Source organism: Miscanthus floridulus, chromosome 17 (genome assembly GCF_019320115.1).
Source record: "Miscanthus floridulus cultivar M001 chromosome 17, ASM1932011v1, whole genome shotgun sequence".
Taxonomy (NCBI): Eukaryota; Viridiplantae; Streptophyta; class Magnoliopsida; order Poales; family Poaceae; genus Miscanthus; species Miscanthus floridulus.
The window spans coordinates 15,930,509-16,002,597 of NC_089596.1; the positions used below are offsets into that span (position 1 = coordinate 15,930,509).

Below are 72,089 nucleotides of genomic sequence, written 5' to 3' on the forward strand. Positions count from 1 at the left end.
TGGCGATTGTCGTGGTTGTCTTGGTGATTATCATCCCGGACGTCGCGACGGTTGTCCTCCCAATGGCGGTTGTTATCCTGACCACCATCGTGGCCACCATTTCTACCTTGACGGTTGTCTGATGGGTCATTGTTGCGCGAGCCACGTGGGTTGAGTGGCTATGAGCGACTTGGGAGCTGGCGGTTGTGGCTTGACTCGACTGAGATGGATGGAGCCCGGACTTGATTTACAATTTCTGTGGTCTGGGCCATGGCAGCCGTTAGATAGGCTTGTATTTCATCGCGAACCGCTTGGGTTTCTGGGGTGTTGGGTAGCCGTTGCATTGTCGCCATGGCGATGGCTATGTTGGCACTTGGAGTCCTAAAGACCTGTTTGTCCCCCACCCTATCAAAAGCATCGTTGAGGTCGCGTGGCTGGACCCTTATGTGTCGTGCCTCCTGGTCTGCTTCGGCTTTGATTTGTCGGCGATTAAACCGGTCAATATTGCATGCTTCGCGCGCGGTCCTTTCTTGTTCTGTTTCGCCAACCGTTGGCGGTTTGTCATTGCTGACAACATGGATCAAATCCCCTCGTCTTGGCGGGAAAGATGGGAATTGTGAAAACCCCGAGACGTGGTCTGACAGATCCAGATCGTACTTGGCGCTGTCGTCTTCGTGATGCTGAAGCTTGGTGTGTACAGATGCTTTAGATGCGATGCCAGACGAGGAGCTGGAGTCGCCCTCTTGGACTGTGTGGATGGATCCTTCTTGATAATCTTCAGTCCAGATCATGTTGACGAAGTCGCACGGCTTCGGCCGAGGTCGGTGCATAAAACACAGATCCAAGCGGCGTTGTAGGTTATACGTGTAGCTGGAGGCAGCGTTTCACAGGCCGTAGGGCTGGACCTGGTGGTTCTCCATCGAGGCTTCATACTCGGAGAGCCGGAGACCCATCGCGGAGGCTGGCCGGCGATGAGCGGAGCACCCTTTAGGAGTAGATATGACCACGAGATCTATACCAAGTCGTGCAGGACGACTGGTCCGAGCTGGTCAAGTAGATCTATTGTGGGGAGCGGTTACCTACTCATTAGGTTGACTTTGAATCGTACTTACTAGAGCTAGGGTTTCAGTGAGTTTGGTGCTGACCCGATCGATGGAGTCGAGCAGGTCGGTGTTGTCGATCTGCTTCCCTTTGTAGTGGGGAAGCGGACGATGAGTTATTGGCGTGGCTAAAGATGATGTAGGTGTGGTCGGAGCCAGATGTACCATAGTCGGAACCAGATCCATCGTGGTCGGAGCCGTACCTGTCGTGGTCGGAGCCGTAGCCAATGCAGGTGAAACAGTGGTCGGCGCAGACTGAATCCATGCCTCCTCCGTGGTCATGGCGATGAAGTCATTGGAGCCGGTGGTCCAGGTGATCTGGCCGACGGTGAACTTGAGGCCATTCGGCGTAGCCATGGAGGCGGAGACGATGACCATCTTGTTTGCTTGGAGAGCAGTACGCACACCCCCTACCTGGCGCGCCACTATTGATGAAATATGGTCGACAGTCTACCTAGGGGTATGCCCAAGGTAGTAGATTGTTGGTAGACAGATGCGCAAGCCACAAACAAGATGGTGACGCAAGACAGAGTTGAGGTTTTATCCAGGTTCGGCCGCCAAGAAGGCGTAACACCTACGTCCTACGTCTGATTTGTATTGCTGTATGTCAATGAGAGATGTTTTTTAGAGGGATCCCCTGCCCGCCATATATAGTCCGAGGGGTAGGGTTACAGATCTAAAAACCAATCCTAGTCAGTTACAATTGCCATATGTGGCTGGATAAGGATTCCTATTCTAACCGACCAGGATCCTGCCTGATCACCAAATCCGCCTTGACTCCTTGTGTGGGACTCCGATCAGGTTGGCTGGGCCGCACATCATCTTTCGGGTGGACCGAACCCATCGATCTGGGTTGGCCCAAACTTAGCCATAAGGGTATAGGGGTTAATACCCCCACAGTCATCGTACTCCTCGTCCTTGTAACTAAAAAGTCTATTTTCATTGTTTGAAAACCCTAGATTCGTTCACTGTTACTAAAAAGCCTAGATTCATCTGCAAAGCGTCTGTATGATACGATTGGACTATACATGTTCTAATAAATTTACATTTAATGTGTTCTATATTTGTGTCTTTTTAGCAGTGTAGTATAATTAATGGTTTACGGAAAAAATTTGCAAGAGTTTCTCTTATTTCAGGAGCATCTACGGTTACAAACAGAGACATCATTATATAATTCAAACATTTAATCGTCTAAAGAGCACAATACAACCACATTGAACATCACAATCAACATAACATGTCCTGTGTAGTCCAAATAGTCCACAATATCCATATAGTCCCAAATAGTTATAGGAAAGTAACTACAAAGAGCGTTGGTACCTAGAGTGTAAGTGTCACTACCTCCTAGTCTTACCCTTACCCATGTGACCAAGAGCGCTGGTACCTAGAGTGTAAGGGTTAGGTAGACAGCGTCACCTAGTGCCTAAAGGCTATGTAGGCTTAGTCGAGGGAGTGTCCTAGATCCTATTTAGTTGACTAAATATATAACTACTTATCTAAGTAGCTATCTAACTATATCTATGTACCTATGTATCTATGTTTCTATCTATCTACATATCTATCTCACTAGATCACTAACTAAATCAACTACCTGAGTCATCACATTAACTAGTAAATAACAAATGTCAAAACTAATACACTATAATCAAAGTTAACTAAATACGTACATTGCATATTTACAATTTTTACCCGTCCAATGAGTTCAAGAGCTTGCAAACTATTTAGGCAGCGTGGCTGCTGCGGCCTTCTAGGTGGATAGCACCCCCTCCCCTCGACCCTTGCCAAAGGCAACCGCCCATGGCCCTAGGATGGCCAGCGACAGGAATGTGGATGGGGTCATGGATGTCGATAGAGTCACAGTGGACGTCGGGCGTGGGTGAGGGCGACGAGCTGGGCTGGCGGTGGCGTGGCCGGGCGCTACAGGGGCTAGGGTTGGCGGTGGCGCGCGGCGTGCATAGGACGCCCGGCGCTCCACGCGATGAGGTGGCGCGAGCGGCCTGGGGTCGTAGGCGGCCGGCACTGTTGTGGATGAGGTGGCGGGCACCGGTGAGGGCACGGTGGTGGGCACAATCGTGGGCTGCGGGTGCGTTGGCGGGCGGGTGCGGGCTACAGGCGCGGTGGCAGTGGCAGGCGCGGGCGAGGGGGCGGTGACCGCGGGCATAGTGGCGGGCACGGGCGTGGTGGCCGAGAAGGACGCGATGCCCTAGCTCGAGAGAGGTGCCCTAGCTCGAGAGAGAGGAAGAGAGAAAAAGAGAAAGGAAGGGAGGGCCCATACATAATACAGGGCTCGGCGCCAAGCTCGGCGCCTAGATTTATGACGCCAAGCTTGGCGCCAAGATCCACGGCGCCGAGCTGGCTGCCATGTTAGCGTCCATGCCACCAACGTGGCCCTGACCTAGGCGTCAAAATCTATGGTGTCGAGACGTGTAAGCTCAGCACCACCAACAATGGCGCCGAGCTAAGGGTCCAGATTTTGAAATCATACTTTGATGGGCATATTTGTGAAATTTTTTCAAAAAAGGGCTAAAAACAAAAAATTCGGGATCGTTCACAAGAAATGCACTCCATCGTGTAGGCCGGATATAATAATAATAAAAAAAAATAATAATAATAATAATAATAATAATAATAATGATGATGATGATGATGATGATGATGATGATGATGATGATGATGATGTATAATAAGGGATAGGATTAGGCAGGCATCATTAGGTTTGATTTTGAGTGACCTAGCGTAGGATGAGGCATGTGGTTCAGTGCCTTGTAACTGCTACCAGAACTAGACCCTACCTCCTGCTACTGCTACTAGTAGCTGCTCTCAAGGCCCTATTGGTTTTGCTAAAAACCAAGCTGAGACGTATGGTTCATTGATTTGTTGTAAGAGAAAAATATTGTACCATGACTGATATGTTTCACGTTGTAGGCGGGGCGGGCTCTTAACGAGACCCGCACACTCGCCCGGCAAAAGTTTCCCTTCATGGCTGTAGTGGCCCAGCTACAAATTTTTTATGGCCCAACGTCTTTGAACCCGCCAAGCCCGTTGGGCAAGAGACAAAGCTCGCAACAACCTGCAAGACCCGTAACACCCTCCTCTACTCTCCCTTCTGGCTTGTCCTGAACCCTACCGCTATCGTCTAGAGTTGGGGCAAGAGACAAATTTGTTCGGATGGTGGAGCCAGGGCTCAAGGGTAGCCAGCTGGTGGATCTGTCCAAGCACCCCTCCGGCATCGTCCCCATGCTCTAGTAAGTCTCGGATCTAGGTCGTCTGGGGTTGGGGGTTGTGGAGAGATCCCGTACTGTATGTGCTAGGGTCATGCCACATGGCGGATGGGTGCTTGGGTGTGCTAGAGCTGTCGGGGCTTGGTTCTGGGCAGCGGGGTGCCTCCCTATCTTGTGGGTGGTGGTGGTGTTGGTCTGTGTCGTGTTTTTGTTCAGCTTCCTGGTGCTGGGTGCATCGAAATGAACTAATATATTGACTTAAATAGTTGGGGCTTTGGTGAGAATTATTTAGCTATCATCCTCTCTCGGAGTGTTGATTTTAGGTATGAGACTTGGGAGAATGAGACAGGGCCAAACTGTAGAGCAGATCTATTTCCTGATTGAAGTTTGTATTATTGGCGTAATAGTTGTAGCAAGCATAATCTCTTCTTGACCATATTTCCATTCCATGTTTTGACTGGTTGGTGCATAAATTGTGTAATAATGTGATAAGCAGTCAGCCTCACGGACTGAGATTTTGATATCTCATCTCGTGGGGAGGGTTAAATGCATTGGTTTGGTTTGAGGGATGTTCCGAATGGGGCAAACATTTTTCCACTAGTGTTTGGTTGGGAGTTTTTTCACCAGTGTTTAGTTGGGAGGTGCTGGGATAGGGTCATTTCTGCAGTGGCATATTCCTGAAATATGTGGACAGCTCGGTCCCCTCGAATCGGGTGGATGAAGCCATTCCTTGTGGACCGCGTCATGCAATTTATTGTCTAGAAATCTTTAAATATGATCTTTGAAATTGTCTACTACAAATATCTAATTTTACTGTAGTCCACATTTTGTTGCCACCATTTGGTTGTCCTCTAGCTTATCATGTTATTGTATTCTATCTAGATGTGCCGGTGTGGACATGGCAACCCTGCCATCTGAGCTTGCGCCAGAAGAATTGAGTGGTCAAGAAGCAGATCAACAAAGTAGTACGCATACAACTTCAAGGAGTGTGAACGTGAAGAAGTCATTGCTAGTGAAACAGATGTCATCTATTGTTAATGCTCTAAAGCCTCCAATAGAGAAGCGGAGGAAGTCATCTACTTTGAATGTGCAATTTGTGAGGTCCCCGCTACTGAATAGGATCCTAGCATCGCCAAGGATGCGCCACTCTAGAGCCAAACACCAGAGGTCACCATGTGCAGGATTGTCATCTTCAACCTTGCCTAATGATACAAGAATGACTGCTTCTCCTAATCTTGGCAAAGATGCAGCATCAAGGAGCATGGATAGGATCGAGTCCTTGCTATCGAAACGGAAGTCATATGTTGTTAATGCTTCAAATCATTCAGAAGGAATGCAGAGGAAGTCATCTGCTTCATGTGTGCATTATGTGAGATCTCTGATACTTAATAGAATGCTACAGTCACCAAGGATGAGCCAGTCTCTGGTACTATCTGCAAGATCATCATCTTCGTCTTCATCTGATGATACAAGAATGGTTATTTCTCCTGATCTTGGCCTAGGTTAGATTTAACTTCCTACATATTGAAGCAACCAGTTTATGTCTCAAATTTTTCTTGCTATCTTGACTTTGTTGATTTGTTCTGTCTTGGTTAGGGTCCTGTTTCTACTGTCCTGGTCCTTTAGATGAATTTTCTTGCTGCATGAGATGCCTTTAGTTACTGACTATGTATACTTTAGTAAATGCTTTTACTAATCAATACTTACATACTTATTGTATAGATGCATCAAGACCAATTAAGAGACGTAAACTTAGATCTAGTGTGTGGAAAGAATTTGAGCCTATTTATGAGGGGAATCTAGTAGTACAAGCTAAATATATTCATTGTTTGGAGCTCTTGTCTGCTACTCGAGATAATGGTAGAAGTGCTTGTCGTAGGCATTTGAAAGTGTGCAAAGAAAGGACTAGAATGAACCAGTTGGTTGAAAGCATGAACACAGAACTATCCTCTGATTCACTAGCTCTGAAGAATTGGAAGTTTGACCAAGAGGTCTCACGTAAAGCCATGGTCAACTTTATCATATTGCAGGAGCTGCCCTTTAGTTTCGTTGACCATGCACCATTTTAGAAATTTATTGCTACCTTAAATCCTTGGTTTACCATAGTGTCTAGAACTACAATTCCTGAGGATATTATGAGCTCATATGAGGATCGAAGGTTAGCCCTTCGGGAAACTATCAAAAATTCAAATTCAAGGGTCTGTCTAACTGTTGATCTGTGGACTTCAAATTAGAACCTAGGTTACTTGTGCATACTTGCCACTTCATTGATAATGACTGGATGTTGCAGAAGAGAATAATAGGTTTTGGTCTTGTAGCTTTGCCCCATGATGGTTTTACTTTGTTTAATGCATTGTTGAAGTGTTTGGAAGAATGTAAGTTAGAGCACAAGGTATTTAGCATCACATTAGATAATGCAAAGAACAACAACAACATGGTTGGTTCCTTAAGGAAAAATCTTTCAGAAAGACACCTTATGCTTGGAAATGGTGATCTGCTACATATGCGTTGTGTAGCGCATGTGTTGAACCTTATTGTCAAGGAGGGATTTAAGGTGATAGATGGTGCTACTGACCGCATTCGAGATAGTGTCAAGTACATTAGAAGCTCACAAGCCCATAAACAGCGTTTCGAGGAAATCATTATACAATTAGGTATATCCTGTGAGAAGAGATTGTCTCTTGATGTTCCAACTCGGTGGAACTCAACTTATTTAATGCTGAAGTCTGTAATAGAGTATAGGGCAGTCTTTGATGTTATGGAGTCATAAGATCCTAATTACATGGATAAGCCTTCTAATACAGATTGAAACATGGCAGACCTACTTTGCAATGTGTTCAAACCCTTCTATGATGCTACAAATATAGTTTCTGGTACATTATACCCAACAGCAAACCATTGTTTCCATGTCCTATGGGAAGTCAAAGGAAAAATAGAAACTTTGGAATCAAATACAGATATTTCCATTGCAGTTATGGCGAGCAAAATGAAACTGAAGTTTTAGAAATACTAGGACATATGCTTGTTGCAAATATGTGCTCTAGTAGTTCTAGATCCTAGGTTTAAGCTCAGTTTTGTATCATTTCGTTTGGACACTGGTTTTGGTGATAAAGGTCTAGCATATACTGAAATGGTAAAGGGCACATTGCAAAATCTGTTTTCTGCATATTTATCAATGGCACCTGATTTAAACTACTCACAACCAGAGCCCAATGATGGAAGTATTGATGAAGATGACTGCTGGGCAGACTTTGAACAACATCTTGCAGCACAAAAAAGGAAGAGAGTGAAAAGTGAGCTTGACTCATATCTGCAAGATGATCTTTTCCCTCGACAAAAGAAATTTGATATTCTACAATGGTGGATGATGCATTCTACAAAGTATCCTGTGGTTTCTCGTATGGCAAGGGATGTGTTTGCAGCACCCGCATCGACTGTAGCTTCTGAATCTGCATTTTCCACTAGTGGAAGAATTGTTAGTGACTACAGAAGCCGACTAACAAGCAAGAAAGTTCAAGCCTTAGTATGCCTGTAGGATTGGTTGAGAGCAGAAGGTACATTTTCTTTGAATTGTACAAAGTAGCATATTGTTAGTTTGAGTATTGTTGTTTGAGCAATAACGACACCTTATAACTCATTACTCGCTCTTGTTTCAGGTTTATCAGATGTTAAATTATCAGAAGATGATATTGGCGATGGTGACGATATTTGAGGAAAGAAGGTGTCAGGTTCAGCAAAGAAAAACTGATGGCCTTGTCTAGTTGATGGAATGGCTGTTTGATGATTAAGGTTTCAGATCATTGCGTAGGACTCTTGTTCAACTCTGGTAATTGTTGTTGCTACAGCTCACAGACATGCTACGGAAGTTGTTTGCAACTTATACTGAACATTTATTCAATAGAACACATCAAGTCAAGAATTGGCAGATTGAAAGGGAGTTGTGTGTATATGTATCTTTCATTAGTTCAGAAGACCATAAAGACAGACTAAATTAAGCAGTGACCGGAAAAAAGCTTTAGTTATTGAAATGGCCATGAACCCAGTTGCAGAGTGGCATCCATACATTACGTCTTTGTTTAGTAATAATAACTTTTGTTACAGGATATGTGTCTTTGTTTCTGTACCTGTATTTCTTGATAATGTTATATTTGAGAACGTACAATATATATATATATATATATATATATATATATATATATATATATATATATATATATATATATATATATATATATATAGCCGGGATATGAAAAATAAAATGATCAGTGTAAAGATGTATCATCCTTGCTCGTCGATTAACTGGATATGAAAATTTAGGTTGCAGGTTCCAAGTTCTTACAGGATATGTGTAGATAATGTACGCGCAGAGAGATAGGTCCCGTTCGTTTGGAGAAATTCTAAAGGAATCTAGATGAATCTGGAGGAATTTATGAGAGAAAAACATTGTTTCGTATGAAAAAAAAAGCGGATCAAGCCGGGTTTAAGGGCACGCGAACGGGGCCATAGTGTACACGTAGCCTCCATTGCAGTGTAGCGGGTCTCGCGGGTTTTGCAGCGTAGTCTGTTATGTCCGCGAAAAATTTATCCACAAAGTTTATAGCTTAGCGGCTGACCGCAAGCCCGCTAACAAACTTTGCGGCGAGCGATGCAGGTTAGGGGCCGGCCGCGAACGAGCCCGCCTGCAAACATAGATATGTTCAAGCAAACAGGGTACAGTACCGACCCCATCAGGACCCATACATGTCCCCATCCCGGCTCACTGCACCTCCATTTTGATCACAAAAGCAAACGAGTATGAACTCTAAAAAAACAAAAGCAAACGAGTAAACATGAAGTTTTGCAAAAAACGGAAAGAAAATCCTCCAGAGAGATTCTATCACCACCGGTCAAAAAACAAAAATTGATTGCTCGACCGTACTGTGGTACAGTATGCAACTTTGGCATCCTTTCTGAACGGCAAAGCAGATACACTACTTGTTTATTATCCTTTTGGTTTCGCCATCGCCATCCAGCCTTGCCGATCACTTTCGCCGCGCGACCGCTTTATGTTCTCGAGGTGTGTGCGTGTGGGAACGCAGAGACCATTTCCTGAACCACCCGTCCCATAAGATACTGGCCTACAGCTTGCCTTTTGTTGCTCTCCTTCCCGTGCAGGTGCATGAGAGGAAGAGGCCGAAAGCTCTCTTCTCTCTCGGCGGAAAGGAAGAGGAAGAGGAAGAGGATCATGGCCGCATATGATTGTCGCGGCGGTAGGCGCCGCCGTATCCCAACCCCCCCGCGCCAACGACTCCATCCCCCAGTCTTCGTATAGATTTTGTCATTCTGCTGCCCATACTCGCTCTGTCTACGAGTCTATCATGTATGCGGTGTAGTACTCTACTCTAGGCTGCGAATTCGTCAAATGTTCCCATAGCCAGGCATCACGACTAACGCTGCCCACTTCTTTAGTTTTTACTCCTTTTTTTTTTTTTTGGTTAAGTCCAATTTACACCCTCCAACTTACAGCAAAGTTCGGATTTCAACCTCGAACTTCAAAACCGGACAACTTTGGCCCTCCAACTCTCAAAAAAATTCAACTTTCAACCTTCTGGGCGGGTTTGCGGGTGAACAGTAACTTTTAATATTTTCAGGAGCGTCGAAATTTTATATTATTTTTTGAGCATCTTAACGTCCTCAAATAAAAAAACTCAAAACTACAAAGTTGTAGATCTCATCGAGGTCTATAATTTACATATAAAAATTATCTTCATCCGACATCGTATTGAAGTGTTTTCTATTTTTTAAAATTTGAGTCTCATTACGCGATAAAATATGGTGCTGAAATTTTATATTATTTTTTTGAGCATCTTACTGTCCTCAAATGAAAAAACTCAAAACTACAAAGTTGTAGATCTCATCTAGGTCTACAATTTACATATAAAAATTATCTTCATACGACATCGTATTGAAGGATTTTCTATTTTTTAAAATTTGAGCCTCATCACGCGACAAAATTGTTTCACGCGTGATGAGACTCAAATTTCAAAAAATAAAAAACCATTCAATACGATGTCGGATGAAGATAATTTTTATATGTAAATTGTAGACCTCGATGAGATCTACAACTTTATAGTTTTGAGTTTTTTCATTTGATGATAGTAAGATGCTCGAAAAAATAATATAAAATTTCAGCACCATATTTTATCGCGTGATGAGACTCAAATTTCAAAAAATAGAAAACCATTCAATACGATGTCGGATGAAGATAATTTTTATATGTAAATTATAGACCTCGATGAGATCTACAACTTTGTAGTTTTGAGTTTTTTCATTTGAGGATGTTAAGATGCTCAAAAAAATAATATAAAATTTCAGCGCTCCCGAAAATATCAAAAATTACTGTTCACTCGCAAAACCAACTTTTTCGAGAGTCGGAGGGCCAAAGTTGTCCGGTTTTGAAGTTCAAGGTTGAAATCCGAACTTTGCTGTAAGTTGGAGGGTGTAAATTGGACTTAACCCTTTTTTCTTTATATGTAATGAACGCCGCATACGATTCCACCGGATTGAGAAAAACAATCCGTTTATCCTAAAAACTGATATATATAAGGACAAAAAAAGGAGATGATAAAACAGGTTTAAACATATGTCCTTGCTCGTCCCTGGAGGTTCTTCACCGGCCGAGAGCAGCACCCAGCGAGCCGAACGGTCTGATGAGACAGAGAAGAGAGATTCGACCACGATGGGAGACAGGGATGAAAGAGATTTGCACGGTCTTGAGAGTTGAGACTTGAGAGAGAAGAGACTGGGGATATACGTATTTGCTAGAACACCATCATCCCCTAAAACCATCCGTTATTTTTTCTCAGACTCCTCTGACGATTCTTAAGAGAAAGAAGAAAAAAAAGAGAGAAGATTTGGTCAAGCTGTTCTATAGATATGTCCGGCATAACTTGAAGGTGAAGAAGGAATTATTTACTACTATATACTCCAATACATCTTTTTTTTTTGAGAACACACTACTCCAACATACCAATATTTTGGACCATGAGTCCATGACGTGTGAGGTGTAAGGCCGAAACGATACATGGTTTGGGCCATTGGGGGTCCAGTTCTATCAAGCTTCCGGAATGTGTTCGGCCTTAAGGCCGAATTGGGCCCAATTCCATCTAGTAACGCGTTAGGCCCAAATTAGAACTGGTTTCCATGTAGCCCACAAAACATAATTGAGGTACACGTATGTACCTATGGAACACCACAGTTACTTTTTTTTAAACAAGTTTGCACTTTGGTCCGGTTCGCTTTGCTGAAAAGCCATGTCTGAAAGTAATGTTCGTTGATTTATTATGAGAGAAAAACACTGTTTGTTTGTTGAAATAGTACGGCTCATAAGACAAGCGAACATGGCCTTTATTATATTTGGGGAGGAACATTTACATCATGAGACACAAGACTTTGTACAAACTCTGGGAGGGGATCAATCCAAACATGCGATCGATCCAGGTCCCAATTCAAACCAATCTGAGCAAGTTCATGTGCACACCTATTGCTAGAGCGTGGCACATGAACAACATCGACTCAAAAATTCATGGACATCAGAAACTTTGCTTCTCTAAACAACACACCAGAAGCTGAAAAATCATAAGAGCGGGACTATAGAGCATCAACCAAGATTGTTGAATCGGTCTCCAAAATGATCTGGGACAAACCATGATCCATTGCTGCATACAAGGCTGCAGGGCATGCCTGGGACTCAGCACTCAACGCATCATGCGCCACATTGATTCTACCTGCACCAGCCAGCACCGTATCCCCTTTGTGATCCATCACAATAAAACCCCAAGCATCTTTTTTTCTTTCTGTACAAAGGCTCCATCAATATTAATCTTTAGGATGTCGGCTGTTGGGGGAACCCAGCAAGAAAACCCACTTTGTCTCTTATTTGGTTTCTCCGGTGTATGAAGAGCATCAACATATTTCATAGAATGTACCTTGTAAACCATCTCCTCAGTAGACAAGAGCTTATCCCCAGCGTTCGCCTTATTACGAGCATCCCACCTTAGCCAAAGAAAGCCAATCACTAATAATTTCTTATCCTCCTCTAGAGAAAGAATTTTGGTGGCTACCTGTTTTGCAGAATTAAGACCAATCAAAGCCAGGCGAAGATCCTCCGAGTTCAAAGCTCTCCAACATTTCTTGACAAATTTGCATCTAAGAAAACAATGCCCGCCATCCTCATTTAGCCTCCAACAAACAGGGCATCGGGTGTCAATGTCCATTCCTCGACGAAAGATATTCATACATAGGGGCAAGCTATTATGTGTGAACCTGTAGAAGAGAAGTTTCACCTTCGGTGGACATTGGAGCTTCCAAAATTTTTTTCCAAATTATGTTTCTGTGATCTGAGCTGGCACAACTGGCATTTGCTTCACCTATCTGCCTTCTTTTCGATAGCTCTTTCTTGTCTGTTAAAACATGATATGCAGACTTGACAGAAAAGTCTCCTTTTGGATCAAAATGCTAGGCCAAAGTATCCTCCATTCCATTTTTCAACAGTATGGAAATAATGTTTTTTGCATCTGCTTCCCAGAAAATTTTAGTTATCAGAGTTCTATCCCAGTCACCAGAGGTTGGGTCAATTAATTCAGAGACCTTGTTTCAAACTGTTTGCCTCCTAGGGGTACAAGGTCTTCTAGTGACGCACTATGGGATCTAGGGGTCAGCCCAAATATTGATCTGAGTGCCGTCGCCAACCCTCCAAAAAGCCATCTTTTAGAGCATGAACGCCTCGAACAATACTTCTCCATGAATAAGAAATTTCTAGCTTCTCCACTACTGACAAGAAATCCCCATCAGGAAAGCATTTGGATCTTAGAACCTAAGCACACAGAGAATCAGGATTTAGTAGAAGGCGCCACCCTTGTCTTGCGAGCATAGCCAAATTGAAAAGGTGCAGGTCTCTATAACCCAAGCCACCCCTTTCCTTTCTGCAGCATAGTAATTCCCAAGATAACCAATGCATTTTATTTTCCTTGTCCTGCTGAGCCCATCAGAATGTGATAGAACCGTCCAATTTATAAGAGCATAAGTACAATGGCAGCACGTAAGTGGTCACACTATCATACTTGAGCCCATATAAATCCGGTAGTCTGTCGAGTACCACGAAGGGTCTCGATTCATCGCCAACATACGATCAAGACTGTACATGATTCAACATACATGCTATGGTAGAACCATCCGAAATAACACGCTTTCGAAGGTGCTCGTCTTCCACTAGACACACCCTGAAAGTGAGCTACATCGAACAACTCCATCAAGCACACCCCAAGGGAGAATTTGAACCAATCCACGTTTTACATCCAGAATCCAATAATGAGTACGAGCTTACAATACTTAGTCCATTTCATACAACAAGCGTTCTTGGAAATTATTTATTACAATACCAGAGTTTAGAGTGCGATAATTAAACAGCGGAAAGAAAATAAGCATCTAACAAAAACGACACAAGGATCCGTCTATGCCCACCAGAAGAATCCTCCACACAAGAGCTACTCCTCAAGCTGTACTTGCAACAAGGGGAACATAAACCCTAAGTACACAATGTACTCGTAAGACTTACCCGACTAATGGGAATAGTTTTCCGACTCTCAAGAAGTATGATAGGTAATATGGGTTTGCTATTTTCTTTTTGTTTGCAAAAAGCATTACTAATAGTTCATTCTTACAGTCAAATTTTATTAGCAGTCATGGTTACTTCATTAGCTAACCATTCTAAGTAAGCACATGGTCTACTTTTAATCAAGGGTTGAGCAATCAGAACTATTTCACCATCTTTCATCTTCCAGTTCTTACTATGGTGCTATACCATAGCCAAGTCATACCGTCTCACAGAAATGGCGATTCACAAACCAATGTATCTCAGCTGGGTACCTCAAAACACATGCCCCGTTTGTACCCCACCCACAAACAAGACCAACCCATTCTACTCATGTCATGGGGTCTAGGTCCCCATCCAAACTTGGACTCCAAGCCCTCACACTTGAGACCTAGTCTCAGTATGGTGCTTAGACCTTCACCTTTCTCCGCCTCCAATCAGTCGGTCTGGAAAGAGTCGGAACCCACAACAAGAGCACAACGAGCCTTCTCGCCCCCATAAGCAAGTATGTGCTTAGGATAATAAGTCCGTGACCTGACTACCATCCACATCAACGGATGATCCTTAATCGACACGAACAGGAAAAACAGTGTAACCAAGCTAAGCCCCGTTAGCCGTGGGACACAACCTGTTACACCCACCAATACCCATACCATATCACTGTCTTGTCTCCATTTTTTTTCTTTCATCATTTTATCATGAGAGTAATTATAATAATCATCTATTGTGAGTAACGGTAGGTTACTCACGCTATCGAAAACCTATGCACAGCAGCTACTCGAACCTATACTAGTCAGACTTATAGGACAGTTATATCTATGCATGTGGTTTCATAAAATTCCTGTAAATGCACATCACATATATATATATTCAGTGATTATAAAAAAATAAGAGTTATGCACCAGGGCTTGCTTTGGGCAGGCGTGGTGTCAGCTGAGCCAGTCAGTGGCGACTCTAGTACGAGAATCTCCTCCTCGTACTTCTCGACGATCTCCTCAAACTCGTGATCGCCAGTGGTCACGATCTCCGCCCAACTCGTTCTCTACATGCATGCAATGATGATGCAACACTTTGCATTTATGCAACAACAACTCTTAAAATAAGAATATGCATACTAAGCTATTAAGCTAGCTCTAATGACTAAGGTACTAAGCTAACTATTATTTTTTACCAAGCAAAGTGTTGAGTTCAACTAACAAACACCTAGCTTTACAAATGAAGAATATATCTTTATTTCTACTAATGATTTAATGTATATTGAAACAAAGAGCATTTAACTACCCTAATGCTTAGTCTATTCTAAAGCTACAAAAATTTTAGTGAGCATATAATAATACAATGAAGCTACTATAAAAATTTCAGAACTAAGGCTATCACCAATTTACCATAAAATTCCTACAATATTTAACCTAATAATATTAAGCACTCTCAAATGATTTAATAGCCCCTAGTATCAACATGTATATATATATGAACTAAACATACTAATAGATAGAGCATAATTTTAGGAACCTAACAAAATTTGTTTCATAATTTTTGGATACCTATATGATTTTATATGATTTACCAAAGATCAGCTCAAAAATTAAATTAGAAAACTATTTCTAATTCCTTATGAAAAAGAAAAACAAATTCTCCCGCGTGGCCCACATGACGCAGCGCGCACGCGGTGCGGCCCACGCGACGCCGGGCCACGCGGAGACGGCCCGCGACGGGGAAATCCCACGTGCGCTGATGTTTTTGCAAAATAGACCTCGCACTTCTCCCAAATCACAACTAAGTACTAATACTATTTTCCCCTATCTCAAAGCTTCTCACTTAACACCCTGACTTTTCCCTAATTCACCCACGTGCACCCCCAGCAACTTAGTGCACGGCTGCGCGGCGAGCAGCGACACTGAACGCCTACGCTGGCCACCTAGGACCTACGTGGGCCCACCTAATAGGTTGATCGCTATCTCTGACCCGAGTGGCTACGCTAAGCGGCAGCGAGGGGTGGCGGGACGCGCTGGAGTGAGCTACAGTGACACATGACCGTCCGCGATGGTGACGTAGCTGCCCCGATGATCTAGAGCACCTAAGAACCTAACTGGCTAGCGAGGGAGCATCAGTAGACTACCATGGACCTAGTCGAGGTGATGGTTGGGGTGGAGGATGGTGGAGGAGGGTTGGCCATGTGTGGCCGAGCCGTACGATGGTGTACCACGGCGTCACGGTCGTGTCAGTGACGACGGAGAGGCGGTAGTGGTTTAGCTAAGGCGCGCAGAGTGGAGAGGAAGGCATGGTGAAGCTAGTGGTGCAAGTGAATTGGCTTGGGAGGGACGGTTGGAGGGCTGCCCATATCCACGGCCGGACGCGGCCTTATCGGCACCGCGGCGGGGAAAGTCCAAAATTGGAGCTTGGCTGGGCATGGTTCAAGACTAGGTAGGGTCGGACAGCGAGAGGACGTGATGGTAAAGCCATGGGTACAATGAATTGAATGGAGGTAATCGTTCGCTGGGTAAATTGGATGACACTGCTCATGACGACAACAGAGGGAGAAAGAGAGAAAGAGAGAGACAGGGCGTGGCAGGTGGGCTCAGCTCGACCTCACCTTGGCGGGATGCCATCAGTGAGATCATGGAGACCCACGAGCAGGCACTAGCAGATAGGCGTGCATGTTTTTGACCGGCGTGGCCCACGCAGCCGCAGTGGTCTTAAATGACAAGGCGACGGCGAGCTTGGCCACGTGTGCACGGCAGTGGCGGCCTTGAACTAGGCCGGCAGTGGCGCAGAGGGTAGAGCAGACAGGTGAGGACGTGACAACAATGCGACGGTAGCGGCAGTGTCACGGCACGATGCGGGTCGACAGTGCGGCGAGGCACAATGCGCGGACACAATGGCAAGGTGATTGCATCGGCAGTGGCTTTGTCATGGCGTGGGGCAGGCGGTAGCAACTCTATGTGGCGGGGGCAGTGGTAGCCGGGCCATAGCCAGGCCAGAGGCAGCCACGGTCAGCAGCTTGCGCACATGCGACCAATGCGGCGACGCCGAGCGCCCGAGCGTGGTGACCACGCCCACGCGGCCAACCAGCCCGAGACTGAGTTGTGCACGAATTTTAAAGCGTCCAAAACAACTAAACAGTTGCTTCAGGAGCCAAACCATTTTCACCATGCTCAAGATGGTATATGAGACTACCAAATAGAGCTATAACACTACACCACCCCTTAACCCAATCTCTCAAAATAATTTGCTAAACATAGCAATGTCTAGATGTTGACAAACTTGGAATTTTTCTAAGTTTTTTAGCTGAACTTGATTTCAATTTGTAATTTCTAGGCTAGTAGAAATACTAGCTAGCAATATCATTTTTCAACAGCAAGTATTTCACCGTTATCTACAAAGTTTGTATTTTAAACTTTATTTAAGTATCACACACATGTTCTATAGTATTTTCGCTTAATAAAAATTAGTTTTAAACCATACTTGATATACATGAACTATTGAATCAACTTTCGTTTAACATTTTATTAGTCATTTTAAGTTATAAGAAATTTATCTGCACATTCTATCACATGCATTAACACATAAAAATGATGCTCATGATATGTTTTAGTAAATAATTTATGGTGTAACACCGAGGGTGTTACACATGCCACATATTACATAGAGTTCACAAATACATTACTATCTATTGTAGAACAATTAAAAGTTATTACAACCCAAGTTCAAATAAAGTAGTAGTAGCAAAAGCAAAGGTAGTTTTGAAACTAACATCTCACACCATTGTTCAAATACTTGCTAGTTTGTGATCACATCTCACAAAAGCATCATAGATTAGATATATAGAAGCGCCTTGCCCATGGCCTACTCCTCGTCCATGGCAGGACAGAAGCAGTTCTTACAATATCCATGATATACTGTGTTATCTGCAACAAGTGAAAAATAAACCCTAAGTATGAGAAGGTACTCAGCTAGACATACCCATCATAAATAAAAAACAAAGTGACTCTAAGGATTATGCAAGGCTTTATAGTGAAGCTAGCTTGACAACATTTTGCATAAAAAGTTACTAGTTCAACTATACATTTTATAATTTAGTTACCAAGTTAATTATAGCTATTCATCTCTAGATTAGCAACTAACCTATGCCAAACATGTGGTATATTATTTAGTAGCATAACAATAGTAACCATAGCCTGTGTAATAATTCCAAGTTTATCATAACCATCAAATTTTATAGTTCAATTACTATGATGTTGGAGCTAGTAAAGTTTCTCACTATTCGGGAGAGACGATGATTCGAATCGGTTGCAACTAGCTCAGCAGTATTCCTAACACAAACCCAGGCCTACCAGCCACGATAGACTTAGGTCACCTTTGGTACAACTCAGATCCATATTTCACGGGTTCGATCAGCGCCGCACAATCAGGGACAACCAGCTGTCAGGACGTTCAGGCCTAGCCTACCCTTGGGCTCATGTTTGGCTCCACGCACATCCTTACTACCTCCAGTGTGCATACTCTTACAGAACGAGGCCCGCCCTGAGTTGAGCTACTTGGCTTCGCGGTCAGAACAAGTTATCCGGCCAGCTAAGTGAGAGGCATGCGTTCAATCACCAACATAGCCAAACCAACACCATTGCATATAAGTTCTCGCCCGGTCTCCACTTAATAACACCCCATGGTTATTTTCCATGATAGTAATATATAGCCAACTATGCTCCGGTATCTACCTATATCTCGCAGGTGACAGAAAATCACCCGACTTCTACCGGTCTAAGCATAGCTAAGCATATATTAGATCCTGGACCAACATAGGGTTGAAGGTATATTTTTGAACAATGTAGTTCTATGCATCAAGTGTTTCCAACCAACTCTTATAACCTAATACATCAAACATAAAGGACTCAACCGGGGCTTTCCTTTCAGAAAGAAGGTAGGCCTGTGATCGGGGCACTTCGGTAATTCCTCAGGAGCCTGATCCTTGTAACAGAACCGACCAATTATACGAAATTAAGTAAGAAAATCATCTGCCAGAGCACCCGATTTAGCAAACTTAAGCCCGTATAACCCGGTAGTCCGTGAAATCACGAAGGATTTCAAACCAACTTCCATTCCAGCCAAGATCGTAATAAGTTTAGCGGTCACCATCACATATTACATAAAAGTTTGCATCTCAGATACATCAGAGTTTAAACATAGTTATTACAAAACAAGTTTGAATAAAAGTAGCGGAAGCCATTTGTTTAAACCACACACACTCACACGGAGTTCAAATATAGTGCTAGCGAATGATCATCACCAACAAAAGCATCAGACAAGACATAAAGAATGACCATGCCCATGGTCCTAAGCATCACCCATCATAGGATAAAGACAGTTGATATAGTAGCCGTAATACATCTGCCCATCTGCAACAAGTGGGAATAAAACCCTGAGTACGAGAAGGTACTCAGCTAGACTTACCCGACATAACTAAAAATAAGTGACACCAAGGATTATGAAGGCTTTATAGTAGGGTAGCTGACTCATTTGCAAAGAAAGCATTTTTAGCATTCCAAGAACCTTTCTAAAAACATTATTGCCAAGTTAATTAATTATAACCTGTAGACTAGATTTGCACCTATACTAGAGCAAATATGTGATTAAGTAGATAATGATAACCAATGATCATTAAACAACTTTCATAATGTCATATTCATTATAACTATCCAAGTGTTCCATCAACATTACTACGATGAAGTCACTCAAGTCAAGTGCTCACTATCCAGGAGCGATGGCAATTCGAATCGATTCCCAACCAGCTGGTGATTTATTCCTTACACAAACCTCACTCACCCGCTAAAGTGAGATATTGATCACCGAGTCAACTATCTAGGAATCTCGAGTTTGCTAGGAACCACATGTACCTGGGGGCCGACCGACTGCACTTTGGTCTTATCATCTCGCCCCCGTGTCCTACCACACCTGCTCCGGCACAGTGCGCTGCGGGCAATCTACTCGGCTCGAATAATCTCCCAGCTTCACGGTCGGAAGGTACTTTATCCGGCCAGCTAAATGTAAGGCATGCGTTTAACATGACTTGAGGCTCAACAACGGTCGGTCCTTAATCGACACAGACGGAAAGCACTACAGTCCAAAACTCTATAAGTCTCCGTCCGGTCTCAACTTCATTTAACACTTAGTTATACCATGACTTCATAGTCATCCAAGCAGATCCAGGTAACCACCTATAGCTCATAGGTAACAGGAAATCACCCGACTTCTACCGGTCTAAGCCAGCTAAGCATTGACTCGACTGCGGATACCAGGGTAACAAGGATATAGTATAACAAAGGTAGACAAGGTATAATGCAGCAACGGTTGCAAACAACTCCTGAACATAATGCATCAATTAAAGTAAAGTATTTAATTAAAAATTGCAAATCGGGAGAAAATGCTCCAGGGCTTGCCTCTCTCGAAGGAGCTCGAGCGGTGATCGGGGCACTCTAGAAGTTCCTCAACGTCCTCCTCGTCGGCTTTGGGCACTTCCTGCGGCTGCACCTCAGGCTCCTCGGGTATGATGACTGGGTTCTCGGTTTGCGATCTTATATGATGCAATGTGCGTAAGCGCCTATGCAATCGGTGCATCGAATGAGATGAATACAATGGATATGTTTGAATGCAACGTAGTCAACATCATCCAAGAACATATACTACAAGCACATGTCATCTACTACATTCTCTTCTACTACTAATATGCGAAATCAACACATCTTATTCAATGCTTCAAAGATACACCAAAGCTTTACTAATTTCTTAATCACACATTCAGCAACACTTGATTAAACCCTAATTAATAATAGGTTTGAATAGTAACATCTATTTTTATTGCTTAGAAAAATCTTAGAAAATTACCATGGCACACTACTACCCTAAGTAGTCTACCATCAGATTTTCATAGTATTTGAATGGGGGGATTAGTCTACACAAAAATAACAAGCTATGGCATGATTATGAACATGAAAATACTTTGTACTGTGAAAAGTGTCAAACAACAGAGTTAGCATTTTTCCTATGACCTTCATAGCATACAATCACTGTACAAAAATTATCACATGCATGTTTTAGACAAAGTTTGCTCTCTAGCTAAAATAACAAAAATTAGCCATTAAAGGCACTTGAACTACACCTCAAAATTTTTCTTCAGCACATACATGACACATTTTTCCTAGGAAGTACATTACATAAGAAGATCAACAAACTTGGAATCATATTTTTCTGAAGCCTATAGGTTTTTTTCTACATATTTTTCAAGTTATCAGCAATATCCATGATTAAATAAAGTTCTACGGAAAAGTATCTCAAAAATGACATGCAATAATTTTCCCAAGTAGATCTGGTGATAAGGAACCTAGAAAAATTTATTTCAACAGATTTGGAGCAAATTTGAGTATCCAAACATTTTCCAAATCATTTCTCTTTTCAAATAATAAAGAAAAACTGAAAATAAACATCCTATTGCTACTGGGCCGGCCCGTGGGAATCAGCCGGCCCACGGCCACACTTGGCCTGCGTGGCCCGAGCGAAGGGAAAGAGCGGCGGCCTAGCAGGGGCTTCGGCCCATGGCCTCTTGGCCCAGCTCGGCCGAGGCGAAAGCCATGCCGACACCAAGACGTCGCGGCGGTGCGGCTTGGCCAACAGGGCCGGCGGCTATTACCGGCCGTGCCAGGGCAAACAAGCGAGCGCATGTGGTTCACGAGGAGCTGGCAAATGCGAGCAGGTAGCTAGGCAGGGTAGAGAAGGGGAGGAAGGGGGAGTTCCACGGTAGCCGAGCACGGTGGCGCCATGGCCGACATCGGCGAGTCGCGAGAACACGCTACCTGGGCTCAAAAGATAGCACAATCGCGAGCACCAAGTGCCAGAGAGCGAGGCGGAGCTGCTGGCGCTCGATTGCTGGCCATGGTGGAGGAGGGGCGACGAATTTGCTCGGCGGGTGCGGTGGCGCTCGGTGGCGAGCTCGCTGCGCGCGGGAGGAGAAGCGAGCACGGGAGAGCGAGAGCGGGCGGGATGGAGTGGAGAGGGGTGCAGCGCGGTCGATAGGTGTAGATGGGCGCGTGGGAGCGGACGCAGGCCAGCTGCGATGCGCGGCGGCATCGACGGCACATGGCCGCCACGCGGCGGGCGTGCTCTGCCGTGGTCGGGATGCGGCGCGGCACGTCAGCGAGCGGGCGAGCGCGGAGGCAGGCCAGGCACGACGCTGGGCTAGGCTGGGCCAAGGCGAGGTGCGCGGCGCGGCGGGAGGCTTGCTGGGCCGACTTCAGCCGTGGGCCGGGAAGCGGAGCGGCGGCCTGTTAAGCGAAAATGAAGAATTTTTCTTTTTATTTCTCAAATATACATAATTAAATTCCTATTTTTGAGCTATTTAAAAGCATCTTCACAAATTGGTGTAAAAATAAAATTTGTTCCATTTTTCAATATCTACAACTTTGATTTTATGACCAAAGCCAAATTCTTGATAGATTTTGAATTATAAAATTAAAGTCAATTTTAACTCAAAACCCTAATTTTGGAGAATTATTTTTAAAAGCAAAATTTGGCAATAATTTAAATACAAATCTTGCTCCAAAAATTATGCTAAACAATTCTAGATGATTCACAATCATAACCAAATAAGTTCTACTAACCTAGCAAGCATAATCAGGGCAAAACCACTCTAAACAAGTGTATGCAACATTTACGTTTCATGAACATGTTTCGTATGTTTCGAAGCAGTGTTTCAGTTGTTATTTACATGATTAGGCATGTATGATTAGGATGCATGATATGCATGATTTGCAGTGCCTAAATGCTGGCATAACACCGGGGTGTTACACTCCTCGCCTTCGGGGGCTACCTACTATGGTGCCTCCTGATTCTCCTCCTCCTCTGTCTCAAACTCCAAGAGTGTGATTCCTTTTGGCAATCCTATATGCATGAGCGTAAAATAAAATACAAGAATACACAGGTAATGACATGGATGATATGATATGATGCATAAACATAAATGTCCTTAAGAACAAGATATTATGGTGATAACAAGATTAACTTTCTTTTACTCAGTAGGTGCATATCTCCGCTCTAATAACTAAACAAACATTCATTTAAATTGTTTTCTGGATGGCAAGACAGTAGCTACTTGTTTTGACCATAACTGGAGTTTTATACACCCAAATAACATGATCTTGGACTTTATGGAAAGCTTATAAAACTGTCTACAACTTTCTTATGATCATCTTAAGAGAATTCCATAGTTAACTAGGTCAAACAATTACATGTTCCAGATCTGTCCAGAGGACAATCAAATCTAACAGCAGACTTAGAAACTATAACTCTCAAACCACCAGGACTACAATCATGAAATTTTAGGATGAGACAAATGAGTAAGTTATCTACAACTTTGTTATTAACATGATTCACAGCAAACTTCATCTTCATTATGAAAACACCATGACAACAGAAACTATACATGAAGTCATCCAATTGAATTATGGAGCCATAATTAACTAATTGCCTATAACCAATTGACTATGATCATAACTACCAGTACCAACATACCATATGCATCACAAGCACCCTAGAAAACATCATGGTTAAGCTCAAATAAATTGTTTACATGCATTTATTAATTTCCTTACATAATAAGGTGAAGTAGAGGATAAATACTTCCAGTGTACAGTAAATTCTAAGAAAATTATAGCATACTACACATACCTCCAATAGTCCACTGTAAAATTTTCATGCTATTTGGGTAAATGTATCAACCTATACAAAAATGGCAAGTTGCATAGGCTTATAATAGCATAAATGGTTTAGCTTAGTTAAAAGTGTCAAACAACAGATTTTATATTTTTCTTACTTTCACCATAGTACAAGAACACTGTGTAAATAATTTCATGCTCATAGGTTACATATATTTGCCCCAATTAATTTTACTAGAAACTAGCATTTAATCAAATTTAAATAGCAAGATCATATTCCAAGCATGCTTACTGTAGGTTCAACATTTTTCCTAGCTACAGCATGTCAACACAAGACCAACAAAATTAGAATCACATTTTTAGCACTCCCTAACTCAAGTTATGCATTTTATAAGATAAAGGTCATTTTAAAAGCACTTAACCAACTTAATTTAATTCACACAGAAAACAACTCCAAACAGAAAGTTTCATATTTTTATCAGATAGTACATTTCAAGATGAAGTTAACAAAATTTGGTTCACTCCATTTGGATACTCCTAGATCAAGATATGATTTTTGTAAGATTGCATTCAAATCTAAAAACAAATAAAACTAAAACACCAAAACCCTATTAAACGCTACATGCACCCGGTTCATACACCCCACTGCAACTGACAGCAGGGCCTCACAGTCAACCCGGCCCCACTTGATAGACACACAAAACAGAGCACGGCGGTTGATCGTCCACTACTTGTCGACGGCGAGGTCACCGGCAGCGAGATCACCGGCGTTGTGTTCCCCACACTCCTGCGCACCTACTTGTACCCTAGGTTGGCTTGGTGGATCACCAGAGCGACCTCGCCGACGAGCATAGTGGCTCAGTGGCGGCGTGTGGTGGCAGACTCGTCGTCTCTAGCAATGGCACGGCCAGGCGAGCACGACTACAACATTAGGAGGTCCTAGTGGAGATCTAGGGTTGGGTCACGGCCATGGCAGAGCAGCGGTGAGCTCTGACCACGTGCATGGTGGCACGACAGCGCACCGTGCATGGCGGTGGGCTCACCGTTCCGACGAGACGGCGCTCCATGACGGATCTCCATCTTCGGTGATGGTGCTAGGGTTAATGGAGATGTGAAAACAAGCGCTAGAGGGGGACAACGGGACCTAGTCCATGTCGACCGCGATGAGCTTGAGCTCACAACCATGGCGGGCGCTCGGTGCGGCGGTGCGTTCCCACGCGGTGGTAGCGGTAGCGATTAAATAAACGATGACGTGAGCATCTATGACCTAAGGTGATGACAGACCAAGGGAGAAGAAGGTACAAGGAGCAACAGATAGGGCTGGCCACAACGAGCTTGAGCTCGGCGGCGCACCGCGGCCATGGCGTCAACGGCGACGCGCAATGCAACTTTACTTTGGCTTGAATGGTGGCACTGGCGGGTCAGGGTGGTAGAGGAGATGACGGCGCAGTAGTGGGTGAGATGGATTGGCCGGTGGTGTGGCGAGAATGGCGCACGAGCACGACGGTGGTGCGGAGGTGGCAACGGTGGTGTGGTTCGGCGATGGCGAGGGCAAGAGCGAGAGAGGCAGGGCAAGAGAGTGGGAATGGGAGAGAGCAGCAAGTGCGCCTCCCTTTACTCCCTCTGCTGGCCAGACCGGCCGGCCCAACGCCGACGAGCGGTCGCCATGCGGCGCGCGTGGCCTGGCAGCGGTTGGCCACGACACGCTCGGCCGGCCGATTCAAATCGGCCTGTGCCACTTTACACCTCTATAACTCCTAATCTAGTTTGAGTTAGCAAAAAAGTCTATTAATAGAAATTGTAGAGCTATAAGAGATGTACAACTTTGCTTAAAAGAGTTTTGTCTAATTCAAAATGGTTTTCAAACTACAGAGCTCCAAAGTAGAGCACATGGAAACTGAAATCAGGTTTAGACTTAGAATATTTTCTAAGTTACAAAACAACATCCAGATTGAAACTTAGGAGCTCCATTTGACCCACTTAAGCACTGATTAAGCTCATGACCCTTAAACAAAGTTTGTTCCACATGACATGAACTACAACTTTTATTTGGGTCACACAGCCATGCAAGCTCTCTAAGACTGTCTCCAACTAGGAACCCATATGGGCACTCAAACCCAAAATGGGTAGCAAGAGACCAAAAATTAGCCTCCAACAGAGTACCTATACGGGAGACCTATTTTGGGTTGTCTAAGAGACACAACCCAAATATGAGCATCCTCTCTCCTGGAAACCCATTTGCAGAAAGGATTCTCTTTTGGGTCGTATTGTTGGAGAAAATACCGAATAGGTATTGAATCTTTTGTATGTAGCGCTACCCAAATGACGAATGAGTCTTTGTATTTTGGGTGGTGTTGTTGGAGATAGCCTAAGCTACTGTTTAACTTTGATCAAACTAGCATCATGAAAAAGGCATTTCAAAGTAAACCAACACCTAGAAGTAAATTTGGGCTAGGTCATGAATACAAACATTGTTCCATTTTCCATCCTAGATGTGTCTAAGGTGTTTTTGTGACCTCACAACCATCTCTTGCATTGGTCACACATGATCACATGCATATGTAAGTATATAAGCAACATCATATGTGATAAAGAGAAGGTGAATGAAATGAAACTTCACATGTTCATGCTCATGAATGCTTGGATGATGCTTGTTCTCATGAAATGCAAGTGCCAAATGCATGCTTAACACTAGGGTGTTACGTAGAATCAACTTATCATACTATTAATTTCATCACACAAAGATTTCGTCAGATCAAAACATGACATTGCATAACTTGGAATAGCTTGAGGAACAGCCTTAATAAGAACACCCTTGCCAGCCTTCGATAAGAGCTTCTCTTTCCACCCTTGTATTCTTTTCCAAACTCTTTCCTTCAAATATTCAAAAGTTCTTTTTTATTGCCCCATATAAACTGGAAGTCCAAAATACTTCTCATTTCGTGCTTCTGATGTAATGCCCAAGACAGGCATCAAATGGTTTCTCTCTACACTTTTGGTATTCAAACTGAACATGACTGAAGATTTATCTTTATTGATAGTTTGCCCTGAGCAATCCTCGTACAATGAAAGAATATTTTGCAGATGATATGCACTCCATTCATCAGTTTTCAGGAGTAGCAGAGAATCATCAGCAAACAAAAAATGATTTATACTCGGTGCATTATGACACACTTTAACCCCATTCAACTCCCCTCTAACTTCGGCTTCATGTAACAGGCAGGAAAACGCCTCAGCACATAGCAGGAAAAGGTAGGGAGAAATGGGATCACCTTGCCTGAGTCCACGTTGGGGAGAAATCTCCTCTGTTAGCTCACCGTTAACCTTGATGCGATAGGTGACGGTTGGAACACAATTCATAATAATCTGAACCCAGCCTGTGTGAAAGCCCAGCTTAAGTAACATCTTCTCTAAGAAGAACCATTCAACACGATCATATGCTTTGCTCATAACTAATTTGACAGCTGCATAACTATCTGGTTCCCTCTTCTTTGTCTTCATAAAATGTGTCATTTCATAAGCCAGGAGGACATTATCTGTAATAAGGCGCCCAGGCACAAAAGCACTTTGATTCAAAGAAATAATCTCAGGTAAGATGACCTTCAACCGGTTTGACAGAACTTTGGTGGCAATTTTGTACACAACAGTACAGAGGCTGATCGGTCGAAGGTCTGTTAACCTTTCTGGGTTTTGCACTTTTGGGATCAACACAATGATTGTTTCATTCCAGCCTTCCGGCACTGTGCCCCCATTTAGCAGATTCTTCACTTCTCTCACTACATCCTCCCCAACAATATTCTGTAAAAGAGGGGTGGCATACCATCCACCCCTGGAGCCGTTAGATCCCCAATACTATCAAGAGCTTGTTTTATCTCCTCATCCCCATATTCTTCCATTAAGTAGTTGTTCATATCAGTCGTAACCCTCTGATGCACCTGATTTAGCAATTCTTCAAAACGAGCACCTGCATGTGACTCAAAAAGGGATTTATAAAAATTAGTAATCAATAATTTGAGCCCTGTTGATTCCTCAACCACACCTCCGTCATCCTTCACCAGCTTTTTTATTCTATTCATCCTTTTCCTATCAGATGCATACTGATGGAAAAATTTTGTATTTCGGTCTCCTTCCTGAAGCCAGTGAACATGCGCCTTTTGGCGCCAATACAATTCCTTTTGGTCTTCCAGCTTCTCTAATTTATATCTGAGAATTGCCTCTCGTGAAATATTTTGTCCCTTAAGCATCCCTTTTCTGCATGCTTCTAGATCTCGACGAGCCCTTTTAATCCGTAGAAAAAAGCACAACTCTCTTTTATTCCATAGAAAAAACACAACTCTCTTTTATTCCATAGAAAAAACACTGTGTTACATCAAGGTGGTGGTGGTTGGGATAAAAAAGAGCGAGAACCCACAGAGCATACTTGCAGGAAGCAGGACCCTTTCCCAAAAACAAACACACTAGTCATTACATTCTTATTTTGCTTGATTTTAGAGAGCTGTTCCAGGACGGGACTCAGTGCCCAACCAAGTTGGGCAAGAAGCTGAACTGGCCACGATCGTCCCCAGTCGCGCCAGTTAAAAAATGAAGGACTCATGGCTCCTGCCGGGCGCTGTCATTTGCTCCCGACAGATTGCCGGTAGCCCCAAGACCGGTCGCTGACTCATCATCCATTCCTCCCATTACACCCTTTCCACTGTTTTTTGTACTGTCTCCCGTCACTGTTACAGTTTGATCCTCTTCCTCTTTTCCCCCAACAACTTCCTTACTATGGCATTCAGTTTTAGTACTTGCTTGGAAAGTGCTCCTTTTTGCAGCAGGTTCAAAAGCCATGTCCTCATATTGAATTTCCTCATAAGCTCTCACAGTCCCATAACCTGGTGGTGGTACTAGACTGTTGCTGTTACTCTGTTCATTCAGATCCACACGTTCCTTGCGCTTCCATGTCTTCTTCTTATTAACATTGGAAGTGTCCTCAATTGACTTTGCGGCAGCCAGCACCTGCTCAGAATCTTGGACAGTTCCCTTTTCCTCATCTGAACTCCTACCTCCCACAATACCATCATTGCCTATGGTTACAGAGTTTTTTTCTATTACAGATAAATTTGCTACTTTCTCCTGAACTAACTCAACAGCCCCAATTACAGAGTTGGTTTTACATTGACCCTGGTCTACTGGAAAAGGAGCACGCCATAACTGAGTCTGAGTGGTGCTGCTCAGCCATACCCATCCTACTTGGCAGAAACCAGCTCCTAGGATCTTCAAAGTGAACTGGCCGGACACGAAGGTTCAAACTAAAATTGATTTTCCTCCCCTGCAGTGGCATATCACATCTCGCCTCCATATGTCCTATGAATCCACAGAATAGGCAGAAATTACTTGATTTGGACAACCACTTCTTTATCAGTAATTTCATCAACCAGCCTGATTTCTTTTTGCAAGGCCTTGTACAGTGGGAGTTGGACTCTGGTTCTTAAGAAATTTTCATCGATGTTGCCCCTTGCATTTTGGTCGATCTTCATTGTAGTTCCGATGCATTCACCCAAGTCATGTGCGAGTTTCTTAGTGAGGAGACAGAAAGGGATATTCCTGAACTAAACCCACATCGGCACATGTGTGAACAGCGCCAACGAGGGATCGACACCAGTTGCAAGGCCCTCCACCAAGCAGCTTGTTCGGGAGGCCCGTATCATATCGTGGATTATTTACTGCTGGCTGGTTTGGTGTGAGAGAAAAACACTGTTCCCGGCTGGAAATTTACGATCGTTTACGAGCAAGCGAACAGGACCGGTAGGATGGCATGCCTCCGATCGCCCTCCTCATTAAACTCAAGTATGAACTTTCTACCCGTCTCACAGTCAATTGGGCTAGCTTCTAACTCTCCCCTAATTTTCCAAACCCTCTTCATATGATCGATCAACTGCCTTGAGTTTACAAGCAACACAGAAAGGAACAACCCAACGCCTAGGAAGCGAGGACGAAGCGTCTCACGCGCCCCAGTCATGTTGACGACCAGAACAGCCTTCTCTCCACACTTGCTTGATTCTGCCAGCTCCTTTCCCTCGCTCATCTTGGAAGCCTTCAGCTTGTATCGCCTCGAATTCTCGCGGATGGGAGGGCTTGACAGCAGCACCTGAAAGCTCACCTTGGTTCTCGTTGGTCGCCATGGGACAAAAAGGCAAACACCTTGGGTGCAAGGTGAGGTGGAGATTTGCTTGGTGAACTACAGAAGGATGAACCTGTGCAGCATACTCTGCCCCTTTTATAGATCCTTCCTGGATCGTGTAACTGGCTTCTTCATACCCCGAATTACACTCTGTAATTACCTGTAACTCCAGCCACTCCCCCGGCATCGTGGCCAGAGATTCCTCCCGCTCATGAAGAGCATCGTTAACCACGGCATTAGTGAGCACAGTAGAAGCTGCAGGGTCCGGATCAGGGGGCTTCTTGCAGATTTCTTCTAGGATGCGATTTGGCTTGCATCTCAGTAAGGCTATTCTGTGTTTCAAGATTTGTAGTCGGTATACGAGGTTTTCTAATTTTTTTACGACTCCATCCATTCTGGAACAGAAGTGGACATCGTTCTGATTTGTGGATTGATTGTGATGGGAGCAGATGGTTTCGGAGAAGGATTTCTGTGGGTTTCGGGGTTCGGGAATATGTGCCCGATAATGTTAACATAAAAAATATAAAAATTATCTTGATAACCACTTCTAATCAGGTTAGGGAGGCAATTTAGACGGTTTTAAGAGTTGACAGGGGTAAGATATTCGGAATTTAAATGGTTTTAAGAGTTAAGAAGATAATCTGGTTGGAGAAAACAAAAATGTGGTCATGATGATAATCCATAAAGATAGAAGTGATTTTTTTCCAAAAAGAAAAAAATAACCTAGGCTGGAAAGGTATAGGGAGCCCACAAAAGCCTGTTTAGATCGCATGAATTGAAAATAATGTCTAGAATGTATTTCTCATCTTATTATTAAATTATTTTCTAATTCCACTCAATTCAGATAATCGAGCCAGAAAAGTAGCCCATGAGCCATGACAGCGGGATATTAATTAGGCGACTAATAAGAGCATCTCTCCCAATAATTCATTTGTTTTCCAACTTCCAAAAAAGTGTTGGAAGAAATAAATGGGCTCATCTCTAAGAGTTTTCCAATAATTGACTTCTAAAATATTAAAATTTGGTCACACACACACAATTTTTGTCCTGCGTCTCAGCTGCTATACACGCCGCCGACCATCTTGGCAACCCCCTATCGCCGTGCAACCCACTGCCGGCCGCGGGCTCGCAAGGCAGAGCCGCCGCGCAACCCACTGTCGGCCACGGGCCCGCAAGGCAGAACCGCCGCGCCGCCCGGCTGCTGGAGCCCCCGCGCCCCTCGATTTCCCGAGCAGGCAGGGCAGTCGCCGCCCTCTGTGGTGCCGGGTCGTGCCCGCGCGGGCCAACGCGCTACGCACCGCGGCCAGCCGGCCGCTGCCGACCACCCGCCCGTCCTGACCGTCCAAGGCGCCCGCGTGCACAGCTTTCTTGTCGAAGCTCGACAGCTGCGCGCCGAAGTTTGACGTCCGGGTCAGGTACAGGACTCGCGGATGGGGCGCGCTCGTGGCGGAAGGCCTGCTACTCGGTGCCGGCGGCGGTGACAAGCGCGAGGGAGAAATTTGCTGCGGAAGACTGGCGCGAGGAGTTTTCCAAGTCGCGAACGTGCGCATATTTTTTCGCATAATCAGAAGTTTTTTCGTGCCAAGGATTGCGAGGTGAGATTGGGAGCTGTTCAAGACGTATTTTTTTTCGATTGCGAGGTGAGATTGGGAGCTGTTCAAGACGTATTTTTTTTCGATTGCGAGGTGAGATTGGGAGCTGTTCAAGACGTATTTTTTTTCAATCTCTCAAAAAATGCTGGAGCCTTGTTTAGATTGGGGTTAGAAATCAGTATTTGGCACGGTAGCACTTTCGTTTGTATTTAACAATTATTGTCCAATCATGGCCTAACTAGGCTCAAAAGATTCATCTCGTAATTTACAATCAAACTGTGTAATTAGTTATTTTTTTTATCTATATTTAATACTTCATGCATGTGTCAAAGATTTGATGTGATGAAGAAAGAGTAAAAGAATTTACAATCTAAACAAGGCCTGGATTGGGAGCTTCTTTTCGAAAATCTTGGAGATGCTCTTACGTCTAAGAAATCTGCTACTTTTAAAGGCACACGTGTCACTTTTGAAATCCGTCTGAATATATATAAAATCCTTTGCCTAACTACGGGGCTGTTTGGTTTCTGTAGGAACTCCTAAAATTTCTATCACATCAAATGTTCGGACACATGTATGAAGTATTAAATATAGACTAATTACGAAACTAATTGCATAACTTGTGACTAATTTGTGAGATAAATCTTTTAAGTCTAATTAGTCCATGATTTGACAACGTGGTGCTACAATAAACATATGCTAATGACAGATTAATTGGGCTTAAAAAATTCATCTCGGAAATTAGCATCCATCTATATAATTGGTTTTATAATTAATCTATATTTAATACCCCTTATCAGTATCTAAATATTCAATAGGACATCAATTTTAGTAGCGACTAAAAACCATACGCTCTCTACGCCGTTTGAGTTCATCCATCGAGTAATGCTGGCACCGTGACCGGGCGTGACCAAATTTGCCTAGGTGAAGAGGTGCTTGGGTGCTGCCTGTGCTCCATTTGGTTGGGACCCCAGATAGCTGACTGGGCCAGGCAGGGCTTGTCTCAGCCAGGCGACCGAAAACGAGCGCCTGGGTGGAGCACCGATGTTGCCTGGGGGCTACTGTAGTGATGTCTTGTCAGTGCATTTTTCTCCTTTATTTATATTTTTGTATTATAATAATATATATTACTCGAATGATGCTAAAGTTTTATATAGAAGAAAATATATTTTCTTTTTTTATTAAACTTCTCAGGCATATTCTATTTTTTCGCATCCATGTGTAAAAACTTTTTGTATATTTTATATTTTCTAGTCTTTCTCCTCTCGGTTGATCATGTTCACGAAAAAATTAGCATAATGTGTGCAGTATAATTATAATTATCTTTCTTCCTCATACATTCTTTCCTTATGACATTTTTTAAATAGCTAGGAAATCTATTAACTTTATTTGTAATTGTAATTTCAAATATATTATTAATTGAGAAAATATGGATGTTTTATTTATTTATTATTATTTATAACCATAACGGTGTAAGCTTAAATATGGTATTATACCTTTTATTAGCTTTTAAATAAGTATTATATCTTTTATTAGCCTTTTCAGGTATAGGCTTCCAACCAAACAGATCTTCTTCCAGGCACATGCTTCCAACTCTATTAGCATTCTCAGGCACAGGTCTCCAACCAAATAGACTTTCTTCAGACTTGCCTGGCTAGGCAAAAATCATCAACTTTCCAGGCAACACCTTTTGCCAGGCAAGTCCTCCTGGCCTCCAACCAAACAGGCCCAAAGTCTCTGGTCAACTTTTATATGCAGCCTCAAAAAAATATTCTGTAGATTCAAGTCACAGTATCTTTGTGCCCTGTGCTTCGTGTGAAAAAAGAGCTGCTACTATTTCGCAAGTTAAAGCTTATTAAAAGCTATCTACACCATAACATGCTAATACTCAGTCCGGAAAAGAATACAAACCTAAATTCTCATCAAGAATAAGTTAGTGAAGATAAACAAATAACCACCCTGTTCGCTTGATGGTATCAAGCATGATACAGTATTTTTTCTCACAATAAAACAACATTAACCAGCTTATAAGCCACATAAATGATCAAACGAAATGGGTGAACACATGTGCCTTTAGATTTCTATCAACTAGTACAAGTCTGCAATTACAATTTTTTATACTTTTTTCACATAGGCTCCATTCGGCTTATCCCCATATTCGGCTTGTTCGACTTGTTTTTTTAGCTTGAACAGTGTTTTTCTCTCACAACAATTCAGCCAGAACGGTGTTTTTCAGCCAAGATTCAGCAAGCCGAACGGGACCATACACGCAAAGAGTGAAAGAGACAAGATGAATGGAGAGGAGCCAGAATGGACGGAGTTGATTTTTTTTACAGTGGTTATGTCCCTACGACATCACTAGCGCCTGCTACACGCGCATGTGGGGCCCACCGCACCACCCCCTATGCTTCCCACGCGCCCTCCACGTCTGCTACACCGCCCTCTCCATGCACGACACCCCAGCAGCTGCAGCAGGCAGCTACGACAAGTGGCTCATACTGTAACATGCACAACACCCTTATCTATTTCTGAAACAGCCAAATGAAATAATTGCAACATACGTACAAAACAACTGAAATATTCAAAATATGCATCTGAAGCATATGCAAAAACACATGAAAAACAATTACAAACATATACAACATCCAGATAAAACACTCACAACATATGCGTAAAACATATGCAACATCTAGATAAATACACTTACAATACACTTCTGAAAAAAGCAGATGAAACATTGGCAACATATGTATATAATCATTGCAACATATGCAACATTCCAATCTACTTTTGTAACGTCTAAATAAAACACTTAAAACATACCTATGAAACATCTGAAACACTTAAACATGGAGAGCCCGAGGCCGAGCGATTCCAGCCATCAGGGTCAGAGCCGACGCCGTGCGAGCACCACCACCACCACCATCGCTAGCACCACTAGGCTTAGCTTAGCTGGGTGGGCGGCGCGCGCGATGGGCAGGAGCGAGCGACGCGGGATGGGCGCGCGGCAGCAGCGAGGTGGAGTGGGCGCGCGACGTCCGGACGGGAAGGCCACAGCCAAAGAAGGCTGCCGCATTGGAGAAGGCCAGTGGCGGGCGGGCGACACGGTGGATGTGCCCACGGCGGACGCATGCGTGCGACAGGGGAAAGAAAATGTCGTTGTGTTTTTTTTTTTGAGAAAACCGTGTCATACTGAAGGTGGAGCAGAGGAGACATGTTGGACCCGATCGTTGGGTAGGCCTAGGAACGAGGCATCCGTACGGAACACGCTTGAACGGACGCCCATGTGCCACCATTACCGTTATTCCTATAGTGCGTTCTTTTTTACACACTCCCACTCATGTTTATGTGAATGGGGGAGTATATTGAATTTCTTTTACTTATCACTGAAGCAAATACCTAGAGGTTAAGATAAGTGTACCTCTTGCTCAAAACAAGTGTACATCTTGCTTTTTGAAGAGTAAGTTATTTTTATTTGTTTAAATTTATATGAAATATCATCAAGTGTCTATTAATATATTTATTACAAAAATATATTTCACAATTAAATTAAAAAATACTTATTATGTATTACAAATATTAATATACTTTTTATATATATGGTTAAACTTTAAAAGTTTGATTTCTTATAAATATTAGTATATATATTATATTTGGTTAGACTTTAAGAATTTAACTTTTCAAAAAAATGAGATGTGCATTTTTTCTAAAACAGAAAAGAATATGCTTTAGACAGAAAACACACGCGTGGTACAACATCTATAAAGCCTTGTCTGGATACCCTCGTATATGTCTCAATCCAGACGTATCGGGTTACATTAGGATGAAACTTAAACTAATTTACACCAAAATCCACTTCATCATAAATGGATTGAGCTAAATAAAGACTATCCAAACTAGGTCTAAGAATATATTATAATAATAAAAAATCAGAAAACACGAGTAATAGGAACCTAGTAGGACACAAGAAATAATACGAAGACCTTTGAACTCAAGGAGGTAAATATCCAAGCAAAAAGGAAAAAGCAAAACATCAAATAGCAGAGCATTGAAGCAAACCAACCTGCCAACGACCTGTACCAACCAAAATTCAAAATGGTTAATTGGATCTGTGCCATTATAACTTCTTCGTTTCTGAAGAACGTCATTACTATTCGCCTATTTTGAAGCATGCCATTACAATTATTCGTTTCCCACAAATATGCCACAGAATACGTATGGACATAGCCTGGGCCTAGCTGTAGCGTATACGAAGACGTATACTTCATCACCCTGTCAGTGACACGCGGGCCCCACATATCATCTTCTTCCTCCTCCTCTCTCTCTCCATCCCAACGCGACCACGGCCATGGCGAGCAGCAGCAGCACGCCGAGCAGCGCCGCGGGGCGAGCAAGCTTGCGAGCAGCAGCTCGCCGGACTAAGTTAGGGGCGGGGAAGGGGACGTGCCTGGTGGAGCTCGCGGGACGGGGATGGGACCGCACCTGCTAGAGCTCGCGTGCATGGGGATGGGGTCGCGCCTGCTGGATCTCACGGGGACGGGGTCGCTGCAGCGCGCAGGGACGGGGCCACGCCTGCTAGAGCCGGGGACCGGGAGCCCGCGGTCGACCTGCACCGGATCCGGTGAAGCCCGTGGTCGCGCTGGCCATGGAGGCACTTGTGAAGCTCGACCTATGCCGGATTAATGGAGGAGGAGGTGTGCCGGGCGCCAGCCATGGAGGTACTCGTGAAGCCCAACCGGCGCCGTATCCATGGAGGAGGAGGTCCGCCGGACGCCGGCCATGGAGGAGGAGGCGTCCGCCGTCGGGGAAGGCCAGCAGCACGTCGAGCAACAGCAGCAAGTCCGCAGCAGCAGCACGCCGAGCAGCGGCGCGCGGGGTCACGACAGCGGCTCGTCGGCTCGCACGCAAGCCCGCCACCGCCGCCGCCGCCGCCGCCGGATAGCCCGCCATGGCCGTGTCGGGATGGAGAGAGAGAGAGACGAGGAAAGGAAGAAGAAGATGACATGTAGGACCCGCGTGTCAGTAACAGGAGAGATGAAGTATACGTCTTCATATATGCCTGTAGCTGGGCCCAGACTATGTCCATACGTATTTAGTGGTATTTTTATGGGAAATGAAAAATTATAATAACGTGCTTCAAAATAGACGAACATGAGAAGAAGTTATAATGGCATGATATATTAACCCAATCCAAAACCTCGTCAGGAGCTCGGGAGCAGCAGAAACTGCACCGCCCGCCGCCGGCAACACCAGTCGCGGCCCGATGGGGGTGGACTACTACAAGGTGCTGGGCGTCGGCCGCGGCGCCACCGACGACGAGCTCAAGAAGGCCTACCGCCGCCTCGCCATGAAGTACCACCCCGACAAGAACCCCTCGCCGCAGACCGACACCCTCTTCAAGCAGGTCTCCGAGGCCTACGACGTCCGTACCCATCCCTCCCCCTCATCCTCCATTACCGCCGGGGAAACCCCATCTGCTTGACCTCCCTCTCGATTGGCCTTGGCTCCCCCTCTCGCAGGTGCTCAGCAACCCGCAGAAGCACGCCATCTACGACCAGTACGGCGAGGAAGGCCTCAAGGCCGGTGCGCCCCGCCCTCCGCCTCCACGCACGGCCCCGGCGCCGGCGCCGGCCTCCACGGGTTCCTCTTCAACACGAGGAGCGCCGAGGAGATCTTCTCCGAGATATTCGGCGGCGGGTTCGCTGGGGCAGCAGCCCCCCGTACCCCCGGCGGCGGCGTTCCCCCCGGGTTCCCGATGTTCGGCGGCGCCGCTGGGCCAGGGGAGGCGTCGAGCGCGCCGGTGCAGAGGAAGGCGCCGCCGATCGAGCGGCCGCTGGCTTGCACCTTGGAGGAACTGTACAAAGGGGCCACTAAGAAGATGAAGATCTCCAGGGATGTCCTTGACGCCGCCGGGTGAGACCGCCTATTCCTTGCCCAATTTGTTTCCTGCAGAATACAGACTGACCACAGGTTATAGCATTCTGTTCTTTTTGTAAAGAATCGTTTCAGCCTAGATGATTGAGCAAGTCCCTGGGTTGTTGTAGGATCAGTAGAGACTTTATGCTAGGTCGTGGCTTTTGTTATGCATCTTCTGACTTTGGTTGGCACATTGTGCTTGCACATTAGAATTTTTAGGGCAGGGAAACTGAGCAGCATGAGAGGTAAGGTTGACCGGAGAGAAAAACTTGAGAGGGATGGTAGACACAACAAAAGAGGAATAAGGCAAGACGATACAACAACAACAACAAAGCCTTTAAGTCCCAAACAAGTTGGGATAGGCTAGAGTTGAAACCCAGCAGAAGCAATCAAGGTTCAGGCACGTGAATAGTTGTTTTCCAAGCACTCCTATCTAACGCTAAGTCTTTGGGTATATTCCATCCTTTCAAATCTCCTTTTATTGCCTCTACCCAAGTCAACTTTGGTCTTCCTCGGCCTCTCTTCACGTTACTATCCTGGCTTAGGATTCCACTACGCACCGGTGCCTTTGGAGGTCTCCGTTGGACATGTCCAAACCATCTCAACCGGTGTTGGACAAGCTTTTCTTCAATTGGTGCTACCCCTAATCTATCGAAGAAAAGCTTGTCCAACACCGGTTGAGATGGTTTGATACAAGTGTGGTTTAATTTGTCTTATGTCGACAGCAATTGAGTAAGAGGCATACACACATGCATGCAAGGCTGCAAGCACACAACACTCTACCATTAGCACCCAAGTACATGTGCACCTAAACCCAATACGAATTTATCAGAGGCATCTAAGGTCTCACAGAGTGTGGGTACATGCTTTGCAACTGATTTCTGCACCAAGTCAGGCTTGGCTGAGTGCACACCCACACTCGGTAGACAGATGGCCTTTGGTTTGCTTCTTGTTTGTTTGATTTATCTTATTGGCCCAAGGCTGCAACAATCTTAATTCTCCAGCACTCTCTATTCAATAATGTTAATCGAATCTTCCTGTGTTTCAATCCACGACGTTTCAGCTGTTGTTGCCCCTTGATACTTTCTGATTCTTTTGGGCGATATACAAGGTACTCTGACCTTGTCTTGGCACTTTAACCATAACTCTATGCTGTGCTTCCCATGGTGGCCAAGCTGACTCTGTTGTTAGCTTTTAATCTTAGCCATCATTCTTGATTTATTTGGAGTTGGCAATATCCTTCGGATATGATATTAGGATGGCGTATATGTATTGCATGGTGCATACTGCATAATTTGTTTCACATGGGGATATCCCATTTATGTCCAGCTCGACATGTCATTATGTCAACTCTGTGATTCCCTTGAGTTAATCATGTTTTTCCCATGGTGGCCAAGCACTACAATTTGCCTGAGTTTTTTTTTTTTTTTGGTTGAACAAAGTGATTTGCTTGATTATTTTTTAAACAAAGTGATTCCCTTGAGTTAATCATGTTTTTCTGACCTGTTTTTATTTTATCCTCATGAGTTTGCATTTTGGGACATTGCTAACAGGATTTCATTTAGTGATGCTTTTCCTTGTTTGTGCTGTTCTCATTGTCTTGTCTATTTTTTTAATACCAACGAAATAAATAAATAAATACCTTCATGTTGTGACCCCAAACACTTCCAAAAGTCAGCTGCCTAGCCTGCTTGCTATTCCTGGAATGCCACATAAAGATCGCTGGTAGGATCTCTTGACAACTTCATATGCATGTATTTGACCATCTAACTTGTGACACTGTAACGATGGGAAGTTTTTAGGGGGAATTCCTTGTGTGCCATTAAAAAAAATCGCAATGCCTTGTGTGTCCCTGGAAAAGTTGAGCGGTCTTCAGCGCCACTGCTCCAACTTTTTTGTGCCCTCCATGCCACTGCCGTCAGTTTGGGCTCTGACGCCGTCAAACTGCAGGTGTGAAAAGTTGAAAATACCCTTATGTCTAAATATGTCATTAATTTTTTTTGAGCATCTTAACGACTTCAAATGAAAAAACTCAAAACTAGAAAGTTGTAGATCTCGTCAAGATCTATAATTTTCATATAAAAATTATTTTCATTTAATTCCGCAAAAAAAAGATATGATTCCGCAAAAAAATTAATCATATCAAATCATATTTTTTTACAAAATTAAATGAAGATATTTTTATATGAAAATTGTAGATCTCGACGAGATCTACAACTTTCTACTTTTGAGTTTTTTCATTTGAAGTCGTTAAGATGCTAAAAAAAAATTAATGACATATTTAGACATAAGGGTATTTTTGACTTTTCACACTTGCAGTTTGACGACGTTAGAGCCTAAACTGACGGCAGTGGCATGGAGGGCACAAAAAAGTTGGAGCAGTGGCGCTGAAGACCGCTGAACTTTTCCAGGGGCACATTGGACATTGCGATCTTTTTAAATGGCAAATTCCCCCATTTTATGTCTGTACCTCATGCTTACAACTTCTGTTACATATTCTTCTCAAAATCAAATTTGAAGGGTTCAAATTATAGATGCCATAAGACAAAATGTGTGGGGTAAGACATAGTAGCTTCTTCAGTTAAGAGGCTGAGTTTTTATCCTAAATGCACGCGCTGTACAAGGATATTAGAGCGTTCAGAGGCATTCATAATTTGATAGCTGGGCTTGTACATTTCACAGATGATTTACTGATTTAGTAAAGATCACTGGAGGTAGACAGCTGTGACTAATGTTTGAACTCAGGGTAGATCTATTGCTGTGCAGTTTCTTGTGGATTTACTGTATTGTGTTTATTACTTCCAAGGTATTGAACACATGAATACTGATGGGAGCACTTGTTGAACTACGGATATGTGATATGTTACTTTTTTCTAATGACATGATGGTAAAATATTTCACATGGAAATTGAGGGACCTGTGATTCTGATTAAACACAACTATGGAGAACATACTATTTCTTAAAGACTGGATATCTGTAATTGATTGAGGCTGAATATAATATCATCTTCTAATCTAATATTGAAACACACATTGCTTTCAATGACTTTGGAGCAGCATAGCATGGTGTATAGTTTCATACTTCCATCATGTGCTTGCCTTTGAGCAATATAGTTATCATTATGGGGCAAAGCCACTTTTTGAAGTAGGTCCATACAAGAAAGGGATGGATTGTGATAAATTGCCTTCAAAACTAATTTTAAAGATTGCAATGACGTGGTGCTTTGTCAAACATACAGCTCAAGACATTATGATATAGATGCAGTTTGTTTGTTTGCCCCTATTGAGAAACATCACATGTTTGACACATGCTTGTTTATGTGATTGATGAGTGTTTAGTTGTGAAACTGTGCTGGATGGATAAGACTAAGCATTAAATTATCATATCAAGTTGCTAGGTTCGAGTAGGTTGAAACTTTAAATGTTCAAAGCTTTTTAGTTGTCCAGAATAGGCAATCTCACCATTTTCCTATCTTGTTTTGAGAATACATTTCATATTTTTGTGAAGGAAACCAACAAATCGTGAGGAGATCCTGACGATAGATATCAAGCCTGGATGGAAGAAGGGTACAAAGATCACCTTTCTTGACAAAGGCAACGAGGCTTGTAATGTTGTACCATCAGATCTGATTTTCATAATAGAAGAACGAGTGCACCCCAGGTTCAGGAGAGATGGGAACGACCTTATCTACACTCGTAAGATCTTTCTAGTAGAGGCACTGACAGGCTGCACAGTCCAAGTGACGACTCTGGATGGACGAACCCTGACTATTCCTGTGAAGTCAGTTGTCAGTCCTCCTTATGAAGAAGTTGTGCAGGGTGAAGGCATGCCGATCACAAGGGAGCCGTCTAGAAAGGGGAACTTGAGGTTCAAGTTTCAGATCAAGTTCCCCACTAGTCTAACAGGTGACCAAAAGGCGGCGATCCAACAGCTTCTGTCTTGAAGCTCTCTGTACAATGTGAAGTCTATTAGGGGTACTCGTTTGTGGAGTAGTTGTAGTGACATTAGCTGAATGAACTGTCACTTTTTTCATGCTAGTATTGGTGTATTCTTTTCTAGCTATTGTAAGATTACAACCATGCTAACCTACCAGTGGAGTTGCTGCTGTTTGCGCCATCGTCATATTCAGTTGTGTAATTGTAGCAGCATCAGTCTCTTGCATTAACCAGCTCTTCCTTTTCTTCTTCTAGTTCATGTTGGGTGGTCATGGACGCGATTCAGATTATCAGTTGCCGTGTCTTTGTTGGATGTCATGCTACTCTGGCCCAGCAGTGATCTCTGATGTCTCAGTTTCTTTGGGCATTTGACAACCTTCCCTAAACCCTGCACAGGGCGGGAGCTCTCTTCACCGAATACGTCCTTTTTTTATAGGGTCCTTTTTTTATAGGGTCTTTTCAACGATCATGGTCCATGCATGCATAGACACAGGTGGTTCGCAGGTAGCTTCTTTTTTTGGTACTGTATCAACTACAAATTTGTTGCATCCATAGCGGAAGCTTCGGTTCACCAGTAGGGTTGATGCGTGTAACAAACCTGAGATGATGAAGCTGAACCCCTGCTCGGCTGCTCCGCTGGTAGTGACAATAATATGCTTTTTTCAGAAAGAAAAGATGTCGGTCGTCACATCGGCGATCGTTGTCAGGGCAGGATTGCAATGCAAGGGAAAAAGCAGGATGGTGATCTTCCTGGCCGAGCTTTATCCGAGCGGGAACGGGTCGTCGTCGCAGGTTCGCTCAGGCCTGAGGTCGATGTCGGATTCGTTGCCCGAATCCCCGTGCTCCCTGAGCCTCTCCGCCGTTGCCGTCGCCGTCGCAGCGCTTTTGCCCTCGCTGGAATCTGCCGCGCGCGGCGGTGGCGAAAGAAAGGCCGGCCACCCTTTCGGCACCCAATTGTGGCGCCGTCGCACACCACATAATCTATCTATCTATATATATATATATATATATATATATATATATATATATATATATATATATATATATATATATATATAGAGAGAGAGAGAGAGAGAGAGAATATTCAGTAGTCAGCTATAAAATAAGTTATTCTGCAACCACCTCCATTTACAATAATTTTTATACTAATTAATGATAATGTCAATACATATTTACAATAGTTGTGTTACTATAACACACATGGATATTTAACATAATATTATAGTAAACCATTTAGTAAGGAGTTACTATAATCTCGTAAATTAACATAGTAATTATTGTAACTCAAAGTGGCTACAAAATAAGTTATTTTGTAGCCAGCTACAGGACAGTAGTTTTAGGGAGAGTATATTCAGTAGCCAGCTACAAAATAAGTTATTCTGTAGCCACCTCTATTTACAATAATTCTATATACTAATTTATGATAATATCAATACATATTTACGATAATTATGTTACTATAACACATGGGAATATTTATCATGACATTATAATAAATCACTTAGTAAGAAGTTACTATAATCATGTAAATTAGCATAATAATTATCGTAACTCAAAGGTGACTACAGAATAAGTTATTCTATAGCCAACTGCAGAGTAGTAGTATATTCAGTAGCCAGCTATAAAATAAATTATTCTGTAGCTACCTCCATTTAAGATAATTTTATCATAACGTTATAGTAAATATGTATGGTAAATATCCCCATGTGTTATAATAACCCAACTATTGTAAATATGTATTGACATTATCGTAAATTAGTATATAAAATTATCGTAAATGGAGGTGGATACGGAATAACTTATTTTGTAGCTGACTACTGAATATACTCTCCCTTGTAGCCACTTTGAGTTACGATAGTTACTATGTTAATTTATGAGATTATAGTAACTCCTTACTAAGTGGTTTACTATAACGTTATGGTAAATATCCCCATGTGTTATAGTAACCCAACTATCATAAACATGCATTGATATTATCGTAAATTAGTATATAAAATTATCGTAAATGGTAGCCATCTACAAAATAAGTTATTCTGTAGCCACATCAATTTATGATAATTCTATATACCAATTTACGATAATGTCAATACATATTTACGATAGTTGAGAGTATATTCAGTAGCCAGCTACAAAATAAGTTATTCTGTAGCGATCTCCATTTACGATAATTTTATATATTAATTTACGATAATATCAATACATATTTACGATAGTTGGTTACTATAACACATGGGGATATTTACCATAACGTTATAATAAACAACTTAGTAAGGAGTTATTATAATCTCGTAAATTAATATAATAATTATCGTAACTCAAAGTGGCTATAGAATAAGTTATTTTATAGCTAGTTACAGGGTAGTAGTTCTATATATAACTACTACTTTGTAGCTGGCTACAAAATAACGTAATCTGTAGTCAATTTGAGTTACGATAATTACTATGTTAATTTGCGAGATTATAGTAACTCCATACTAGATGGTTTACTATAACGTTATGGTAAATATCTCTATGTGATATAGTAACCCAACTATCGTAAATATGTATTAATATTATCGTAAATTAGTATAATAAATTATCGTAAATAAAGGTGGCTACGGAATAATTTATTTTGTAGCTAGCTACTGAATATACTATCCATATATATATATATATATATATATATATATATATATATATATATATATATATATATAATAATGCTACTACGCAATTTAGGTCATATTCACTTATCTTATAATTTATCTTTTTTAATCAAAATAATATTTTTCTATCACAATAAATTAGAATTTCGACTTAAGCGAAGGGTTTTCTCGCCCGGTGTTCTGTTCTGCGGCAGTGTTATCAATCTCCTGTCCCAGTCTTCCACTGTGCCAACAGTGACTGTACTTTGCTGTACGTGTCCTAGTTCGCACGACGTGCCTCTCAGGATATGTTTAGATTGAAAGTTTTTTCAATCTAATGAATAGTACTATTTTCGTTTTATTTGGCAAATATTGTTCAATCGTGGATCAACTAGGCTCAAAAGATTCATCTCGTGATTTCCAACTAAACTGTGTAATTAGTTATTTTTTTACCTACATTTAATACTCTATGCAAGTGGCTAAAAATTGATGTGACAGAGAGAGAGTGAAAAAACTTAGAATTTTGAAGGGAACTAAACAAGGCCTCAATTTCTTTATGTTTTCCTGCTTGACTTGATTGATGTCTTTTCAGGATTCGTTGAGTGGTTCTTTGTTTACCGGCAAATCATCTAGGATGGATAGACATACAGTAGGTTCGCTTCAGGTTTCAGCTAGAATTTATCATATAGTTAATAATGTTTTTCTCTCACAACAAATTAGTAGTAGTTATGCTTATCAACTTAGAAATCAACCAGCGAACAGACCGATAAATCAAAGACTTTGGACCATGTTGTTAAAAAAGAAAGTCAAGATTTGAAGATAGGCTCAAGCTAGTTTCCTGAAGCTTCGTGAAGCAAAAGGAATAAGCTCAAATTCTCCGATGACCCTCCAGACAAAAAGATGACAAATGCAAAGCCTTAAGTACACCACTACTCGAACACAATCACCGGACTTGCTAATGCTGCCGGCTGATATATTGTAAACTAGCGGCATGTTTCGTTTGGTCGTATTTGGCTTATAAGCCATGATTTATCGGTTAACAAACATTATTTTTCATTCACACCAAACCAGTCAACAGTACTTCTAGCCATGACTTATAAGCTAAACAAACCCAAACAAACATGATGTAGAATAGGAAGGTAATAATTGTATTGATCAGACTATCATACTCCTAAGAGATTTCCTGGGCAATGTTGGTGATGACGATGATTTTAGTCTTCCTTGGGCACAGTGGCGGAGCCAGGAATTATCCTTAGGGGGGCCGGTCGTCAGGAATTATACTTAGGGGGGGGGGCGGCCAAAAGAGCCAACATGTAAAAACTAAGTGCAACTCAACTCGTTAGGTTCCTTGTGATGATCGTCAGAATTAATTCACTGGCTTGAACGGGTGCTCGCAATTTCTTATATGTATTCTAGGATCTAAGATGCTATTTTTTAGTAGTAAGTGACATGCCCGTTAACAGCAAGACGTATAGGATGACTTTGTAAATCTTGAGTATCAACTCGATCTTTATCATTGCGATAATTTTATTATCTAGTTGTGTTTTGTATGATTATATTATCTAGAAGATATTAATAGGTATATATGATAAGAATTTTATATAATCTCTCCCTTAATATAAATAAAAAATATTAAATCATACTATTAATTTTTTTTGTTGTGAAATATTGGAGGGGGGGGGGGGGGGGGCATGGCCCCTGCCAGCCCCCTCTTGGCTCCACCACTGCTTGGGCATGATAGAGATTCCTGGATATCTTGCCTTCATCAGTTCATCGTTCATTAACTTGTGTTGTTTTCTTTCTGAAAATTACACATCTATGATCTTTCTTTTCTATCTAAAAAAAGATGATGAAATTAAAATTAAAATTAAAATTAAGGCATGTGAAATACACGTGAAGATGCCATTTTTCGGTGCTGTCGTGTCAGAGAAGAGAGGAGGACCATCGCAAGGATTGCCATATATACGAAGGGCAGGGAGCCATCAGAAAATATTGCGCAAACGCCACACTGTCAGCTGTATCTTTGCTTTCCCACTGTGGTTCTCGGCCCACTCTTTCCTTCTTTCCTTTTCCATGGCATGTTTTTAGTATGTCAGAAAATGATTTTTTTTTCAGAAAACAACATTGCATTTTATTTCCCATAAATATTTAGACGCTCTGTATAATTTTTGTTTTGTTTTGTTTGTGTGGCAAATAAATAATTAGGAGAGAGAATGGAGCTGTAGCTACATCTTTAGCAAAAAGTGAACAGTTTGGTGTTAATTTTAATAGTTTTTTCATAGACACAATATTTGAAATAATTAATTATATATGGTGATAGCGTTGGATATAGTGACATGAGATGCGTGTGTATTTTTTTTAGGACAGATGATAGTATAACACTATGATAACTCAAGGGTCATGATCATGAGTCTCATGACTTAAGCATGACACACCACCACTTCCAGTTTTTTTTATGCTTTTATTTTTATACAGTTTGTAAAAAAAAAAGAGAGTGTTTGTTTACACATGATTTTTGGACAAAGACGGCCGGCCTATCGTTTTTTTGTTCACGTGCGAAAGCTAAAAGGGAATAATATTTTAGCGAGAATGATTGGTGGTTTCATTTATTTGGAAGAACAATGTCCATGGTTTCTTGTTCTTATCGGCAAATACCGTTTGGCTGTGGATTGGACTCACGGTCGTCATTGTGTGATGAGAGCAACAAATAATGGAGTTGGTTGTCATTTTTTGTCAACCTTTCACATTCACCTTGCTCGATCTTGTGGTTGGATGGCAGAGCAGAGGTGAAGCAGGGTTGTTTTCATAGTACGGCTAGGCAGAGAACCAACCATTGTTCTGCCGTATATATGCAGCCCAATTGGCACGTGTCGATCGCTTGTGTCACGAGTCATGACAAACCTAAATATTCCTGATAATACTGATACTTGGAGTACAGCTGAATTTGTCACGGTTTTTAAAAAATGGTGTCTACCCTAATATTCATTCCAAGCCTTGTTGGAGGCGGCAACAGTGGGCACGGAGACACCGTGAGAACCTAATATTCATTCCAAGCCTTGTTGGAGGCGGCAACAGTGGGCACGGAGACACCGTGAGAACCTATTGTTGATTCATGACACATGTTCATACTTGACTTCAGAAGTAACTTAAATTCAGCGCGCATGAGTATGTTGTGTCATGAATCTGTGGTAGGTCGTCATGGCACCCTGCGGGGTACGTTCCTACCCAATTCGATCTTTTGCCTAGTGGTGATAGTGAGAAAAGGGAAAAAATATATATATGAGGACAAGGAACAACCGGTAATAATACTTGACTTGACGAGGATCATGGATGTCGAAAATGACCATCAGATCTCTAAAGAGTCTAACAAGTGTTAGTTGATCTCCAGGCCTATTGGGCCCTTGATCTACGTCTTGATCGGGGACGACCAACCCTAATATGGTTGGTGGGCCTCTGTCGCACAACACTATAAAAAGAGAGGTGGGGATCAGGGCTCTAACTACGAGGTTGATCGGAGCCGCCGTAACCACCGATAGAGAAACACTAATCTGATCTAAAGAAGAGTGCTGCTAGCGACGAGAAGCCCCACCGATTCCGCCGTCGCCTCTGCAGTGCCACCACCGGGACGCTGTACCTCGCGTCGCCGTAGGGACTGCGACTGCACTTTATCTCCGGTCGCAGCGGGCGCACTAGCTACCAAGGTACACCAATAGATGTTTGTTTTACCCGCTAGATCTACACCTAGAGTTTAGAACTTTTTAACAATGGTACCAAAGCCAAGGTTGCTAGTGTGTAGATCTAGTATGTGGTAAAGCATAGAAAAGAAATCAAAGAAAGAACAAGGGTTCGATCCGTTACAGATTGAAACCCTAACCCTAATCGGGTAAAAGAAAATGAAAAGAGACCGGGGGGTGGCGGACGTCACTCAACTTTCGGTCACCACCGCCACCGAGCGGGGAAAGATGCCGCACCGCCATCTTCGCCGGCGCACGCCAAGAAAAGAACAGAGCCGAGGTGAGAGATTCGGTTTTCGGATCTAAAAGAGGGTCGCCGAACCCCAACCCTAACATGGTGAAGGAAAGGAGTAAGAAGAAGAAGGACTCGGCTTCAAGAAGAACCCGAATGCGAGCTCAAACCCACGAAGAACTCGCTGGGGAAGATGAATAGTGACTCCGGTGAGTCAAACCCTAACCCTAACCCTAACCCAGGCAAATAGCTCGGGGAAGAAGAACAGTACGCCTCCCTAACCCTAATCCCCAATCGGCAAAGCTCTGAGAAGAAAAGAAAGCAGATCCAAAAGAAAAGAAGGGGAAAGGGGAAGAGCTAGCAAGACGGCTTACCTAACGAAACCCTAACTCGCGACGAGAAAGGGGAAGAGAGTGAACAGACAAAGGGGCAGGGGCTCCTACCTGGGGTCCGCCCGCTTCATCTCCACCGCCGGCAGTCGCGTGGACATCACGCGCGAAGACAACCTCAGCCGCCGGGGTGGGAGAAGCGCCGCCGCACGATCTCCGCCTCAGGCTCAGGCCAAAGGGCACCACCATGGTGCCACTCGATGGTGCCGCGCGTGGCTCCGGCCGCACACGTGCGTCGGCGAGGGGTGCCACGGCGGAGCCGCCATCCCCGCGTCGCGTCTCGCTCTCAGTCGCTCGCTGTGGCTGCGCTGAGAGGGAAGAGGAGAGCGGCAAAGAGAGAGCGAAGAGAGAGAAGCAGAGAATGCAAAATGGAATTAGGGTTTCGGGGCACCGGTCGCGTCGCGGTTTTGATCTCCCGAGACGCGCGGACGACCGTCGATCTTGATCGAGCGGCTGCGAATGGCCGGGCCGACTTTCGGCTTAGGTGGGCGTGAGCGCTGGGCCACTTTCCTGGACTAGGCCCAGGTTGTGGCCTGGGCGCGGGGGAGCGCACGCACGGCCATGGGCCGTGGGCCAAAAACAGTGAAAGAAATGAATCAGTTTTCCTTTTTTTTTTCTTTTTCCAGTAATTGTTTATTTCCTAGAAATTGATTAATGGCTTAAAGAAAATAGAAAAGAGATTGGTGGGCAAAATTCATTAAATTGAATTAGTTTTTTCGCTGCTAAAGAAATTATTTATTCTCCAGTTATTTTGAACCAACGTGATATTTAATTAGAGAAAAAGAGATTTTGACATGATTATGATGTTGTTATTTTCTAACCAACGTTGTTAATAACAATATCGTAATTTTAATGATTTTATGCATTAATTCTATTTCCGCCAAACGATGATGTAGAATTAGTGTATAAGAACAATTGTATAATTGGAGAAAAAGAGATTTTGACATGATTATGATGTTGTTATTTTCTAACCAACGTTGTTAATAACAATATCATAATTTTAATGATTTTATGTATTAATTCTATTTCTGCCCAACGGTGATGTAGAATTAGTGTATAAGAACAGTTATATGTTTTAATTTTGACCAACGTTGAAATAAAGGCATGCAATTGTTGTTATTTTTTATGTTAAGAAAAAAGATTGACCTGGCCTTCATCTTGACTGAGGTGGACTATGTAGTCATCTCACCGTGTCCCACTGAGCCTGTGGCACCGGTGAAGGAGACAAACGAAGCTGATGCCGCTTAGGCAACTAAAGAGAGGGATTTTGAATCTCAAAAGATGTCCTATGACCTTGAGCATAGAAAGTGGGTCACTGCCAACAAAAAATGTTTGGCTGTGATAAAGAACATGATTGAGCCTGTAATTATGGGCGCAATTTTAGAGTGTGACACGGTCACCAAGTACCTTGATAGAATAAAGAGTTAGTTCACTGGCTCCTCAAAGACATGCTACCCAACTGATAAAAGCAGCTGATGACAGAGAGTTACTCTGAAAATGGTGGATAGAGAGCTCACGATGCGTTGTCAAAATTATGGCACTGTCGTTGAGGCCATATTTCGAGGGAGAGAATAGAAAGACTAGTTAAAAATAATATTCTTCCTCCATTAGAGCTCTCAGATTTAGAACAATGTAGAGAATACATAAAAGGAAAGTATGTAAAAAAAATTAAAAAAGATATCAAACGAAGCGTAGGAATTTTATAGATTATTCACACAGACATCTGTGGTCTGTTTCCTATAAAGAGTGTGGATGGTTATGATTCGTTCATAACATTCACAAATGATTACTCCCATTATGGCTACATTTATCCAATCAAAGAAAGAACGGAAGCATTAGATAAATTTAAGATATTTAAGACAGAAGCTGAAAACCAACACAATTTAAAGATTAAGACAGTTAGGTCCAGCCGTGGGGGGAGTACTATGGTCAGCATACCCCATATGGCCAAGTTCCTAGACTTTTTGCAAGGTTCTTACAAGAGAATGGCATAGTAGCCCAGTATTCTACACCAGACGAACCTCAGCAGAATGGAGTAACTGAAAGGCGCAATCATACCCTGATGGATATGGTGCGCAGTATGATAAGTTACTTCACCTTACCATTGAGCCTATGGATGGAGGCATTAAAAACCGCTATTCATATTCTCAATAGAGTACCAAGTAAGTCGGTGTCCAAAATATCGTATGAGTTATGAACAGGAAGAGTACCCTCACTAAACCACTTACATGTGTGGGGGAGTCCTGTTGAGGCTAAAGTATTTAACCCAAACATTGGAAAACTAGATCCCAAAATAGTAAGTTGCCATTTCATTGGCTACCTAGAAAAGTCAAAAGATTTTCGTTTCTACTGCCTAGACATACATACAAAGTTTATGGAAACGAGACACGCTATCTTCTTAGAGGATGAAATGATGAGGGGGAGCATGGTAGCTTGAGAAATTAACCTTGAAGAGAAACGGGTGTATGCGTTCACTCCGATAATTCATGAGCCATTTTTCTCACTATCTGCTGTCGCTGCACCGACAATGCAAGATACTATGGTGCCAGCACCTGTTGTTATTCTGCCTGTGGCAACAATGAATGATGATAAGGAACCTATTCTTTAAGATCCTATAGAATCTATTGCCACACATGAAGAGGGGCAACAACAACCTCAAACAGAAGATGTGCCAAATGTGGAGGCCCCTAGAAGGTCTCAAAGAGTTAGAAAATCAGCTATTTCTGCTGACTATAAAGTATACAACACTAAGGAAATTCAAATGGAAGATGATCCCACCTCATTTGAAGAAGCCATGAGAAGTGATCATTCATCAAAGTGGCTTGAGGCCATGGAAGATGAAATGAAATCTTTGAATACCAATAAAGTTTGGGACTTGAAAATAATCCCTAAAGGAGCTAAAACAGTAGGCTATAAATGGGTCTATAAAACAAAACTTGACTCTCAAGGGAATATAAAGAGATATAAAGCGTGACTTGTGGCAAAAGGCTTTACGCAAAGAGAAGGGATTGATTACAATGAGATATTTTCTCCAGTCTCATGTAAGGATTCCTTCAGAATCATAATGTCATTAGTGGCATATTACGATTTAGAATTATATCAGATGGATGTAAAGACGACATTTCTCAATGGGGACTTGGAGGAAAATGTTTATATGGCACAACCGAAAGGTTTTGTCATAGAAGGAAAAGAATGAATGGGATGCTGCCTAAAGAAATCCATTTATGGATTAAAACAAGCTTCAAGACAGGGGTACTTGAAGTTTGATCAGACAATAAGGAATTTTGGGTTTAAAGAGAATATAGAGGACAATTATTTCTATGGAAAGTTTAAGAATGGGAAGTTTATCTTCCTTGTCCTATATGTGGATGATATCTTACTTGCTAGTAGTGATGTCAGTCTACTGCTAGAGACAAAGAAGTTTTTGTCCTCAAGATTTGATATGAAAGATCTTGGTGAAGCTTCGTTCGTTCTAGGGATCGAGATTCACCGAGATAGAAGTAAAGGGGTATTAGGACTATCACAAAAGGCATACATAGAAAAGATCTTAAAGAAATTTAGTATGCACAAATGTAGTCCCTCACCTACTCCTATAGTCAAGGGCGATAGATATGGGGATTTTCAATGCCCCGGGAACCAGTATGAGATCGATCAAATGAAAACGGTTCCATATGCTTCAGCTGTCGGAAGCATACAATATGCTCAAGTATGTACGCGCCCTGATTTGGCATTTGTTACCGGGTTAGTTGGTAGATTCCAGAGCAATCCTAGAATAGAACACTGTAAAATGGTAAAGAAAGTCTTGAGTTTTTTGTAAGGAATGAAAAGCCTCATGATGACGTTGAAACGTCCAAATATGGCTAGAGGGGGTGAATAGCCAATTTAAAAATCTATAAATCAAGTAGAGCAATTTGATTAGTATGACAAATAGCGAAATACAAACTTACTCTAGCTCTACAAGGGTTGCAAGCCACCTATTCAACAATTCTAGTTGCAGTGATTACTAGGCACACAACTTGCAATATTACTACTCACTAAGAGCTCTTAATCTTGCTACTCTAAAGAGCTCCACTAGATAAACTTAAAATAACAAAGCAAGCTCTCAATTCAAATTACTAAAGAGCTTGTTACAACTAGTTTGTAAGAATATAAATAAGTGAGTAGGGTGATTATACCGCCATGTAGAAGAGTGAACCAATTACAAGATGAATACTAAATCAATCATCAGGAGAATACCAAAGGGCAAGAGACAACCAATTTTTCTCCTGAGGTTCACGTGCTTGCCGACACGCTAGTTACCGTTGTGTCGACCAACACTTGGTGGCTCGGCGGCTAAGAGGTGTTGCACAAACCTCGTCCACACAATTGGACACCGCAAGAACCTACCCATAAGTGAGGTATCTCAATGACACGAGCAATCCACTAGAGTTACCTTTCAGCTCTCCACCAGGGAAGGCACAAGACCCCTCACAATCTCCACGATCGAAGCCAAAGACAATCACCAACCTCCGCTCAACGATCCTCGCTGCTTCAAGCCGTCTAGGTGGCGGCAACCACCAAGAGTAACAAGTGAATCCCACAGCAAAACACGAATGCCAAGTGCCTCTAGATGCAAACACTCAAGCAATTCACTTGGATTCTCTCCCAATCTCACAAAGATGATGAATCAATGATGGAGATGAGTGGGAGGGCTTTGGCTAAGCTCACAAGGTTGCTATGTCAATGCAAATGGCCAAGAGAGAGAGCTTGAGCCGACCATGGGGCTTAAATAGAAGCCCCCATAAAATAGAGCCATTGTACCCCTTCACTGGGCACAACACGGGGTGACCGAATGCTCCAATCAGTTTGACCGGATGTTCTAACCGGACGTAGGACCCCAGCGTTTGGTTGTTTGAAGCTTGCCACGTGTCATCGGCTTCAAACACCGATTGCCCGATCTCAACGGTCAAGTGATGACCGGACGCGTTAGTTAGAAAGTGACCGAACGTAGGACCCCAACGTTCGGTCGTTTCCAGTAAGGTTCCAAACGCAAAATTTCAAGACCAGACACGTCTGGTCATGCTTGACTGGACTCACTGGGCGTCTGGTCACTCAATGTTTCCTCTGTGCGCCTCACGTCAGCATACGTTAGCACTGACGGACACACCCTGCCAGCGTTTGGTCACTCTTTGCACCAGCTTTCGATCACAAGAGTGAGAACCGTGCTCACTGCTGCTACTGACTGGACTCTGAACCTAGTGTCCGTTCACTACACCACTAGCGTTCGGTCACTCTATGAACCCCTGTCTTTTTTGTATAGGGCGCCGGTGGCACCGTTGGACTGGCCGCACACTACAGGCAGACACTCCACCAGTGAAGTTTCTAACCCTTGCTCAAATGTGCCAACCACCAAGTGTATCACCTTGTGCACATGTGTTGGCATATTTTCACAAACATTTTCAAGGGTGTTAGCACTCCACTAGATCCTAAATGCATATGCAATGAGTTAGAGCATCTAGTGGCACTTTGATAACCGCATTTCAATATGAGTTTCACCCCTCTTAATAGTACGGCTATCTAACCTAAATGTGATCACACTCGCTAAGTGTCTTGATCACCAAAATAAAATGGCTCCTACTATTTATACCTTTGCCTTGTGCCTTTTGTTTTTCTCTTTCTTCTTTTCAAGTTTAAGCATTTGGTCATCACTATGCTATCACCATCGTCATGATCTTTGCCATTGCTTCATCACTTGGAGTAGTACTACCTATCTCATAATCACTTTGATAAACTAGGTTAGCACTTAGGGTTTCATCAATTAACCAAAATCAAACTAGAGCTTTTAATCTCCTCCTTTTTGGTAATTGATGACAACCCTTACATAAAGATATAAATTGAGATTTAATTGAATCCATGTTTCTTTACTAAGCATATTTACCATGTGTAAAAGAATATGGATAAGTTTTATGAACTCCAAATGATAGCAATTGTTCCCCCTACATATGTGCTAAGAGTTTGGAGTGTAGCTTGCACATATGCTTAGATAGGAAATATATGAGACAATTTCTACCATATGATGCTAAGGTATAAGAGATGGACCTTTGAAGCGTGATACCAATCGGAGTGTACCAATATACCATCCTTAGCACCATTAGTAACTATACATACACAAAAACTAGAATATCCCATGAGATCAACATTACAAGCAAGGGTCTAGTTTTCATAAAATAAACATAAGTCTAGTTACTTTAGCCTATGCATGCTAGTTTTTTTATTTCATCATTCAAGCATATAACTAGCATACACCACACAAGCATGGATGTTGAAATTTAGAACTTGTGCCATGCAAGCAAATATATGAAATACGCATTTAAATGCAACATACAAGTTTATGAGCTTGCTCCCCTACTTTTGTACATTTTTTATTTTCCCCCTTACAATGTCATTTCATTTGCAATGTCATTTCATTTGTTTGCTTCTCCTATCTTACTATCTTTGTAAATTTCTCTCCCCCTCTATCAACAATTAGCACAAAAGGATGAGCTTAAATTATAGATAGGTTAGGACGAAACTATGTGAAATGAGAATCATTTTCCCAATTTGGTTCAATCTAGATTACTTGCAAAAGATATTTAACTCAGTTTGATCTAAGGACAAGCTTCTTCACACCTTCAAATAAGGGTTATCTTGTACCATGTTGAGTTAAACACTTATAGCTTATTTTCTAGATCAAACACTAGGTTTACAAAGTCCACAAACATGTCATATGCTACCACTAGATTATTTCAACCATGCAAGCAACAGTGGTACCATACAAGCATCAAATTCATTTGATTTTTATGAATGAGCCTATTCAAATATGAAATATGTCTAGATGCACTAAACATGTCCTTAGCAAGGATGTATGCCATGCCAATCAACTTTTACCTTGGATTGCTCGAAGGAGAGGCATGTCATATAAGTGGGGGGTGCATCAACACATATTGGAGAAGTCAAGTATGTTCAATTCATTCTTTAGCTTGCAAAATCTCTTTTCATCAAGTGGCTTGGTGAAGATATCGGCAAGTTGATCTTCGGTGCCCATACTCTCAATACAAATGTCCCCTTTTTGTTGGTGATCTCTTATGAAATGATGGCGGATATCAATATGCTTTATTCTTGAATGTTGAACTAGGTTGTTGGTGAGCTTTACGACACTTTCATTGTCACATAGCAATGGCACTTGCTTGAATTTGATTCCAAAATCACTCAAAGTAGCCATTATCCAAAGTAATTGAGCACAACAACTACCGGCCAAAATGTACTCTGCTTCGGTGGTTGAAAGTGCTATACTATTTTATTTCTTTGATGACCAAGACACAAGTGATCTTCCCAATAGTTGACATATGCCCGATGTGCTCTTTCTCTCAACTTTGCATCCCGCATAATCGGAGTTCGAATATCCAATCAACTCAAATCTAGCTCCTTTGGGATACCACAATCCAATATTTTGTGTATGCTTCAAGTACCTCAATATTCTCTTTGTTGCCTTCAAATAACTTTCACTTGGTGAGGCTTGAAATCTAGCACACATACATATACTAAACATCACATCTGGCCTTGATGCGGTTACATAGAGTAGGCTTCCAATCATAGACGATACATCTTTTGATCCACCATGTTGCCACTAGCATCACTATCCAAACTTTCACTTGTCCCCATTAGTGTACTAATAGCTTTACTACCATCCATTCCAAACTTCTTGAGCATGTCCTTGATATACTTGCCTTGACTCACAAATGTGCCATTCTTTATTTGCTTGATTTAAAGACCAAGGAAGTAGCTAAGCTCTCCAATCATGGACATCTCAAACTTACTTGCCATCATCTTGCCAAACTCCTCACAAAAATCTTGATTTGTTGACCTAAAAATGATATCATCAATATAGATTTGCATTACAAACAAGTCATTTCCAAGCTTATTGGTGAAGAGAGTGGTGTCAGCCTTTCCCATCTTGAATCTCTTAGAGAGTAGAAAATCTCTCAATCTCTCATACCATGCTCTAGGTGCTTGTTTTAATCCATACAAAACCTTTCTCAACTTATAAACATGATTGAGTTTCTTCTCATCTTCAAAACCGGGAGGTTGCTCAATATACACAAGCTCATTGATGTACCCATTGAGACTTGCACTCTTCACATCCATTTGGTATAACTTAATGTTGTGGGCACAAGCATAGGCTAAGAAGATCCTAATTGCTTTCAATCTTACAACCAAGGCATATGTTTCTCCAAAGTCAAGACCTTCAACTTGAGTGTAACCTTGAGCCACTAATCTTGCTTTGTTCCTTATTACTATCCTATCTTGATTTTGCTTGTTTTGAAAGACCCACTTGGTTCCAATCATATTATGATCCTTAGGCCTCTCAACTAACTCTTATACTTGGTTTATTGTAAAGTTGTTTAGCTCTTCATGCATAGCATTGACTCAATCAACATCCTTTAAAGCTTCATCTATTTTCTTAGGTTCAATAGATGACATAAATGAGAAATGCTCACAAAATGAAGCCAATCTTGATCTAGTTTACACACCTCTTGAAATATCACCAATGATAGTGTCCAAGGGATGATCTCTTGCGACATTAGTTGGTTGAAGCACTTGGACTTGATTGCTTGTATTTGATAGATCACTTGGTTGAGATAATGAACTAGCCACTTGTTGTTGATCTTGCACTTTGTCATCACTAGTTCTTGCTTGAACTTGATCATGAGAACCACTAGCTTGCACATTTGAGTTAGAGAGCACTTGATTCTTGTCATCTTCAACATCAATCACCTCTCTAGGCCTTATATCATCAATGTCCATGTTCTTCATTACATTGACCAATTGAGTGCCTCTTACATCATCTAGATTTTTATCTTTCTCTTGGGAACCATTTGTTTCATTAAACTCCACATCATGAACCTCCTCAAGAGTACCACTAGCCAAATTCCAAACTCTATAAGCCTTGCTAGTAGTGGAGTAACCAAGCAAGAAACCTTCATCACATTTCTTTTCAAACTTACTCAATCTAGTGCCTTTCTTCAATATGTAGCATTTACAACCAAAAACCTAAAAGTATGCTATGTTGGGCTTTCTTCCATTCAAAAGCTCATAAGGTGTCTTCTCCATCATGGGGTGACAATAGAGTTGATTGCTATAATAGCAAGCCGTGTTCATTGCTTCGGCCCAAAATGAATGACTCACATTGTACTCACTCAACATTGATCTTGTCATATCAATCAAAGTTCTATTCTTCCTTTCAACTAAACCATTTGATTGAGGAGTGTACTTGGTCGAGAATTGATGTCTAATTTTAAATTCATCACACAACTCATCAATTCTAGTGTTCTTGAATTTACTACTATTGTTACTTCTAACTTTCTTGATGGTTGTTTCAAACTCATTGTGAATGCCCTTGACAAATGATTTGAATGTTGCAAACACATCACTCTTGTCAACAAGAAAGAATACCTATGTGTATCTAGTGAAATCATCCACAATCACAAATCCATATTTGTTTTCACCAATACTTGTGTATGTAGTTGGTCCAAACAAGTCCATGTGCATCAACTCAAATGCCTTAGATGTGCTCATCATGCTCTTCTTAGGATATGTGTTACCAACTTATTTTCTGGCTTGACATGCACTACATAGCTTATCCTTCTCAAATATGACATCTTTCCAGCCTCTAACTAAGTCATGCTTAATCAACTTATTCAATTATTTCATTCCAACATGACCAAGCCTTCTATACCATAACCAACCCATGCTAGACTTAGTGATCAAACATGTTGTCAACTAAGCTTCTATAGCATTGAAATCAACCAAGTATAGATTCTCATATCTAAATCCTTTGAATATCAAGTTAGAGCCATCTACACTTATAATCTCTACATCATCCACACCAAATATGCATTTGAAACCAAGATCACACAATTGAGCTACCGACAAAAGGTTGAAGTTCAAGCTCTCTACTAGTAGCACATTGGAAATGCTAAAGTCATTGGATATTGTAATCTTACCAAGCCATTTGACCTTTCCTTTGCCATTGTCACCAAATGTGATACTATCAATCCCATTGCTTTTGTTTTCATTGATTGAATTGAACATTCTTGGATCACCGGTCATGTGCTATGTGCACCCACTATCAAGCACCTAATGCCTTCCTCTGGCTTTATAATTGACCTATAAAAGAAGATCAATTCTTTTTAGGTACCCAAACTTGCTTGGGTCCTTGAAGGTTAGTTACCAAGGTCTTTGGTACCCAAATGGCCTTCTTCTTTGGGCCCACAATTGGTGTACTAATGAACTTAGCCTTTACACCATTGGCACCCTTAACAAGCATGCAACAAGAATCAAATTTAATTGAGGATACAATAGGTAGCTTGTTCTTGTTAATCTTGCAATATTGCTCTACATGCCCAACTTGCTTGCATCTATTACAAAACCGACCATTGCCCTTCACAAAGCTAACTTTGGGAGTGACAAAAGCCGCCTTGCCTTTCTTGGGGGTATAGGCTAATCTCTCTTTATTGAGAGAAAACCTTTGGCTATCGAAGCACTTTAGCAAGCGGGCATCTCTACCATAGGCATTCCCTAAGGCACGAGTGAGCTCATTCACCTCCTTCTTGAGGGTCTCATTTTCCACCATTAATGAGGCATCACAAGTGAGACCATCACTCAAAGGTGAAGTAGAATTAGTAGTGCTACAAGAAGTGTTAGTGGGAGCAACTATAATGGGCTTATAAAAAGATTCATCAATAAGATCACATGTTAGTCCCACATCACATGATATAATCACTTGCTCCTTCTTGGCTTCCTCTTTGACTTGCTTGATGAGAGAGGAGTGAGCTTTCTCAAGCTTAGAGTGAGCTTTGCCAAGCTTCTCATGGGCTTCCATTAGCCTCTCATGAGTGGCATTGAGCTCATCAAAGGATTGCTCAAGAAATTTGACTTTCTTGTTCAATTCCTTGCACTTCTTTCTCTTCATCTCAAAGCAAGTATGCACTTGCTCATACATGTCCATGAGCTCCTCCTTAGAGTACTCCTCTGTCGATGTTTGACCACCGATAGCCTGTCACGGGGGTACCCGGGGTAGTATGTTCGGGCTTTAGCATTTGCAGAACTAGATGATTAACGCAAGAGACAGATGATTTATCCTAGTTCGGGCCCTCGATCGTAGATCGAGTAATAGCCCTACGTCCAGTCGGCGTTAGCCTTTGCATTGGATTGATCATAAAGTGTTGTGTTGTATAATTGTTCTCTTAACTCTTGATCCAAGGAGCCCTGCCCTCCTTTATATAGTCAAGAGGCCAGAGTCCTAGTCGATTTACAATGAGAGTTTCTAGTAGGATTACAGAATAATACTACTACTAAGATTATAGGGGAAGAATCCTAGTTAGGCAAGTTCTTCTCTCTTCCTTGCGGGGTATCCCATGGGTCCCGCATCGACAAGCCCCTGAGCATTTTATGGTTGAGTTCTAGAAGCCTCGTCTTGTCCCTTCAAGTCTTGTCGAGCAGGAACAAGCGTCGTCTGAGTGCTTTCTTGAGCAAAACCGTGCAGCGCTTCATGAGATCTTCGTGTGGTGTGTACCTTTTTGAAGAAAAAAGTACCCCTATTTGGATGTAGCCACCGAGCCTCTTGCTGTTTGGCATAAGGAGCTTGAGGGTTTTTTCTTAAAATCTCCCTGATTCTTCATTGAAAGTCTCCCGAGCATATACTCGGTTTCTTTGTTGAAAAGAGCTCTGATTTAGCTATGTTCGGGTTCTTTTTGTCGAAAAGAGCTCGGATATAGCTATGTCCAGGTTCTTTTTATCTTGTGGCCTTAAAGTCGTCTGTCTTGAAGAAGTGTTCTGAGTGACGTGCGCTTTTTTAAGGAAAAAGTACACTCACTGAGTGTAGCCCCTGAGCCTCTTGCTATTTGGAACAAAAAGTTGGAGGGTCTTGAATCTGAGTTATTCGAAAGAACTATATACCTTTCCTTTTATAGCCCCCGAGCATATATCTGGGTTTTTTGTTCAGGGAGGACTCGGATGTAGGGTCTTGGCATATTCTCTGGTAGTCTGCTGTTGTCAGATATAGTTGTATGGTGGTGGTTGAGTGTAAATGCTTTTTATTCACGGGTTGTACTATATTGGTATATTCTTCCGAATATGCTCGTCTTCGAGTATTATTCCCTCTCGCCTGAGTCTTCCATTATTGAGCCCTGTCTTTTCACTGTGTCCTTTGTTAGGCTTATTTTACTGGTACTCCTAGTCCATGTGCACCGCTCCTTCGATCTATAAATACCCTCCTAGAGTGCTTGTTTTCATCCATTGAACATTCTATTGAAACCTTCGTTGTCATGAATATGGTAGTTTGTGAAGTAGAGCAGCTCTCGGGCGTGTTTTGTAGTTTCTATGTGTCTTGTCATAGCTGGAGGAAGTCTTGTGATAGGGATTAGAGGTAGGCTAATCCCACAGCAGCAATGTACCAGGATGTATGTGGCAGTAGTTGGAGGAAGTCTTGTGATGTGGGCTTCGTTCCTTTATCTGGCAGTTCTAGGTTGATCCTCATCGCCTGTCCTGAGACTGTCCGGTGTAGATCAACACCATATCCAACATCACATCGGTCTTGGGTAGACAGATGCCTGCTGGCCTTCTCTGCTCTATGTTATCCCGCCGTGCTGCTGATTTCCGCCTTGGATGCACTATGTCCATCCTTTAAAGAAAACAGTGTAGCCGTGGGCTGTTTGTCCTTCCCAGCTATCGATGTTTGACCACTGATAGCCTGCCACGGGGGTACCCAGGGCAGTATGTTCAGGCTTCAGCGTATGCAAAACTCGATGGTTAATGTAAGAGACAGACGATTTATCCTGGTTCAGGCCCTCGATCGTAGATCGAGTAATAGCCCTACGTCTAGTCGGCGTTAACCTTTGCGTTGGATTGATCGTAAAGTGTTGTGTTGTACAATTGTTCTCTTAACTCCCAATCTAAGGAGCCCTGCCCTCCTTTATATAGTCAGAAGGCCAGAGTTCTAGTCGGTTTATAATGAGAGTGTCTAGTAGGATTATAAAATAATACTACTACTAAGACTACAGGGGAAGAATCCTAGTTAGGCTAGTTCTTCTCCCTTCCTTACGGGGTATCCTATGGGTCCCGCACCGACATCCTCATCCTCATCATCACTCCTACAAGCATCACTTTCATATTCATCATCATCACTCACATTATATTTTACTTTGGTAGGTTTTGCCATGAGGCATGTCGAAGGAGTGTCGAAGATGGAGGGCTTGTTGTTGATGGCGATGCTTGCTAGTGCTTTCTTGATAGATTTCTTGCCATCATCACTAGAGTCATCACTATCCGAAGAGCCATCACTATCCCAAGTGACCACATAGCCTCCACCCTTCTTCTTTTGAAAGGTCATTCTCTTCTTCTTCTCCTTTTTTCTTTCTTATCCTTCTCGTGCTACTTCTTCTTATCCTCATTATTGTCACTATTGTAGGAACAATTTGCTACAACATGATCGGGACTCTTGCAATTGTAGCATCTTCTCACATATTCTTTGCTTTTGGTGTGATCTCTTCTCTTTCTTGCACCATAGCCCTTCTTCTTCATGAATTTTCCCATCTTGCGTACAAAGAGGGCCATAGCTTCATTATCAATATCACTAAGATCATCATCATCACTTGATTCTTTCTTGGACTTGCCCTTATTCTTGGATGATGATGAGCTAGCCTTGAATGCTATACTCTTCTTCTTTTCTTCTTCTTCCTTCTTATCATCCTTGTCATCCCCCTCCCTTTCCACACGGTATGTCTCTTGGGTCATGACATCACCTAGTACTTGGTTAGGGGTAATCTCCTTTAATCCTCCTCTTATGATAAGCAATCTCAATATCTCAAATCTTGGAGGTAAGCACATCAAGAACCGATGAGAGACATCATCATCTTTGATCTTCTCTCCCAAGGCCTTTAAGTCATTTACAATCACTTGTAACTGATGGAACATTTTCGGAATGCTCTCATCTTCCTTCATCTTGAAGCTTGTCAACTTATCCTTGAGAATGTACAACTTAGCACTCTTCACCACCGGTGTGCCCTCATATGTTTCCTCCAATCTCCACACCTCATTTGCTCTTTCATAATCCTTGATTTGCTCAAACACCTTAGAATCAATGGTATTGTATATGGTGTTGAGAGCCATTGTATTGCATTGCTTGTTGGTCTTGTCTTAGTTGGTGGGGTCATTGGGATCAATGATAGCGTAGTCATTCTCAGTCACCTCCCATACTTGATCATTGATTGAACCAAGATACATCCTCATCTTTTTCTTCCAATAATTATAGTATGTGGTATCAAAGAACGGTGGTTTGCCCCCCACATGGTCGAACACAACTTGAGCCATAATTTGACACCGAGGTTGTTAAGCCTTCAATCAAACGGTGACCACGGCTCTAATACCACTTGAAAGGTCCTAATATGGCTAGAGGAGGGTGAATAACCTATTTAAAAATCTACAAATCAACTAGAGCAATTTGATTAGTATGACAAATAGCGAAATACAAACTTGCTCTAGCTCTACAAGGGTTGCAAGCCACCTATCCGACAATTCTAGTTACAATGATTACTAGGCACATAACTTGCAATGTTACTACTCACTAAGAGTTCTCAATCTTGCTACTCTAAAGAGCTCCACTAGATGAACTTAAAATAACAAAGCAAGCTCTCAATTCTAATTACTAAAGAGCTTGTCACAACTAGTTTGCAAGAATATAAATGAGTGAGTAGGGTGATTATACCGTCGTGTAGAGGAGTGAACCAATTACAAGATGAATACTAAATCAATCACTGGGAGAATACCAAAGGGCAAGAGACAACCAATTTTTCTCCCGAGGTTCACGTGCTTGCCGGCACGCTAGTCACTGTTGTGTCGACCAACACTTGGTGGCTCGACGGCTAAGAGGTGTTGCACGAACCTCGTCCTCACAATTGGATACATCAAGAACCTACCCACAAGTGAGGTATCTCAATGACATGAGCAATCCACTAGAGTTACCTTTTGGCTCTCCACCGGAAAAGGCACAAGACCCCTCACAATCACCACGATTGGAGCCAGAGACAATCACCAACCTCCACTCAACGATCATCGCTGCTCCAAGCCATCTAGGTGGCAGCAACCACCAAGAGTAACAAGTGAATCCCGTAGCGAAACACGAATGTTAAGTGCCTCTAGATGCAAACACTCAAGCAATGCACTTGGATTCTCTTCCAATCTCACAAAGATGATGAATCAATGATAGAGATGAGTGGGAGGGCTTTGGCTAAGCTCACAAGGTTGCTATATCAATGCAAATGGCCAAGAGAGAGAGAGCTTGAGCTGGCCATGGGGCTTAAATAGAAGCCCCCACAAAATAGAGCCATTGTACCCCTTCACTGGGCACAACATGGGGTGACCGAACGCTCTGGTCAGTTCGACCGGATGCAGGACCCCAGCGTCCGGTTGCCCGAAGCTTGCCACATGTCATCGGCTTCAAACGCCGATTGCCCGATCTCAACGGTCAAGTGATGACCGGACGCGTCAGTTAGAAAGTGACTGGACACAGGACCCCAACGTTCGGTCGTTTCCAGTAAGGTTTCAAATGCAAAATTTGACGACTGGACATGTCCGGTCATGCTTGACCGGACTCACCCGGTGTCTAGTCACTTAATGTTTCCTCTGTGCGCCTCACGTCAGCATACGTCAGTACTGACTGGACGCACCCTGCCAGCGTTCGGTCACTCTTTGCGCCAGCGTTCGATCACAAGACCGAGAACCGTGCTCACTGCTGCTACTGACCGGACTCTGAACCCAGCGTCCGGTCACTACACCACCAGCGTCCGATCACTCTATGAACCCCTGTCTTTTCTGTCTAGGGCACCGGTGGCACCATCGGACTGTTCGCACACTACGAGCGGACACTCCGTCGATGAAGTTTCTAACCCTTGCTCAAATGTGCCAACCACCAAGTGTATCACCTTGTGCATATGTGTTGGCATATTTTCACAAATATTTTTAAGGGTGTTAGCACTCCACTAGATCCTAAATGCATATGCAATGAGTTAGAGCATCTAGTGGCACTTTGATAACCGCATTTCAATATGAGTTTTACCCCTCTTAATAGTATGGCTATCTAACCTAAATGTGATCACACTCGCTAATTGTCTTGATCACTGAAACAAAATGGCTCCTACTATTTATACCTTTGCCTTGAGCCTTTTGGTTTTCTCTTTCTTCTTTTCAAGTTCAAGCATTTTATCATCACTATGCCATCACCATCGTCATGATCTTTGCCATTGCTTCATCACTTGGAGTAGTGCTATCTATCTCATAATCACTTTAATAAACTAGGTTAGCACTTAGGGTTTATTAATTAACCAAAACCAAACTAGAGTTTTCAGACGTATAGAAGATTAGATTCACTCCATATAGTGGGATATTTTGATTCTGATTATGCGGGAGATGATAGAAAATCCATGTCTGGATATGTATTCACTCTCGCGGGAGGAGCTATTTCATGGAAAAGCTCAAAGCAAACCGTCACTATATCGTCCACAATATATGCTGAGTTTGTAGCGTGTTATGAGGCATGGGGCAGGTGAACTGGCTAAAGAAGTTCATACCCGATTTGAAGGTGGTTGACGACATCTATAGATCACTTAAGTTATACTGCGATAATAATCCAACAGTACAGTATGCTCACAATAATAAGTCAAGTGGTGTTGCCAATCACATTGACATAAAGTATTATGTCGTGAAAGATAAAATCCGGGATCATGTCATAAGTCTTGAGCATATAAGTACCGAAAAGATGCTCGTGGATCCGCTTACAAAAGGCTTACCACCCAATGTGTTCAGAGAACATGTAGCTAGCATGGGTTTAAGGGAAAGCCTAAAATTTTTGGATAAAAGAAGACCCAAAAGTTAAGTATCTATTTCAGAACAGAGTGGTGTGTTGTAGCTGTTAAATCTATCGGCAATTGACCGTGACGATGAAACATGCTCTATGCGCTAATCTGTAATGGAATGAACAAAAGTAAATGATATGAAATTAAAAGATAGTAGTGAGATCAAGGGGAGAATATTAGTTGATCTCCACCAATAGACCCAACGGTCCATTGGGCCCTTGGGTCTGCGCCCTGATCGGGGACATCTAACCCTAATATGGTTGGTGAGCCCTTATCGCACAGCACTATAAAAAGAGAGGTGGGGATCAGGGCTCTAACTCCGAGGTTGACCGGAGCCGTCGTAACCACCGATAGAGAAACACTAATCCGATCTAAAGAAGAGTGCTGCCAGCGTCGGGAAGCCCCATCGACTCCACCGTCGCCTTTGCAGTGCCACCACCGGGACGCTGTACCTCGCGTCGCCATAGGGATTGCGACTGCACTTCATCTCCGATCGCAGCGGAAGCACTAGCTACCAAGATACACCAATAAATATTTATTTTACCCGCTAGATCTACGCCTAGAGTTTAGAACTTTTTTACAACAAGCACTCTAGCTAGAGAGCTCCTTGTAGACTAATAAACTAAAATCTATGGTTTTATTTAGGCCGGCATGCGCCCGCGCATACACACACAATGCAATCATCTCGGCAGGCTAGCTAGTAGCATTTTCTGCCGACGGGGGCGACGTTGACGTCGACGGCGGCGGTGGTAGCGCTGTCCGCCTTGAGGGAGTCGACCTGGCTCTTGCCGCGGGGCCCCTTGCGGCGGATGTACATGCGGTACTCGTCGAAGGTCATGGGTTCGTAGAGCGCGGGGCGGTCCGGGGAGACGAGCTCCGGCATGGGCGCCAGCGGGATGTCGCTCTTGGGGTTGTAGAAGAGCGCCACCGACAGCCGCTCGTCGGCGGCGTTCACCATCACGCGGTGCTCCACGCTGCGGTACGTCGCGTTCGTCAGCACCTGCATACATACATGTATAGTAGTATTAGCTAGTGAAAATACATAGGTACGTATGTATGTGAAAATACATATATAGGGTCAAAGCCCACGGCCCACTCCGATTGGGAGATCCCATTGATGGCGGCCGCGGGCCTACCGTGCCGGCCCTCTCCGCTAACGTGGGCGTATGCCCGTTTTGGAAAGTCGTCTGGGGTGAGGTTGAACCGGTGATGGCCAAGGCCGAGGAGGGGCCCCACGACCATCAATCGCCTCGTGATGCGTGCTGCTACTGCGCCTACTCCTGTACAGTGGTGGTCGCCCTCATCTACGAAAAATAATAACGAAAAGCAGCATGGGGACGGAGTACGTAGTAGCAAGCAGCAGAATGACGTGAATGCTGCTTGTGGCCTCCAAAAAGGTGGTACATGACTACCTGGCCGTGCGTGCTGTATATGAAATGAACAGCTGATGATGCGTACGTGCGTGACCATCAGATCAGATCAAGATCAAATCAGATGGAGCCCCAGGTCCCCACACCGTGCAGATGGGGCATGTTTGGTTGCAACATGAATCATTTGCCTGGAGAAAGATGCTGCCTGCATGTTGCATTCGATTTTGCCTAGCCAGGCAACCGCACGGATGACTGTTTGGTTGAAGTTTATTGCTCGGAAAAATAGGGTTGTGGGCCCCTAGAGAGTTCTCACATTGATTAATGCCTAGGCAACAGCATGCAGCAGCTAGACAGTCGATTTTGGTTGCCTGGGAAAGAAGCATATGCCTGGTCCAGGCTGCTCTCCAGGGTTCCAACCAAATAGCTTCCGGACAGACTACAGGCTATAGATTTTTCAGGCAAAATTAACCCAGGGCTACATCCAAACACGCCCATGGTGTGTGTGCGATGGTCGGTGTGCACGATGTACATACATATATATATATAAATAAAATAAATAAATATGCGTGTGGTATGCATGCACCTCCATACACACATGCATGCCAATATTGGTACACACCTAATCTGATTGTTTGCACTGTACTACCTCTCGGTTTTCGAGCCTTATCTTTGGTTAAATTTATAACATTTGACCACAACTATAATAAAAAAGAGGTATTAATATTCATTACACAAATATATATACTATATATGGAAATGGATCTCATAACGAATCTGGTGACACTTACTCTGTATCTGGTATTATAATAAATAGCGATATTTTTTTAATAAACTTGGCTAGCAATTTTAAAAGAGTTTAGCTTGGAACTATGCTAAAATGAGGGTAAATATACGTATCTAATTCTACTCCATCCATAGTAATTTACACAAAGTTGGTGCCCTATCTCTTTTTGAAAACGTGATCTAATAATAAGTCTAGTCAAGTTGGTTGGTGCAAAGAATCAACTACAGTACTTTCACCCTGTTCGCTTGATCGTATCCGTCATGATACAGTGTTTTTCTCTCACAACAAAACAGTATCAGCCGACTTATAAGCCACATAAATGATAAGTGAACAGGGTTTATATATAGAAGTGCACTAGCTCCGCCAACAACCGAGCTCTCTGTACCATACTTTAGCCACTCGCGTTCAAGTCCTCGTCTTCTAGGTTCCAACGAATAGGTCAACAGCATGTGTCCAAACTAACTACCATCATTATCCAAGCATTATCCAGGTAAACTGGCACCACATACTACTTATCACATAGGAGAGTGAGTAACTATGCCTAGCTCTATCAGTTGAAACTGAGGGGGGGTGGGTGTGTGCGTGTCAATATATGCATGTGGTGAAATGAAGGAATGGCTTGGGAGGCTGCCACGGTTACTTGCTGCACTAACCGTGTGGATGGATGACTTGGCAACGATATGTCTATATGGCTTGGGAGGCTGCCACGGTTACTTGCTGCACTAACTGGTCGGTAACCACCCTAGCTAAGCTAGCTACCTTCGCCGGCCGTTGTCGTGAGGCTGCGTCCAATCGCGACGTGGACGTGCGACGGCCGTCCGTCGTCGCTGCGCTTGCTCCGTCAGATGGGCCATGGACGGACGGATATGTCGTTTGTCTCATAGACAGTACGGTGCACCCGTATAGCTGCTATAGTAAAAAAATTGGAGCACATGCACCGTACCGTCACGACTCACGTCTGCGTCGCCACCGCGCGCTACGCAGACAGCTCTACCTCTCCTCTCTGCGACGATTTAATTTTGTGGCCCGGTCGGCCGCTGTCAATTACACTGCCGTGCACCGTGCACCGTACCCGGCAGGATCAGCACGTACACTCGTACAGGCCACACATGCACACGGCATCTCATCATATATCGATCAGGTGCGTGCGTGCAGGTGCAGGAACCGACACGTACGTACCTGGATTTGGTCGCCGACGTTGACGATGAAGGCGTCGGGCACGGGGTGGACGGTGACCCATGCGCCGCGGCGGCGCACCTGGAGGCCACGGACACGGTCGTCGGCGAGGAGCACGGTCATGCCGCCGGGGTCGGAGTGGGAGGACAGCCCCAGCGTGAGCTCCGGCTGCGGGCACCGCGGGTAGTAGTTGACCCTCACGCACACCCCGGCGCCGTCCGCGCCGCCGAACGCCTCCTGCAGCCGCGTCTCCCCGACGCCCAGGCCCACCGACATCGCCGTCATCAGCCGCCCGCACAGCGCCGCCACCTCACGGCTGTACTCCTCCGTCGTCTCCCTGCGGATTGAAGCAAGGACCATGCATATGTGACACGTTTCTTAATTCCCATTCCTCCACACATATCATATTATATTATATTATATTATATTTATTATATATATACAAATATGACGATGACGATATAGTGGTAATTAATGTACCTGAGGTCAGGGGGCAGGTGCGGCCACTTGTGAGGGTCGAAGAGGTGGGGCGGGCGGACGTGGAGGAAGTAGTAGTCGCCCCAGTCGAGGACGGCGCCCTTCTCCACGCCCAGCCGGCTGCCGTACCCCTCGTACGTGGCCGGCGAGTTGGCGTACCGCTGCTTCACCTCCATGGGCTGACGGAAGAAGCCGCGCCACACGCCGCGCGCGCGGCGGAGGAGCTCCGCGGGCACGCCGTGGTTCACCGCCTGGAAGAAGCCCCAGTTGCGGCACGCCTCCGAAACCGCGCGCGCCGTCGCCGGGTCGCTCGGCGACGACAGGTCCACCACGGGGATGCCGCCCTCCTCGGTCGTCGTTGCTGCCGCCGGCTCCAACGCCGCCTTTGGGCGCTCCGACTCCGGCTTCACGTACCGGTCCGGGATCGTGGCCGCGCCGCTCTCCGACAGCGACTGCACCCGCACCACCGGCTCCGGCCACCCCGCGCCCGCGCCTTCCATCGTCCTGCCCCGCCGCCGCCGCCGCCGCCTAGCTACGTACGACGACGACCTCTGCTCGATCGCTCACTCTTCCACTCTTGTTCTTGTTGGGATATGATGCTCAGCTCGGCCTCGTTCTTGCGTGGAGTGCGTGTTGCACTTCTTATAGCAAACACGACGGCGGCGGCCGTCTAACAAGAGATCAGTGGACTACAAGAGATGAAAGGAAGATGGTCACGGCGGTGACGACGGACGATCTATCCACACAGCTATCTAGATAGCGGCGGCGAGATTGATAGTCGGCGGCCAGTAGTAGCTTGTAGCAACAACGAACAATGGTTTGACGCCGGAATATATAATATATCGACAGCAAGCAAAGGGATCAAACAAAGGAATGATAGATTCTAGCATCACGGAGGTAGAGATATATAAAGATAGAAACAAGATATCTAAGAATCGAAGATGAGAGCGATGAGAAAAAAGAAGATGGAAAGAGGAGGACAGGATCGCAGGACAGCAGGTTGCTCCTTTCTTTCCTTGCTTGCAGAAGGCCTTGCTGCTGCTGTGTGTGTCATGTGCTATATGTATTTTGGCCGGCAGTAGTTAAGCCGATGCATCATATAGCTCAATTAGGCGGCTGCTGCTAATCGGACAGTGTAGCTAGTAGTACTTAGTTTATCTTTTAGGCTCCCGTGGCTGATTGCTGATGCAGCAGGCGAAAGCAACGCGCGCAATAGCAAACGTGACTGAATTTCTGTTGCGCATGTGACGGCACTACGAAGCTGGTCCACACGTAGTGACGCATAGCTAGGAGCCATATTCCCTCCATCCCAAAACAAGTGTTTCTCTCGATTTTCAAGCAGTTATAAACCCCTTTAAGTTTAACCAAATATATACAACAAAGTACTTATATTTATTATGTGTAATGTAAGCATCGCTAAATTGACAGTAAAATATATTTTCAAAATAAATTTATTTCAAGATACAAATATTTATAATATTTTCTTGGTATTTGGTCAAACTTAAGGTTTAACTAATTAGGAAGTGAGATGTACACTTATTTTAGGACCGAGTGAGTATGCAGAGGGACACGCTGCATACAGACAAATATTATGTACTCTAGCAGCCATGACCCACCATAGTGTACAAATGTACCTCCTCAGTCCTAGAAAGAAGACAATTTTCAGAATAGCATGCACCGAGTCAAATCATTTCAAGTTCAATTTAGAAAAAATATCAATACTTATAGTACCAAACAAATATATCATTAGAATATTTAACATGAGATATATTTTCACTATGTACCTATTTTTTATGTTAGAAGTATTAATATTTTTTGTATAATCTTGATCTACCTTTAGAAAATTTGACTAAAAAGTAGAGTTAGAATTGCAAAATATTCCAAACGGAGGACTTAGCATCCTAGGTACTACCTCTGTCCTAGAAAAACAATTCTATATTCATTCTCGGTTAAAGTGCCTAAAGTTTGACTAAATATATAGATAAAACTAAACATTTATGGCATCAAATAATTATATTATGAAAATATGTTTCGTGATGAATCTAATTATACCTATTTAGTACAACAGATATTAGCAAATTTTTATATATTGACATATTTTAACAAAACAGTATTCTAAAATATCTTTTTAGGATGGAGGGGGTACACATCATGGCACCATACACATTAAGACGTCTACCATTTAATTTACCTTTCAGAACCTAGCTAGCCAGTCTAGTACTAGTGTCTGTAGTATAACAATTAAAAAAAATGGAGACTAACAATTCAAATGTCTGTACCGGGCCTAACGACTTCTATTCGTAGCGAAGGCCGGCTGGCCGGCCCATTGACCTGTGAGCTTATCTGAATCAAGCCCCATGCATTCGGCCCATAAAAATTTCTGCTACCACGCGCGCAACCACTCAGAGTGTCAGACTGATGTGCAGGGTGCGCTATTTTCCACAAGGCAGATATATATCTTATCCGGTTACGGATACCTTTATGGCTTTATCATTTTTTTAAAACGTGATTCTTTTAGCGATACACGGGTATGCTCATATACACGAACGTAAACCTACTCCTATAAATGCAAGTACGTATTCAAGAAATGTAGAATTTCTGGTTGCATAGATAGGAGTAAATAGGCATATCAAAACAAATACTTAATTTTTTATCAAATTCACTCTACGTACTGTCGTTTTGGAGGGCGGCACTGCCGGACCAGAACAACGGCACTGTCGCACATGCAAACAACTTCGAGTCACAGTTCAAAATCAGTGAACACAAACTTAGATCAGAGAAATTTCTCAGCTTACTGCAGGTATTATAGTCACAGATCAAGAGCTAGAATGAGTAGGAACACCTTACACAAGTAGATCGACTAGAAACCCTATAAATCACCTCAATCAACAATATGAAATACAAATAATATAAAATAAACACAAGTGACACAATAATTTATCCCGTAGTTCGATTCGCCAGCAAGGCTTGCCTACCTCCACGTTATTGAGGTTAGCCACTAAGGCTTAGCGCTTTCTAACTCTTTCTCTTTCTAAAGTCAAGAGACTTAACTCTTGAGATAAGGGATGAGTATACTAGCTTCAAGAGATGGTTACAAATCTCCCGTGGCTGCCACATAAGTTGGCAAGCTCCACAGACG

At 43.0% G+C, this 72,089-nt stretch overlaps 3 protein-coding genes and 1 pseudogene across 3 annotated transcripts; 2 read left to right on the forward strand and 2 right to left on the reverse strand.

The window, feature by feature from the left end:
* Positions 1–5,198: 5,198 nt before the first annotated feature.
* LOC136515293 (uncharacterized) lies at positions 5,199–7,994 on the forward strand (annotated as a pseudogene).
* Positions 7,995–22,791: 14,797 nt separating this feature from the next.
* Positions 22,792–27,876, reverse strand: LOC136515294 (uncharacterized). Its single transcript, XM_066508930.1, has 4 exons — positions 27,672–27,876; positions 27,453–27,596; positions 26,950–27,168; positions 22,792–22,859 (listed from the first exon to the last, which is right to left on the reverse strand). The coding sequence occupies exons 1-4, from the start codon at positions 27,874–27,876 to the stop codon at positions 22,792–22,794; spliced, it is 636 nt and encodes a 211-aa protein (XP_066365027.1).
* An 8,693-nt stretch (positions 27,877–36,569) lies between these two features.
* Positions 36,570–41,423, forward strand: LOC136517977 (uncharacterized). The gene is given in 4 exon segments (XM_066511633.1): positions 36,570–36,806; positions 36,904–36,969; positions 36,972–37,297; positions 40,809–41,423. Coding segments are annotated over 4 exon segments (987 nt in total). The 5' UTR covers positions 36,570–36,647; the 3' UTR covers positions 41,245–41,423.
* Positions 41,424–65,663: 24,240 nt separating this feature from the next.
* Positions 65,664–70,128, reverse strand: LOC136518027 (jasmonate-induced oxygenase 2-like). Its single transcript, XM_066511675.1, has 3 exons — positions 68,954–70,128; positions 68,477–68,810; positions 65,664–66,143 (listed from the first exon to the last, which is right to left on the reverse strand). Exons 1-3 carry the CDS (start codon positions 69,448–69,450, stop codon positions 65,841–65,843), a joined length of 1,134 nt encoding a protein of 377 aa, XP_066367772.1. The 5' UTR covers positions 69,451–70,128; the 3' UTR covers positions 65,664–65,840.
* Positions 70,129–72,089: the final 1,961 nt, after the last annotated feature.

Excerpts from the sequence above, each read along its gene's own strand:
- LOC136515294 (XM_066508930.1), bottom strand. The coding sequence starts at position 27,876 with ATGCTTAAGGGACAAAATATTTCACGAGAGGCAATTCTCAGATATAAA. Across the intron at positions 27,597-27,671 it reads GCTGGTGAAGGATGACGGAG|GTGCTCGTTTTGAAGAATTG; the intron begins GTGTGGTTGAGG and ends AGTCACATGCAG. Across the intron at positions 27,169-27,452 it reads AACGGCTCCAGGGGTGGATG|ATAATGTCCTCCTGGCTTAT; the intron begins GTATGCCACCCC and ends GCCTTATTACAG.
- LOC136518027 (XM_066511675.1), bottom strand. The coding sequence starts at position 69,450 with ATGGAAGGCGCGGGCGCGGGGTGGCCGGAGCCGGTGGTGCGGGTGCAG. Across the intron at positions 68,811-68,953 it reads CACCTGCCCCCTGACCTCAG|GGAGACGACGGAGGAGTACA; the intron begins GTACATTAATTA and ends TTCAATCCGCAG. Across the intron at positions 66,144-68,476 it reads ACGTCGGCGACCAAATCCAG|GTGCTGACGAACGCGACGTA; the intron begins GTACGTACGTGT and ends GTATGTATGCAG.